We start from the raw sequence: 72,089 nt of genomic DNA on the forward strand, positions 1-72,089 counted from the left end.
TAATATAATATCAACATCCTTTTCTATCATACATTATATATTATAGTTAGAAAGAAATGCACAAATGTATTTACAAATCGGTACTGAATATATTTTTCTTTGCTTACCATAATAAAAAAAAAAAGCAATAATCACAGATTAACAAAAATCTTATAATCTAGTTTACATAATATATAATACTTTATGTACTATTTATCTTATTCATAATATAATTATAAGACTGCCAATTTCAAATAAATTAATCTATAATATTATTATAATAATAATAATTTATAATTTTTTCTTACATAATTACGATTTGTGAATTAATACCGATTTAGAAGTATAATACGCGATTAGAAAAAAAAAACCGTAATTTCTAAATTTCTCCAAAACCTATTAAAATAATAAAAAAATACAATGTATTCTATACATTAATATAAACTTATAAAATTAAAAAAAAATAATAAACAAAAATTTCCATCCTTAGGCATAATGTAAACCAATCATAAAAAAAAACGGCCCAGCGTTTCATACATATTTAAAAAAAAAAAACATCTAGCATACAGAAAACATTAAACACTATACTAACTTGAACGCAGCTTTTTTCCAATTGCATATTTAAAAAAAAAACTATTTGCGTTTGAAATAAGAACAACAGAAAATACACAAACAATTAATTATTAAATCATTATTTCACATACAAAAACTAAAATAAAAATAATATTGATTGAATTGTAAAAGCCTCTAGTGTAATCAAATTCCACGATACTGTTTTTCAAGTTAATATAGTGTTACTGCTTGTACAATTTAAGAGTTATTTCAAACAATTATTCTGTAGATTCTTAGTCGGGGGGAAGGTAGCTGAAGAGTTTGTATTTATCACGGATATACGGCCTCACGTCGTCTTTCTGTAATCATTTAAAAAAAACCTTATTGTAACGACTGATAACATCCTGACTCTTCTGCGAACAAGACTATTGACTGATACTATACTGATATGAAATTAGTATACATTGGCTAATATTGTAAATGTGAAAGACTGTTTGTCTGTCATGGCAAAACCACTAAAAATAGGCTAAACACTGAACGCTGACATAGTCTTTTTTACAATAGGCTATTTGACTGGTTTTTAAAATCCATTTTATATTATTTAGTAGAGGTTAAGGAACCTAGTAAAAGATGATTTTTTTAATTCTAGTACATATTTGCCGAAAAGTATCATATTAAAAATTCCATATTTAAATAACGCGCGAAAACGCTACTTGGACAATATGGCGCTGCAGTGGGGTCAGTGACGTCACTTTGCTGTATTTTAATCTGTGGTATATATTGTAGAAAAGCAATGTTTACAAGTGACTTCATCATAAGCCCGGCGAATCAGGAGTTTCGTGTCACGTGACAAAAGCTTGAAAAAATGCATTTTTATTTATTGATTTTTGAATAAATTAAGTATTATTTTCAACTTTCGTTAGTAAATAACCATTTTTAAACTCATAATATAAACGATTACAATAATTCACAATTTATTTTTCGCATTGTCAAATAGCCTATTACCCTGACAACCACTAAAATCATCTAAAACGCGAGCGAGGACCGCAGGCGGTAACTAGTAAGTATTTTAAACATTTTTGAACGAAATTCAAGAACTTGCATGATAATCTAACCCTTCGATTCTTTTATATATAAGTTTCTTTACTTGCTACATACCAATAATCCTGATAATCAATTCACTGCAGCTGTTACAGATTTATTTTCCCATTCATAATATTCATATTATAGATATAGAAGAATAACCCTGCAAAAGAAACATAATATATATCATACTTACAGTAGCCAGATTTTCTAGGAACGGTAGCAGCTTTAGCAGTTCATTGTCACTGCGGTCCACGAACCAGCTGTCGATTGGTATACCATTCTCCAGTTGATAACCAAAGGCCTGGGAATTAAACTTAGATTAACTACTTGTTTCAATACTTAACTACAAGAAAATAAAATTCATGTATATAGTTACACTGGCTCTCAGTAGAAATATGTTGAGTGGATGGGTATAGTAAGATACAAATTAGATGTAGCATCGGCAAATTCATTAAAACCGGGTACTGCCGATTTATATAACCAATAGAAATAGCTCCCTATCGCGCCATTCGACGCTATTCGTCGCTATAGATTCTCGCGTCCGTTCAACCCGAGAAAGCAAGTAAATGTAAATCGACGAATATATTAGGTGATATTATGATATTACAAGTTATTACGTTAGTGTAAAAATAAATTGGGATAGCGTACTTAAGTCAGATGAGATCGTTTTTATTGAATTTGCCAATGCTACATCTAAGTTGTGTCGTACTATCCTTACCAGACATCATTCCCTACCACCAAGTAATGTTACTTAGAATGCCTATGTCTATGGGCAGTGGTGAACACTTACCAGTACAGTCAGCTGTTGTTAAATCATCATCATCATCATCCTGCCCTTATCCCAATTTTATTTGGGGTCGGCGCAGCATGTCTTCTCCTTCCATACTTCTCTGTCAGACGTCATCTCACAAGTAACATTCTTTCTAACCATAATATTTCACACAATCCATCCATCGTATCCTTGGTCGTCCTCTACCTCTATATCCATCCACATCCACGCTCAAGGCCTTCCTCACAATGTGTTCCTCATTCCTCCGCATTACACGCCCATACCATGACAGCCGCCTTCCACATAACTTCTCAGCTATCGGTGTCACCTTCAAACTTCCTCTTATGTACTCATTCCTTAACACCACACATTCCTCTCAGCATTCTCATCTCCGCAACATGCAATTGTCTTTCAGTCACCCCATATAGAAGAGCAGGTTAAATGTTTATGAATATATAATATTTGCTTTACCTGTGGGCTGTTGTCAACTATCACGGTCTTTCGTAGGTCCCTGCCGAGTATTGAGAGATCTTTGACATAGTTCCCGTTCACGAGAAGACAGTGTTCGCGGAATAATCTGTAACAAAAGGATAGATTAACATTCTAAAGAAGTACAGATCTAAGCATTAACAAACATTTTTATGAAGTAACTATGTGTGCTCGTCACCTTGTACGCGTTTGAATTTAACAAAAAAATAAATAATTGTAGCCTAAGTTACTCCCTATTATATCAATTATCTGCCAGTGAGTCTCGTCAAAATCGGTCCAGCCATTTCAGAGATTAGCCGGAACAAACAGACATACAAATATTGTAAAAAATGATTTTTTGGTATATGTACCGTGTATACATACATGTGCATTGAGTAAAAAAGAGATATTTTAATATTACAAACAGACACACCATTTTTATTATATCTGTAGATGCAGCCTATTTCAATGGTAGGAGTAAGTTTGTTGACCCTGACTTGTCATTAAATCATTGGTCGAAACAAATCAAAATAAACTTTATTCAAGTAGGCTTTTACGAGCACTTTTGAATCGTCATTTTACAATTAAGTGGAGCTAAATCTGTCGTAAAATAATACCAAATAGGCCAAATAGCCTATTTAAATGACATAATTGGTTAACGTTTACTACGACACCATTCTCGTGCGCTATGATTGGTCAATTTTTACAGCCAATACTGTAAGGCGCGTTGTGATTGGCCAATCGTGTAGAATCCTGGAAGAGGATGCCTTAACCCAGCAGTGGGTAATTTACAGGCCGTTACTTTACTAATTGGTTAACGTTTATTATGACAACATTCTCGCGCTATGATTGGTCAATTTTCACAGCCAGTCTTGCAAGGCGCGTTGTGATTGGCCAATATTGCGAGATCCTCAAACTAATTGGTTAACGTTTATTATGACATCATTCTCGCGCTATGATTGGTCAATTTTCACAGCGAGTACTGTAAGGCGCGTTGTGATTGGCCAATATTGTAGAACCCCCACCGGTATTTGATCCAGCGTCGCGCGGGGTCGAGCAGGTTGAGCAAGCGGTCGGCGTACACTCGCTTGCTGGCCGTGAACAGGATCACCTCGTAGAGGCGCGACACACGCGACAGGAACTCGGCGAAGTGAGGCCGGGTGCGGACGAACACCTGGAAACATTAATTATTTATGATCATATATATGAACATGTTACATGAGACGGTTTTACAGGAACCGATGATGCTGCCAGCCAGTTTCACATGAGAAATCATCTCATCAGCAGAAAATAATTTTCGTAATGATATCGTCTTTGATTTTCGCGATTATTAAACATTGAAATAAAACTAGTTATAACGGATTTAAATCGCGTATTTACAGTAAAGTGCTCGAAACGTCAGGACGATAAAAAATAATTAATATACGCGTTTTAAATCCGTTAAAACTAGTTTTATTTCGTAATGATATCAAACAAAAACAATAGAATGATTTTTAAATTAGTATTAATCATACAATGTCTGGATTTAACATTGTTCAGTATTCTCTCAAATATATTTAATTTAATAAAATTTATTATAAATCCTTTGATAATTTTAAGTACTACGACTGTATTATTCATTGATGGCAGTTTGGAAATTTGGTCATAAAGAAAATGATATAATATAATTAAAATTTTTAACCTTTAGCAATGTAGACATGATGTAATGTTACCAGTAAAAAAAATCATTGGTAATCCCTATTATTACCCCTACATACAATCCTACCTGTTTTATATATTTATATTATTAGTTATTTATATATATTTGTAACACACCGTATAGCGACAGTCCTGGAACAGAACCGGGAAATGAAAGCTCGCGTCCGGCAGTTCTTGTAACGAGCAGTGCACCAGTGTTTCGTCCAAATCTAAAACCTGCAACGAGACTTTATATTAATATACTACATATATTACGTGGATTTGTGTATGGCGCCATTCATTTATTATGTAAGACTATTTTCATTATTTTTGAACGCCCTATTATAAGAGAAAATAAGAATAGGGCGAAACGCCCCCCCCCCCCTCCTTTATAATATTTATTACGTATGAATCAAAAGGAAAAAATGAATGAATATTTGGTTTATTTTATTTACAAAGTAACAATTTTTTAAAGTTTTTTATTAATTTCAAAGGTTCTTAAAGTGACCCTAGGCAATCGTCCGTTTTGTAATAATCTTAACATTGACCATTTCTTTATCTTACTTAAGAACTATCGAAACTCCTTCCCTTCCCCTTATAAGAAAACATAAAACATGGTCAAACCCCCCTTACTCCTAGATCGTCTTATATAATAAATGAATGGACCCTATGTGTGGGTTAAAAATAATGTATGCATGTAGGGTAAAGGTTATGTACGAAATCTTTTCATGTGTGAGTGCTAAGATTTCGAAGTGCGTACATGTGGGGGTGTATTAGCATGTATTGATGTGTGCGTATATAGTCTCTTCAATATAAAATATTCTTATACATGAACAGGTAACAAACGACAAACCATATCTCTGTTTTTATGTTCGGTAGCTATCGTCGACTTTGTGTTATCAATAACATAAAATCTTTAGAACAGAAAACAATAATGATCAAAACTTGCAAATGTACATATATTTTCCACAATCCAATGATGTAATGTATGTATGTGTGTGTGTGCGTGTGTGTGTGTGTGTGTGTGTGTGTGTGTGTGTGTGTGCGCGTGTGTGTGTGTGTGCGTGTGCGTGTGCGTGCGTGCACTCACGAGGCTGAAGTCGGGGCTGGTGCGCGTCTTGAGCGGCAGCGCGGGGCAGCGCGCGCGCAGCGGGCCCGCGCCGCAGCACACCGACTCCAGCGGCGGCAGCTGCGCACGCACACGTGTTATACATATATATATGTCGGATTGACAGCGACATCAGTACAATCGTCAGGCATCATAGGAGCGTATTACTAGGGTGATCGAGTAAAGAGGAAACCGCGAATACAGGAACACGTTTACTCTACGTTTAAAGTACTTAATACACTTAGTAGGAATTCAGTATCACACTGTATCTACACTTGGCAACGAAGCGAATGACAGTTCCTAGGATGGAGGTAGTGGTCTTCACGAGAGCGGAATCGTAAGTGAGTCGTCTCTGAGCGCCTCCATAGTAGGCTCCGTCGTAGCACGAAGTTAGTCGCGTCGTGACGTCACGATAGCGCTGCCACCTCGCGGGAATCGTGCCGCGCTTCGTTACGCTAAGGAATTCATGACCGTCTCCGACATATACATTATACAATAGTACGATATATCTATCAAATGTAGCAATAACTACCTCTTATGTATATAACTTCATGTTAAGGTTAGCAATCGTATTAAATTTTTTTAATTAATTTCTGCAACCAAACCAAAGGAGCTGAGATGGCCCAGTGAGCTGAGATGGCCTAGTGGTTAGAACGCGTGCATCTTAACTGATGATTTCAGGTTCAAACTCAGGCAAGCACCGCTATATATATATGTGCTTAATTTGTGTTTATAATTCATCTCGTGCTCGGCGGTGAAGGAAAACATCGTGAGGAAACCTACATGTGTCTAATTTCATCGATATTCTGCCACATGTGAATTCCACCAACCCGCATTGGAACAGCGTGGTGGAAAATGTTCCAAACCATCTCTTTAATGAGAGAGGAGGCCTTAACCCAGCAGTGGGAAATTTACAGGCTGTTACTTTACTTTTAAACCAAAGTGGCTATAAATTTCTTCATATATGTATTTAACATAATTATATGTATATACAAAATGAAAATACAAAGGTGCAAATTAAAGAATGTTACATTGATTCCTTGATTTGACTTATTAATACTGACTGAACAAGTCTACCTGAGGTGGTCTCACCTGTTTAATGAAGAGGTATGGATCGAAAGCATCCGCCCAGGAGGATATCTGCTCGCATTCAGTTCGGACGCTGCAGGATGATATCACTGCTGCTGCTTCTTCCTGTTAAAAGAAAAAAATATATTTATATATAAAAATCACAGAAACAATTGTTAATTACTTAATAATTTATTGATTTATCCAGATAATTAAAATAACTGAATCATTATTATTTTTATAATTTAGGCACATACTCATTCTGTCGTAGGTATGTACTAAACAAAGTTATTAAATAATGGACCGTTGGGCGTTCAGATTCAAATATAGTATACACAAGAGAGTAAAATATAATATACACATACATTACTCTGATCCCAATGTAAACAGCTAAAGCATGTGTGTTATGGAAAATCAAAAGTAACGACGGTACCACAAACACTCAGACCCAAGACAAGATAGAAAACTAATGATAATCTACATCGACTGCCGGGAATCGAACCCAGGACATCGGAGTGGCGTACCCATGAAAACCGGTGTACACACCACTCGACCACGGAGGTCGTCTAAACAATGTTATTCTATTTTATAGTACATTGGAAACATGTGACATAAATGTATTATTTATAATACTGTACCTCAATGTCTGGAGTAGGCTCATCATGACAATTCAAAGAATTTTCATCCACCACAACATCTGATGCACCCTGCGGAAAAGAAATACTGTTGTACTTTTGACGACCAACATATAGGTAGGCCTAATAACGGTAAGTGCTCCCTAGTACTTGTGAAGCCAGTGGCTGTGAGTATTGGATTGCATCAACTTAACACCTAATAAGTTCTCCTGCCTATATGAAATTGGTAAATTTACATAATGGTACAACTAAGGAGACCTCAACAATAAATTAAATATATTCAATTATACTCTAAAAGAACAGTTTATATCGCAATGTGTGTTTCAACTAATATATTGTGTATATAAACAACTAATATTATAATAATCAAATAATAGAGACCTCGATTAATCTATGGATATTCACTACGGATAAATGGCGTTTTGAACGTTGACAAAAGTGTAATCACAATTTTGGAAGTAAACTTAAAGTAAAAACATCAATAATAAACCCTTAGTAGTGCACAATATAGCCGAGTTAAACGGGAATCGCATTAAATATGTTTGTTTATCTTCTTTCCTACTTCCATAGGAATATTCTGTATATATTATTATTAATTTGATTGTACTCACCCATCCTGCAGCTTCAGCAGCGAGGCTCTGACTTATTTCAGCCAGAAATCCAGTACTAGGGTTCCTAGCCGACAGAGCTTCAAGGCTCTCTATCGCAGTGCCCTGGGTATCACCACAGGTCGATGATATTTCACATTCCGGATCTCGTACGTAGACATCTTTCTCCAGCATTGACACAAAGTCGGGCTGCAATGTAGAATACATATAGATTAAATTTTATTAGTGTTAACTAAGACGACTTTAAAAAATTAATATGTCAATTTTAAGTACTGACTAGAAACATATCAATGAAATCAAATATAGTACTTTGGAATTCTATTTTATTAAAATTATATTCTATACTAAGATTGATACCATAAGAATCTTAAAAATCAAATGATAAACAAAATCGTACAAGAAGCATTCCCTTTTATCAATATAATTATATTTACCTTAACATATTTTTCCCCGGTGTTAAGAAAATCCCCACAAACATCCAAATCATCCGTAGTTGAAGTCGGTTGATACATTTCCAGGTCATTGCTAGACTTACGACGCTTCATCTTCTTGTCAAGCGTAATCTTATTCACTTTCATATCATCCCTCTCAGTGGTCATCACCTTGGCTGCTTTGTCGGCAAGCAGGTCAATATCTTCATCCTCTGTCGGTACCTTGTTCATTAATCTCGCACATTCCGCAATAGCCATCAAATCATTGAGACAGTCATTTGGAAGACAAAGTTCCGATGATTCCACTTGTCCATCAGAGTCAGATTCTTCATTTTTCGGAACTGAGAAATCAACAAACGTAGTTGTATGTGGCTCATACATAGTTATGTCATTGTCGTCTGAAAAGGAATTGGATTGTTCCGGTACCATTGGAGCTTTGGATCTAATTTTCTTTTTGGGACTTTCATTAGTCGAGCTCACTGCTATCTTGCTCATTTTGATTGAAGGAACGCCCAATTGACGAACTTTACGTATGGGAGAGCTGTTCAATGAAGCTGATTTATCAGGCTTATCCATTCTCCTGGTCTTTCTTGGTGAGCTCAATGCTGACGACACAGACTCAGTCTTCCTCAACTCCCTGTTCAGAGAACTTTGACGTAGCTGAACGCTTTTCGTTGTACGTACATCTTTTAATTTGTTCTTTGATGTGGTTGTAACCTTGTCGTTCTGCATTTTAGGCTTAGTCGTTGACGTTACAATGTCTTTATTCGTGTTACGTACAACAGTTTGGAAGATTGGCTTTTTAGCACATGTTTCCTCCTTCGACTTGGACTTCTTTATCTCCACTGGTTTTTCCATCTTTTTGACGATTTTCGTTCTAACTGGCCTCGTTTTTAGTTCTAGATTCTTCTGAGATCGTGTAATACAATGCAGGGATGGTCCAGATGACAGACCATTTTCCCCACTCAAAACCTTTTCCCAAGTTGACTTGTTTTTTAATAGAGGCTTGTTAAGAGATTTCGCTTTTAGATTTTTCGATCTTTGAGACTTTGTCGCTGAGAGCGGTCGCTCCCTCTTCCTACTTCTTAACCGCATCGCAAGATTATGGGGCATTTAACCTGGAATCATATGATGTATCAATGATAATATTTTGATTTGTAAAACAATAACAAAAAAAAAAAAAACACTTTACATAATAAACATTACAAAAATTCCTTCAGAAGCAAAAACAGCTAGTACCATTTTATATACAAATATAAAATATATAGTAATACGTAAGTGTTACAAATACTTACATGAACTCTATACGATTAGAAAGTTAAGTTTTACTCCAGACATTTAAATGATGTAACAGTTTATATTTATGCATTACAATGTGTTTATTCTATACACAGATTTTATTGACAGACACTTAAGAAATATTCTTTGTTTAAATAGAAAATTTCAACCCAAAAAATTCGGCGCGGCAAACAACTTCGCGCCTTTTTTTACGACAATTTTATATACTTTTTCAATTATTTTCTTACGAAACAATCGTTCGAAATTTTCTGAATAGTATTATTTAGATAATCACTATTAATATAAGCACTGCACTAACGAAATAACTATAAAATAACTCTCGCGAAAAAGAAAAAAGCGGCGCTAACACATTATTGATTTATGCGCCAGTAACCGAAAACAACTCTCACTGATGCGTACAGTTTTAATTGTCAAATATTTTATTAAAGCAATTAAATGACGGAACTGAATATGCGCTTCACTCTAATCATGTAATTAAATGATAATGAATATATTGAAAAACACAAAGCCAAACAAATGTCAAAATGGCGGCGTTTCTTCTACTAGGTGAAGATTTTTTTCTTCAGATGGCGTTGCGGAACTGCGCATGCGTTTTAATATTGCATTAAAAGTCGATATGTTAAACCATGAAATACATAGACATACATGAATACTGCAGTAAAAATAGTGATTTATTCAACAAACGTTTTATTGACTATAATTTAAAATGGAGAAATATTTTAGAATAATTTTATTGTGTTAAAAATCTTTTGAATATCATACTCGAGGAAAAATAATAACAAATGACCTTATCTGGGTAGATTAATAAATAAGAGAGTTAAAATCAATTTAAATAGCTCAAATGTACTTTAAGTAAGTATTTCATATTTTAAAAAGAAAAAAATTATATATACATCATAATGTTGCCAATGTCCAATATTCTATTGAAATACACATATTTTTTTTACAATATAGCTAAACTATACTATTCTTGTATCCAATAAGATATCCTATCGGAATTTTCAACCGCGGCGTGTTTATTTGTATAATTTTCTTAGGAATACGAGTTTTTGATAACTTGTATGACCCAAACGCCCATTTTATCAAATTTTTAAGCTGGAATATAATTAAAAAAAATCTTTACGATAGCATATATAATGCATGGATAGTAACTATTTAGACATGCTTTCACAAATTCCTATCACCAAGTAGTATTTCCCTGTCTCTTGTGAGTTATTAGAAATTGATAAACGCTATCATAAATTTTAGGCACAGCGAATGCACTAAATGTTTTTATGTATCAACAGCTAGCTGCAGCAACTTTGTTTTCATAATGTAATCTACATCAATCTGATACCTTTTTGTCTTTGCCTCGGAGAGCATGTTTATCAAAAGTTCGGTCAAAATAAATAACTTGCATTTTTATTGATTTTCATCAACAAATTTTGTTATTATCAATGATGTTGTAGTAAACAGATATGTTATTAACGCGCAAAAAGTGAAGACTAGAAAACATCCTAATTGGGACGTTTGCCTTTAGTCGTAGTCGTGACGTAGTAATACGTTATAATACATCATAATTACGTAGTAATACGTTTTACGTAATTAAAACATCTAGTTATCCCTTTTACTTATTGTTTTTATCAAGCTATCCTTTTTACTTAACATATCTGTTTATTAGAATATCATTGGTTATTACATTATTTTCCATATTTTAGTTAATTGTGGCTTTTTTACGGCTTTTGCAGTAAAATTGTTATTTTACATATACACATTACTTTAATTTTTAGTTCTTTCGGTAATTGATTTTAATTTTGGCAACACTGTTTTAATATCCAAAGATAAAAGGACTTGTATTCAGAGCCGTGAAATAATTAATCAAAGTTTAAACTTTACAGTTTTAAACGTCTGAATTTCAAATGTAAACAAAAATCTATTTCATTAAAAGTACATAGTGTTTTGAGTGCAACCTTTCAATCAATTCTTCTAATCGAATAGTCATATTGAATTCGTTTTAATAATATTATTATAAGGATAAGTTAATATACTTATTTATTATAATAATCATGTCTAGTGCATCAGTGACATCTTCTAAATTGGAGGTAATAATAAAATACATTAAAAATCTTATGTATGGTAATTGAAATTTTTAAATATAATCCCATATTTTTTTAGAAAGTAACAACAGAACTAATGCAAGAAATAGAATCAGTACGAGCTCTAAACAGTAGCCTGCGAGTGTATTTAGAACATCTGCGATCTTTTAGAAAAAACATAACATCGGTTAACGAAAACTGCAAACAATTAAGTAAAGTTAATTCGCAATGGATCGAGACAATTAATTTAATGAAATGACAATTCACTATTTACACAGAGCACAATTTTAAAACCATATTGTGTAATGTTAAACTAATAATAATTTAAAAAAGGAATAGTAACTTTACTATGGTTACATTTAAGTGGGTGTTGAGAACACTGAATGCTCTCTTTCTTTTATCATTGAATTGTGATTTGAAAGAGAAAGACAACATTCTATATTTAATCACATTCTGAATTTTTTTTTAATGTTACTAATTATATTAAGTAATGTGTCTATCATATTTATTGGTCTGTCTGTGAACTAATAGTGTCTAAAGATAATAATGAAGGTTAAATATACAGTAAAACCTCTGTAAGTTGTACTTCCAGGGTGATGTTGAATAATTTGTGTTATAGAAGTTTCTACATGCATGGAATTGTTCATCATCAGCCCATTTCCATCCACTGCTGGACATCCTCTTGTTTGATTTGTAGAGTTTAAGATTTATTCTTATTCATTGAGGTAAACAATTATTTATTCCCTTAAAATGTTTTCTAAAAAACTATAACATATAACGGTAAATTCAAGTCGGTAACTTATTTTGCTTCTTTGAGCAATTGAAGTAAAAAGTTCCAATTTAACAAGATGTAAATGCTATAATCATCATTACAATAAGTCATGGAAGTTCTGTTTTAATTGGAGGGAATAAAACTTTATTAGTGTTGTTTTGGTTTTAAATTTATCAAACCTCGATTTAAATGGGATCAGTTATATTTTAGACAAATCTTTTTCATTTAATTGATAAATATTAATTGAATGTTTCTGAATGCAATTTTGTATGAGTCTAGTTAATAAAAATTACCTATCATTCAATAGTTTCATTATATTATGTAAGAATATGTTTAAAATATTGTGTTTATATGCTTAAGATGTTAGTTAACCATAGATAATAATTAAGTTTTTGTTAATTCTTTGTTAAATAAAACATAATTCCGTAAAAATTTTTTTATTTAAAATAATAAAAAAAAAACATTCTAGAAAATATAATTGATAAAAAAGGTTATATATCAATACAGCATTAAAATAATTTTTTATCTGTAAATTGTTTTAAAATATTAATGTTATTGAGGTTCCGAGCTATCACTTATACTTTCACTTGATTGATGTAGTTTTGATGAAGATTTCTCTGAAATGAAATATTTTAAGGTTATGAAATACAAAATACAATATTTTTAATATTATGTTAATATAAACTGGCTTAAAGCCAGTCTGTGCTGGCATGCTAGTATTGTATTATAAATTACCAGATTTCTTATTACAAAAACACATGACAGGTTTGATTCAATTGGATAAGTTATATTTGTATATATACCTATATAGAAAATTAGCTACGAAATATGCACAATACTGAAAACATTTATATATTTTTTATAATTTCAAAATGACAAATAGGCAAAGGTGTCTCACACATCAGCCAATTATTATAGGGATTGTATAATAAAAAAATAACTACAAAAATTATGCCTCTAGATTTGCGGTTGTAAGAAAATTCGAATAATGTCACACACCAATAAAAATTCGTAGGGGATTCGTGAATCGCGACCTGTATCAAACACACCATAAATAAATAAATATTGGACAACATCACATAGATTACTCTGATCTCAATGTAAGCTAAAGCACTTGTGTTATGGAAAATCAGAAGTAACGACGGTACCACAAACACACAGACCCAAGACAACAGAAAACTAATGAAATTTTTCTACATTGACTCGGCTGGGAATCGAACTAGGGCACTCGGAATGGCGTATCCATGAAAACTGGTGTACACACCACTCGACCACAGAGGTCGTCGTATAAAAATCTATTCATCATATATATTTGAAAGATATATATTAATTAAATTAATTTAGATTATTTGTAAACCCACCTATCATACATACTGAATACTGCGGTGTGTCACAAGGCAATCCGTATACCAAACCATTCAAGTGATCTTGTCTATCAAGATTCAAACAGGAACTATCCATGGTAAAATCTCCATCCAGCCAGGGCGGCATCTAATGACAAAAAATACAGACGAATTGATTACCTGCTTCTTTTTGAAGTCGGTTGAAAATGTTCTGTAGCTTAAAAATAGAACCTTAGTTGAATTAACAAATGGTGTAGATAGATTTGTGCTAAAATAATACGTTCAAATTTAAATCTAAAGGGTTATATCGTCTCACACGAAAAAATAAATTTTAATATAAATTCTCAAATTCGGTAATAAATAAAAAAGTAAATTTTCAAATATATAAAATGTGAAAAAAACGTAAGAAAAATTAAATATGTTCAAACAAAAAAACTGTAATTTCTTTTTTAATTTCAGTTCTTCCAGTTACCGTAATAACGTAATATTTTGCAAACCAATCTTAAAATATGACGATATAACTATAATCGCGTTTGTGTATAATTGCATGCTACGACAATTAATTTTCTGTTTTTATTTTTATTCTAACTTCTTATAAAATTGACAGAATTTTTAGTACAATATTTTAAGTTTTTTTTGTCCACACCTAGAGCACAGATGTGAATAATCAAACTCAAACTCAAACTCAAATATCTTTATTCAATATAGAAGCATTACACCTTCTTATTGATGGTCAATTGAAACACTACCACCGGTTCGGAAAGAAAATACCCTGACCTGAGAAGAACCGGCGAAAGAAACTCAGCGGGTTTTTTTTTTTTTTGTTTGTCTTATGTATTATATAAATAAACAATTTAATATGAGATGAAATAGCCAGGAGGCGATCGTATCATTCCCAAGGTGTGCTATCGATCATAAACTCATTAATTGTATAATAACCTTTTGCACACAAGCGTTCCTTAATAATTTTTTTTAATTTGGCAACAGAGGCATTTTGATCGCTTTCTGGGATCCTGTTGTAAAACCGTATACATTGCCCCACAAAGGAGTTACTGACTCTACGCAGTCGAGTAACAGGAGTAACAAGTTTGTGTTTGTTCCTTGTACCAATGTTATGAGTATCACATTTTCTCATGAAATCATTAATATTTTTTCGTACATACATTAGAGAATATATATTGAGAAGCAACAGTCAATATCTTGATTTCTTTAAATTTATTCCTTAACGATTCTTTAGCTCCTAGGTTGTAGATTGCGCGAATAGCCCTCTTCTGTAGCACAAATATGGTATGGATAGCGGCTGCATTGCCCCACAGCACAATACCGTATGACATTATACTATGAAAGTAGCTGAAATATACTAAGCGAGCCGTATCAACATCGGTACATAATCTAATTTTTTTGACCGCGAATGCCGCAGAACTCAGTCTACTCGCCAATCCGTCAATATGGGGCCCCATTGCAACTTGGCATCAACAGTAAGGCCAAGAAACTCAGCAGAATCAATTGGATCCATCGATTTACCATTGATGAGTACATCGGCTTTTACATTTTGTACATTTGGCGTACTAAATTTCACAATTTTAGTTTTATTATTATTTAGTTTAAGATTATTTACGCTAAACCAATGTACTATATCAGCTATAGCATTGTTTACGTCGTCGTACTGTACCTGTTTTCTATTAATTTTAAAAACTAATGAGGTGTCATCAGCAAACAATACTATATCATGTTTGTTCCCAACAAGAAAGGGCAAGTCATTTATATATGTGAGAAACAGAAAAGGTCCAAGAATTGATCCCTGAGGGACCCCCATACCAACTGAGACCCCAGGAGACCTTTTTCCTTTAACGTCAACCCTCTGAATTCTATTGTTAAGATAGGAAGTCAGAAGGTCGAGCGATAATGATGCACTCTTGCCTTCATCAATTATAAAAAAAAGATGTACATTTGATCCAACTCACATACAATCCTATCGAAGATTCACCAAAAGTTTTAGGGTCCAGTATCCTTTTGTTATTATTGGGATTATACCACGAATATGCGATCGCATCACTAGCGACATCTTTTGTCATATTCAGGCGACCGGATATCCAAATATGTTCCACAGCTAAAATAAAGAAAGATGAATAGATTTAATTTAGTTTGGGTGATAGTTAGGTTTTTTTTAAACAATATTGATCGCTTCCAACATCATATGTGTTTTTTTTTTATTTGTATGTAGACAAGGTGGTCACCACCACCCATAGACATTGCCACCGTAAGAAATTTTAGTCGTTTCTTATATCGCCAATGCCCTAACCTTGGGAGCTAAGGTGTTAAGTCTCTTGTGCCTGTAGTTACACTGGGTCACTCAACCTTCAAACTGAAACAAATATTCAAAGTGGTGCTTGACTTTACTACCCTTAGACCAAATTTAGTTTACCACAAAGTAAACAGTGACATGGTCTCAAGTTTTAGACTTAGATAAAACAAGGATTTATGCTACGTGCTCTTAACCTTAAAAAAGACTTTAATAAATAAAAAAAAAAAAAGTCTATACTAAAAGGAATGATGCGTGTATCATTTGAAAGTCACACATTCAAACATACGTTTTGAAAGTCCGTTAAAAAGCAAAAACCGTTTTAAGTTTATGATTTATAATTCACTACAAAAACTTCTGTCTCCGTTTCAATGAAATATTGCTACATGCATGTTTTTCTTGCGTAATAATATGTACGAGTAAGGAAAACTGTATAAACTCAACTAGGTTATACAGTTTTCCATAACCAATGCGAACGATTATTTGAAAAATTAAATATATTTTTCAATACTTATTATTCTTGTCACCCATTTCATCATCACCATAAAAGTAAAGTAACAGCCTGTAAATTTCCCACTGCTAGGCTAAGCCCTCCTTTTCCATTAAAGAGAGGGTTTGGAAAATATTCCACCACGCTGTTCCAATTCGGGTTGGTGGAATGCACATGAGGCGGAATTTCGATGAAATTAGACACATGCTGGTTTCCTCACGATGTTTTCCTTACCGTCGAGCACGAGATGAATAATCGTAAACACATATTATGTATAGTGGTGCTTGCCTGGGTTTGAACCAGGAATCATCGGTTAAGATGCACGCGGTCTAACCACTGGGCCATCTCAGCTCACATAAACATACATTAAATTATTAATTATCTGTATACGAACTCACAAGCTACCAAATGGATTACTGTAGGTTTTTAAGTATGGCATACAGTCTTTGTGTGGTGTAATTTGGCTGAGATACTACGGCGATTATTGACATTAGAAACAGTTTATATAAATCCTTGCCCTACGCGGATCCAAAAGCTAGTTATTAATATAAACAAGATTATTTAGTGAATAAGAAAATTTCAAATTGGTGTTTCTATTCAACGCTAGATGGCGTTAAACAGATTTTTGTACTTACGTTCATCCTTATTTTCTCCCATCGCTAGCAACAATTGGATCATAATATCGTTACTATCAATGCTTGCGAGAGATCCATTCATCTTCTGACAATTTTCAAAAGCATGTTGCCAATAAAATAGTTGTCTTACTAGAATGTAGTAATAATTGTCGTCACTAGGTGTCGCTAGGGTTGCTTTTAATGTTGCTAAACCTGGAAGGTACGAAAAAGGTTTTAATAATGTACTACTATATTATTAAAGAAAAAGAGGGAGATCGTTCGCGGCAGTATTCACAATATTTCTTTAACGATAAAATATGTTATAATTTTAACTACCAAAGATGTCACACCACTAAAGTTAATGATATAATAAAATTGAACCTATATTTTCTTAATTTCTTGATTTTAAATGTAAAAGTAACACATAATTATAACATTATTTTTAATTTTTTGTTATTAATTTAGTAAGCTTGTACAAGCACTTTTGAATCGTCATTTAACAACTATATTATGTAAAGCTACCGGTTCGGAATGTAGATTCTACCGAGAAGAACTGGCAAGAAACTCAGTAGTTGTATATATGGTTGTAATATATCAGCACGCTTTTTATCGTGTGTAATCTTGTATTGAATAAAATGCTTTCTTTACCAATATAGTTTTAACAAATGATTTGAATTTATGAAAATGTCTGGAGAATTTTAATATAGAATAAAGTAAAGTAACAGCCTGTAAATTTCCCACTGCTGGGCTAAGGCCTCCTCTCCAGTTAAGGGGAGAGTTTAGAACATATTCCACCACGCTGTTCCAATGCGGGTTGGTGGAATGCACATGTGGCAGAATTTCAAAGAAAATTAGATGCATGTAGGTTTCTTCAAGATGTTTTCCTTCACCGGCGAGCACGAGATGAATTATAAAGACAAATTAAGCACATATACAGGGTTATTGGTAACTCGACGTATATCCGTTAGAAGGTGATAAGGGTGACTATTTGCAATAATTAAAACCCCCATATGCATAGTCCAAAAGTGAACCATTTTTGAGTTATCACGTTCGTTTAGCTTTTTTCAAAATTTATCAAAAAAGAAACTTCAAAAATGTATTTAAAAAAAGTATCAATTAAAATCTATTTTTTTCTTTTGTTTTATAAAAACGATTAAGCACTGGATAGTTGTCAAAATTTAAACAATAATTATCGGTCCAAATTTAAAAATGCGAGACGGCATGGCACTGGGCCATCTCAGCTAAGAAAGAGTACCCGATTTAGTCCAGGAATTTTAGCACCAAAAATCGGTCCGCTCTGCATAAAATCCTTCTACGTGATTTTTCGATTGGATTATGTCGGAGGGTGCCCCCCAAGTATAAAAGCGAGTTTCTGTCGCCCGAAACCGCGAGCGTTAGCCGCCATCTTGGAAAACGTTTTTTTTGCTTATATCTCGGAAACGGTAAGTTTTACGTTAAAACCGAAGAAATCTTTTTTGTAGAGAACAAAATTTCCCACCTTTATACCATTATACCATTCCCCCTATTGATGGTATTTTCCGATATAACGCTCGCAGTTTCGGACGACAGAAACTCGGTTTTATACTTGGGGGGCACCCTCCGACATAATCCAATCGAAAAATCACGTAGAAGGATTTTATGCAGAGCAGATATCTAAAAATCTTGGACTAATTAGAAAAATAAAGTAATTAGGAATGACAAAGGAATAAAATCGTTACCTTCGTAACATATAAACTGCGTTTTTCTTTCGCAGCGCGCCTCTAAAAACACCGGAGTCCGCGTCTCATGTCTATCCACTTGAAGGCAACCGCTTTGTTTTATTGATGATCTGTCTCTATGAAATACAATAAAAAACTAACGAATGAGTGAAGGGAACGACTGAATCTACAGTGAACGAACGAATATTTTGGATATGACCATTTTGTAATAGTTATTATTTTTTGTATACAGATCGGCTAGGATTAATAAATCTATCGGAATATCTATTTATTTGGATTGACTAAATGAAAAAGGAACATTTTAAAACACATCTTGCAATTTATTTAATAAAAAAAATGTGCGCCACGTCTTACAAGAAAACGACTCGAAGACCAGCGAAGACTTAAAAACAAGAGAATATAGTAAAATAATAATATCAAAAACCTCAATGGCGGCCAAGGTTGGGCGTCGCTGAAAAGTCCAGGATTGAATATGCTCAAACCAGTATCCGTCCACGTCCAATGTCCCAACGAACCTTTGGCTCCAATCCAGGCACTTTCGATGCCTAGTAAAATAAATATACATTTAACAACATAGTATAGTATGACACAACTTAGATGTAGCATCGGCGAATTCAATAAAACCGATTACTGGCGATTTACACAACCAATAGAAACAGCTCCCTATCGCGCCATTCGACGCTATTCGTCGCTATAGATTCTCACGTCAGTTCAACCCGAGAAAGCGAGTGCATGTAAATCGACGCGTCAAATTGACGAATATATTACGTCATATATTACAAGTTATTACGTTTGTGCAAAGATCATATTCGCATGAGAAATAAATATTGATAATTTGGGATAGCGTATTCAATTCGGATGTGATCGGTTTTACAAATTTTGCCGATGCGACATCTAAGTTGTGTCGTACTAAGTATATGTAAATTGACGTGTCAAATTGACGAATATATATCATATGATATTACAAGTTACTACGTTCGTGTAAAGATCATATTCACATAAGAAATAAATGTTGATAATTTGGGAGAGCGTACTTAATTCGGATGTGATCGGTTTTACGAATTTTGCCGATTTTACATCTAAGTTGTGTCGTAATATACAAATAAAAAAGTACTAAGCAATAATACATATAACTTACTCTAGATGCAGAGCATTTCGAAGATTTTTCTAAACAACGATCTTTTACCGAAACGGATATTGATGTAACTTTCAATAATAAATAGAGTAATTCAAGAGGAATCTTTATATGTATAATACATGCATACTACAGTGGAAGAATGCCAAGAATTTCAACTTTTCTTTTATGTTCATCGTTCAATCTAAAAGTTTTATATACAACCTTGTTGTACCCGCATAAAGCCGAGAGAGTAGCTAGGGTATAGCTGGGTTCAAAGTGACAAAACTCTTTAAAGTTCTTGTTTACAATATTTCATTATAATTCTTCCAAAACATATTCCAGAATCAATATATTCTTTATTCCGACGACCTCCGTGGAAGAGTGGTGTGTACACCGGTTTTCGTGGGTACGCCACTCTGAGGACCCGGGTTCGATTCCTGGCCGAGTCGATGTAGAAAATTCATTAATTTTCTATGTTGTTTTTGGTCTGGGTGTTTGTGGTACCGTCGTTACTTCTGATTTCCATAACACAAGTGCGTTAGCTACTTACGTTGGGATCAGAGTAATGTATGTGATGTTGTCCCACATTTATTTATTATTATTATTATCATATTTATTCAATTAGTTTTTTTTATGTTTAGCAACCAGCGCATTTTGAGCCCCGTTATCAATAAACAGTTATTGACTGTATTCAGCCGATTTGTTCCTAATAAAAGAATTGATATTTTTCCCTATATATTTATGTAACATTACAGAATAACAACTACAGCCTGTAAATTCCCACTGCTGGGCTTAAGGTCTCCTCTCCCTTTGAGGAGAAAGTTTGGAAAATATTCCACCACGCTATTCCAATGCGGATTGGTGGAATACACATGTGGCACAATTTCTATGAAATTTGTCACATGCAGGTTTCCTCACGATGTTTTCCTTCACCGCTGAGCATGAGATGAATTATAAAGACAAATTAAGCACATGAATCAGCGGTGCTTGCCTGGGTTTGAACCCGCAATCATCGGTTAAGATGCACGCGTTCTAACCACTGGGCCATCTCGGCTCTATTAATATATATTAAGAAGCAACAATCAATATATTGATTTCTTGATATCATAGAGATTCTTCGTAATGTTAGTCAAATACACGTAGTATATATTTTTGACTTACTTGGCCTCGATTTCAGCATCGTTAGACCCAATTTCTTCAAGCACTTCATCGTTGAGATGTTGGCCAACCTGTATAATAAAAAATATAACATTGATTCGACATTGAGCATCATTTCTACCCACAGCTTTGTCCACACATGGGATGCAAAAACAACGAATGTAATATTTCAGATTCAGACTACCCAGGGCCGTATTTAGGGGAGGGCAACCGGGGCAACTGCCCTGGGGCCTCCACATTAGTGGGGGCCAACGTTTTCAGCAAGTTAACAAATACCGAGATATAGTCAAATTATAGTAATGTTATTATTTAATATTTTAAAAGTTACCGATACAAGTAAATCATTCATAGCTTACTGATTCAAATGAAAATGTAATTAAATCATGATAATATAATTATTACGTTGTTCACGCTTCTGTTTGTCTAGGGCCCCCACTGCTTTGTGGCCCGGGGGCCTCCAGACCTTTAAATCCGGCTCCGAGACTACCCTATGTCATTCAGATTCATTCAGCTGTTCAGAATAATTGATTGATTCCATTACAAAGTAGTATGTCTGCAAGTAAGTTGCATGTACCTAATTTATTCCACTGCCAAATATCAAAACTTAGTATTACTGTGTTAATAGGGGCAAAATTGTATTAAGTTTTTAAACATTACTGTATAACTTGCTGTACTTAGTCGGTCTTTACAATTACCTAAAACTTATCGAAGGTAACACTAAAATCGTGGAGCCAGAATAGGTGTCTACGAAATGGGTTAATGGATATCTGGTGATGTAAAAATTTGCAGCATCCATATCTTCATCACCCATAACTTTTTTTTATGTGATAGGTGGCAAACCAGTAGGAGGCTCATCTGATGGAAAGTGTTTATCACCGAACATGAACATCTGCAATATCTTTTGCACGTGTGTTGCCAGACTTTAAGGAAGCTCAAGCTTTAAGCTTAAATAGAAAGGTAAATCCTTATAGTTCCGTAATAGGATAGTACTTAAACCTTTAAAAAAATCTGCTTTTGGTATGGCTATTCCATTTAAATTAATGCAAATATAAGCGCGTTCTCTGATCTCCGACGACCTCCATGGTCGAGTGGTGTGTACACCGGTTTTCATGGGTACGCCACTCTGAGGTCCCGGGTTCGATTCCCGGCCGAGCCGATGTAGATTACCATTAGTTTTCTATGTTGTCTTGGTTCTGGGTGTTTGTGGTACCGTCGTTACTTCTGAATTCCATAACACAAGTGCTTCAGCTACTTACATTGGAATCAGAGTAATAGGTACATTACTCTGATTCCAATGTAAGTATGTGTAATGTGATGTTGTCTCATATTTATTATTTATATCCAGTATTTAATTTCATACATTTCGAGGGCCACTTTTTTACACTAAGATACATCTCCCTACCATATTTAAAATGGTCTACTCACGACATTTTCTTCATGACGCAGTACGCTGCCGCTTGGTGCCAATCCATCCGACCGTCAAACAGATGGTACAGGCCAGTACGACATCTTACAGTCTTCAGATTCACGACTTTCACTTCGATCCGAGCGTCTATATGCAACAAGAACATGATATTAAACTGCACAAAATATTTATATAATAAATCATAGAAAATATAACATCTTCGTACTTGAAACTTTTCTGGTTCCTTATAGGATGTAGATAGATATCGATTGATTTTACGCTATTCTTCCCTAAACGGGGATTCGAAGTTGTGTTTGTAGCTATTCATCAGCCTTATTGCTATTAATAAAAAAGAAAATGCATTTAGAAGATAACTGTTCGAAATTTGAAATTAGCGCCCTGTACATACTTTAGTAGCTTATTCGTCAGCCTTATTGTTTGTTAAAAAAAGACAATGCATTTAGAATAAGGTAACTGTTCGAAATTTGAAATTGGTGCCCTATACAATTATACATGTTTTGATAGCTATTCATCAACTTTATTGTTTTAATAAAAAAGAAAATCCATTTAGAATAAGATAATTGTTCGAAATTTGAAATTGGCGTCCTGTTCATATTTTGGTAGCTTATTCATCAGCCTTTTTGTTTTTAATAAAAATAAAAGCATTTAGAATAAGATAACTGTTCGAAATTTGAAATTGGGGTGCTATACATGTTTTGATAGCTATTCATCAGCCTTATTGTTATTAATAAAAAAGAAAATGCATTTAGAAGATAACTGTTCCAAATTTGAAATTGGCGCGCTGTACATACTTTAGTAGCTTATTCATCAGCCTTATTGTTATTAATAAAAAAGAAAATGCATTTAGAAGATAGCTGTTCCAAATTTGAAATTGGCGCGCTGTACATATTTTGATAGCTATTCGTCAGCTTTATTGTTGTCAATAAAAAAGAAAACGCATTTAGAAGATAACTGCTCGAAATTTGAAATCGGCGCGCTATACATATTTTGATAGCTATTCGTCAGCTTTATTGTTTTTAATAAAAAAGAAAATGCATTTAGAAGAAGATAGTTGTTCGAAATTTGAAAATTCTTGTATGTTTTCGTTTCTTCAATAATGAGTAAGGTCGAATTACATTCTGCATACAGCCAAGTTAATTAGTTTTAAAGTTTTCTCCCACATAAGACCTCTACGATATAGTTTTAATTAATAATATTTTAAAATTGTTTACCTTTAGAGCGTACAGTTTATATTTTAATTTTGAACTAAATTTATTCAGCTTCTTGCAAGCTATCTAGGTGGGTATCACCAGTTCATCAGATTTTTGGTTAGAGAGTTAGTGAGCCAGTGTAACTGTTATGTACAGGGAGGCATAACATCTTCCCAAGGTTGTTGGCGCAATGCCAGTGTAAAAATCCATACTCAGTGGCGGATTTACAAATCTGCCTCTAGTAGGCTAGTAGGCTATTCAATTTTTGCCGCCCTTACTTTTTTTTTGCAACATTTATGATGTGTGTTCTATCGTCCTCATTACGTCGGTTTTTTCCCGTTATTGGTATGATTATAAACTAGGTGATATTTCTGTCAGTTACTAGATTATTTTTCCAACCCGCTGTGTAGTGACAAGTATACTCAATGCATATGTATGTATACGCGGTACATATACCAAAATAACAATGTTTACAATTTTTGTCTGTCAGTTTGTTACGGCTAATCTCTGGAACGGCTGGACCGATTTTGACGGAACTTTCACTAGCAGATAACTGATATAATAGGGAGTAACTTAGGCTACAATAATATATTTTTTTGTTAAATTCAAACGCGTACAAGGTCGCGGGCACAGCTAGTATATAATATTTATGTCCTCAAAGTAATACACATAAACGGACGATTCGATTGACAGTCAGCCTGCCTGATGAAATAAGATTGCGATAATACTTTACCCCTTTCACAGGCGAATGGTCTCTCCAAATGGCAAGGCAGGTCTAGGAACACGGGCTTGTCATGATGTACCCTCTCCACTGCGACGCAATCCGCCCCTCCTTCCGGTACTGGGACGTGGGTTCGATTTAACCACTGAAATAACAAAAAAATAACCAAAATCAAAATAAACTTTATTCAAGTGGGCTTTTTTACAAGCACTTTTGAATAGTCAATTAACAATTAAGTGAAGCTACCACCGGTTCGGAAAGTAGATTCTACCAAGAAGTACTGGCAAGAAAGTCAGTAGTTAGAGTTACTCTTTTTCAACATTTAAAAAAATACAGTCATGTTAGTTAATACAATTATTTAAATTAATAACCATTTAGAAAAAAAGGACATGTCAGGCTTTATGCCTAATAGGTGACAAAAAATCCCTTAAAAGAGATCTATGTTACCGCCAATCTATATTATTTTTGGTGTCGAAACGCTTGGCCCTTGGAGTAGTGGTGCAAAAAGCTTCACCAAAAGTATAACACCTCGCCTCATTGCCTCCACTGGTGACAGGAGGGCTGGTTCGTTCGCCCAGAGGATCGGAATTGCGATTCAACGGGGAAATACCGCTAGCAATCTTGCCACCATACCACGCGGTCAAGATTTATACAGTAATTAGTTTTAGTTCATACTTGTATATATGCTTAACATTTAATGTTATTAATTCTTATGTTAATCTATATTATCTATATTAATATTATAAATGTGAAAGTAACTCTGTCTGTCTGTCTGCTCATTCACGACCAAACCGCTGAACCGGATTTGGTGAAATTTGGTATGAAGCAAACTTGAACTCTAAAAAAGGACAAAGGCTACTTTTTGCCTTACACATGACAACCAATACCCTAAACCCTAGTACTACGGTGTATATATGTGGAAATAGTTTATACATTTTTAACAATATTATGTATTTGATAATGACTGGCCACTTGTAATGTCAGAAACGTCTGTCAGTTATTGTATTCTGTCTGTCACTAAGATTGATATCATTACGTCGAGAGAAATAATAAAGTTAATATTAATCAATAAACCGTGTTGTGCAATAAATCAAGCTATATCCCACATATATATACCTACTAGCTGTTATAGCTACCTACTCAGCTATGAAAAGACGGATAAAAATTGTTCAAAAAGTTAATGAGTATCTACGGCCTAACGCGAAATGGCTTTGATTGGTCAGTTTCATAAAGACACGTCCAGATGATTTGTTCCAGTTGGTTAAAAATGCAAAGTCATTATCGTCATCAACAACCTTGTAATTTTTTACATATAATTACATATAATATAGTTGCATTAAAAACTATACTTGAAGACCTGGAATATATGTAGAATATTGTTCACCACAATGATATAACGTTCGAAACGATATTCGACGAAAATAATATTAGGAACTTTTGAGAAAATTGCTTTTCCATCGTTCATACGCTCGTGTTGCCTGCGATAATAGAATGCGCGCTTTTGAGACGAAATATTTAACGTATTTACTTTGAATTTTTAACCAACTACAACGAACAAAAGGACGATAATACTTCTATATTGTAAGGATAAATTAGCCCTTCTGGAAAGATTCTAAATGATAATAATTTATTCAGCTGTTAACACGTTCAATGGCCGAGCCGAGATGACCCAGTGGTTTAAAAGCTTCCATCTTAACCGATGGTTGCGGGTTCAAACCCAGGCAAGCACCGCTGATTCATGTGCTTAATTGACATTGCCTGCATGTGACAAATTTCATAGAAATTCTGCCACATGTGTATTCCACCAACCCGCATTGGAACAACATGGTGGAATATGTTCCGAAACTTCTCCTCAAAGGGAGAAGAGGCCTTAGCCCAGCAGTGGGAAATTAACAGGCTGTTGTTATTGTTGGAAACTTTTCAGCGAATTATACTTACCATTGGATAGTGTTTTGGGATTTCGTCATTTTCATTCGGGAGTACATCACTAGCCGTCCTCCTCAACTCAACTCCATGACTCCAGCGATAACCTTCAGGGTCTTCAGCTGAGTCACGTCTCGCCCCAACCCATATGGATTCTATTGCTGAAATTTCACAATATTCTTGGCAAACGTTTTTATAGTGTGTAGTTTATCAAGTATTTAAGAAAATGCCATATTATTTCTGGTATATTTTATGAATAGTATGGTATTAACCGGTATGCCATTCAATCATTTCATTATTGAAGAATTAAATTAGTTGAATTAATAAATGTTAATATAAAAAATCATCATGATTTATAAATTCAATGAGAAAATAAATTGGTAACATAATTCGCCCATAAAAAAACTCGAGTTATTTCATCAGCCATGTTATTTTTCCTGTAATTAATGTCACATAGCGCAAAGTATACGTCCGAAAAAATCCTATTCGATTAAAAATTATGAGGTTCTGGTGTAACAAACATTATAAAAAACACCATTTCGAGTAAGTAGTCAACCGTACCCATAGATATTTTGATGTCAGAAATATTATCCATTACTAATATGAATGGCAACCCTGGAAGTATGAAGAAGAATAAGTATGTTGCGTTCCTCGTGCCTGTGAATAAATTGGCTCATTCAAATTGGAACCCTCATCTAAAAATTGCTGTTTAACGGGAGCATATGTGGTACCAATAGGGTTTTCCGCACTTACCATAACTGTATGGTTAAAGGTAACCCTTTAATAATTGTTCTTAAATGTATTGAACAATATTTGAAATATTTTTATTTGATCTCGATTTTACTGCCAGCCAGTAGATAAAAATACCTGCAGATATATCATTTTTTTCCATAAGTCAAATATTAGTTTCTTTATCCACTAGTTTCCTTGGAATTTAGGCATAGTTCATAACTAATTTCATCTCATTTGGTTTAGTAGTTTGACACGTAAAGAGCAACAGACAAACAGAGTTACTTTCGCATTTATAATAAGTATAGATGTTATAAAAAATTTAACTTACAAAACTGTAGTTCAGATAACGCCTCAGCCATAAATTCAGCCTTTTCTCTCGTATCTAACACCGCTAGCGTCCCGTTATGGTGACCACTGAAAATGACAAACATTTAAATAAGGAATTAAAAGACTTTTTTTTAATTCCTTAACAAGTTGCGCCCGAAGAACATTGCTTTGTCAGCCAGAATGAGTGAATCTAGTTTCCAGTGCAGAGCCGGCATTCAAAACAATACATGCGTTAAATAATTACATAATCGTATAAAATGTAAAAATACGAACAAACAAAGAACGATTTGATTATTACGTACTAGGAACTTTTTATTCGAAGTAAAAATTCTAAATGTCCTCAATGTTTATTTATCAACCGACTTCACGAAGGAGGAGGTTATCAATTCGTCTGTATTTCATTTATGTATGTCACCGGCACCAAATATAACAATAACTATAACTACGTTGTGTAATCGTAAATCGACTTTTAAGTTAGTTTAATATTTTTCATTTCATTTTACTTAGGAGGAGTTTAAAAATATTTTGAATACGCAATCGTTTTTATTACCTTTTTTTGAAGTAGCTTTTTCTTTTTGTTAATTTTTTTTTGTTTTAATTTTAGAATCCACAAAGATTTTCCAAAACAAATCCCCATTCGTGTGAGAGTTACTACAGATACACATATGATGATGTCGCTGTTTTTTTTTAATCTGCATGTGCACAGGGCAAGAAGTTATCATTCACCGCACCAACGAACTCAATACAAAATGGCGGCTTATGCTGACGGTTAAATAAAAATTTTGGACGGCCGGATGATTGTCAGCTTGTACGTAATTAATTTGTAAAATGACGAATTTAAGGGATTGAATCGGGAATTTATATAATACAAAAAAAAAACACAAAATAATTTAACATTGTTTTTTTTTTTAAATCCGGTGTTGTTCATGCCTATTACATAAGATTTTCATATTTCTTGCGATTTGCTAAGAACTCAGCTATATTGTGCACTACTAACAGTTCTTAATTTAATATAATAAAATTTTATATAATATTACATTTAACTACTTATTGCCACGTTAATTTACTTTTAAAATTCTGACAACAGTTTCATCGACATTCAAAACGCTAATTTTACGCAAATCCACAATCACAGATTAATCGAGCTGTCGATCAATAGTATCGCCTCAATTTGCTGTTTATTTGTTGATGTAAAAACAAATATACAATAAAACTTAGGAAATTGAATAAAATAGAATAAGATATTAATATTTTATATGATATATGAGACAACATCACATACATAACTCTGATCCCAATGTAAGTAGCTAAAGCACTTGTGTTATGGAAAATCAGAAGTAACTACGTTACTACAAACACCCAGACCCAAGACAACGTAGAAAACTAATGATAATCTACATCGACTCAGCCGGGAATCGAACCCAGGACCACACCACTCTTCCACGGAGGTCGTCGAATGATGTTGATGTTGTTTATTTGGTTTTTCTCCTGCTATGTTTGGTATAGAGTATTATGTATATACATGTATAATGTATACATAAATAATGAAGCGTGAAGATTCCTGTATGCCGATTAAACATAAAGCTTGTTAGAAGTGCGGTCGAAAATACCCCATAAAGATAGGATTGATGCTGCGACTTTCAAAGCGGCCGGGGACCCGTATGCCGCTGAGCTATTTAGGGTTAAGATGCAAATATATTACATGGGTACATGGTACCCTATTCATTCACACTTGACTATAATAACAAAGTCAAAAATGTTTAATTCAAAATAGAAGTGATTACACATTCTTATTGATAGTCAAAAAATCTACCACCGGTTCGGAATTGAACACCTCTGACCTGAGAAAGAAACTCAGCGGGATCAATTTTTTTTTGTTTTTCCGTATCATGTTACATATACATATTTTTAATAATAATACAAATATATTATTTTATTCATTGAAATAAAACTAGTTATAACGGATTTGAATCGCGTATATTAATTATTTTTGGCATCCCGACGTTTCGAGCACTTTACAGCGTTCGTGGGTAGACCCGATTCAAATCCGTTATAACTAGTTTTATTTCAATGTGTAATAATCGCGAAAATTTAAGACAACATTATATTATTTTATTGTTATTTGAAACAGCCTGGAGGCGATCATCTCATTCCCAAGGCATGCAGTCAACTAGTAGTACAGTATAGTATCGTAATAGTCTATAAATTTCCTACTGCTGGGCTAAGGCTTCTATTGAGGATTCACATGTGGCAGAATTTGATGAAATTAGACACATGCAGGTTTCCTCGCGATGTTTTCCTCCACAAGTATAAACACAAATTAAGCACATGAGTATTTTTACGTGGTGCATGTCTGGGTTTTGAACCATCATCATGGGTTAAGGTGTACCCAATCCATCCGCTAGACCATTTCGACTCAAACCTTATATATATCGTTTTTTTTTTGTATTATGTCTAACTTCTTACATAATATATACTCACCGACATAGTATTTTCGCATTTTCCCAGGTAACCGGTAAATTTTGTATTAAATATTCCTTATCGTTGAAAACGTATGTTTCCCATCTATCTGATGCTGCGTTCGGAACTGAAAGAACACATGTATGATGTAAGAAATCACTGGCCGTTAAAATCCCACGGCTGGGCAAAAGGACGTGGTCAAAGGCGGTCTATAATACAAGATCAAAATGCATTATTCAAGTAAGCTCATAAAAGCACTTTTGGACAGTGTTAAACCAAAGTAAAACTGGTTCGGAAAGTAGATCCAGAACTGGTAAGAAACTCAGTAGTTACTATTTCAAATATTGTAATTACAGAGTATGTCGAAAAATAAAGTCCACACTATTTATAATTAAGATAATCTTGTATTGAGTAATATGTCTTATTTATCAGTAATCTTTTACTGTGTGGAATTTATTTATTTTTTTAACTTATATAGCCGCATATTTTATTCGTTCTATAAAATTAATTCTTTGTTAAATTGAAACAATTTAATAAATTATAATTAAGAACCCTCTTCATTTTTCTACACATTAAAATTGAGACCATATACATAAACACAAACACACAATAATCGGCTTATGTATCACTACATATTATAAAACAAAGACTCTGACCGCGTCTGTCTGTCTCTATGTTCGCGATTAAATCCAAAACTCCTGAACGGATTTTCATGCGGTTTTCGCTTACAGATAGAGAGATTCATAAGGTAGGTTTAGGTATATAATTTTTTATAGTTTTTAAGTAAACAAGTTTAAATAGAACGACAATTGTTAAACATTTCGAAAAAAACAAAAAAAATGTAAGATAAAAATATTAAAAAAAACAACAAAAAAAGTTTAAATATAAAAAAGTTTTGTCTAGCTGCTAGTTACTATATAAGATTAAATAAAAAAATATATAATACCTCTGTACTGCTCATTGTAACTGGCCTTACAAACAGCCGCATATATTAAGAATAATATCTTCTTAATCATATTCTCCCTGATAACTTCACTGCACTGAGAATCGATCGTAACTAATTATGGATTCTAACTGAAACCGGATGCTGTTAATTACGTAACCTATATGTATTACTGAAAGGTTAAATATTGACATAACAGTTCCACTTTATGTTATTATAAAATTATTATAACATATATTTCAATAAAATATTTCTCACGATCCGGATTGCATGAGTTATATAGAGTTGATTTTGTTTTAATTAAATTATACTTTACTAATAGTCGCCCTCGGCTTCTCTCGCGTTTTAAGATAACCTTGTCCAGGCAAGCACCGCTGATTCATGTGCTTAATTTGTCTTTATAATTCATCTCGTGCTCAGCGGTGAAGGAAAACATCGTGAGGAAACCTTCATGTGACAAATTTCATAGAAATTCTGTCACATGTGTCTTCCACCAACCCACATTGGAACAGCGTGGTGGAGTATGGTCCAAACCTTCTCCTCAAAGGGAGAGGAGGCCTTTAGCTCAGCAGTGGGAATTTACAGGCTGTTGTTGTTACTTGGAGTTCAAGTTTACTGAATACCAAAGTTCGTCGAATTCACTACCACTTCATCGAATAAAAAATATGTATATAGTAGTGAAAGAGCGACAAACAGACACAGTTACTTTCTTTCTCAATATAGATTAATTGCATATATAGTTCCACCAACCCGCATTGGAACAGCGGGGTGGAATATGTTCCACACCTTCTCCTCAAAGGGAGAGGAGGCCTTTAGCCCAGCAGTGGGAATTTACAGGCTGTTGTTGTTGTATATATAATAAATTATATTATTTTCAATTCATCAAAATTTGTTCGAACGTAACTGTGATGCACGCAGACTAAAAATGTTTTTAAATTTATCTAATTAAAAGGTTTGATTACTTTTTTCGTGTTTCTAGACGGTAGAAGCAAAATAATAATTACGTACTTACAATTACTAAATATATGTATGTAGTAATTAATAGTAATGAATTGGGATGGCTGTCGACTTTTGTTCCTTTTACATTTAATATATTTTGACAATCACTTTAGGGTACTTTGAATAATATAATAAAACTAAAATAAAACTCAATTATTTATCAACAATGCCGGAACTGGGAAGTCAGTCATTTGTATAATTAAAACATCGGCAAAATTCGTAAAACCGATCACATCCGAATTGAGCACGCTATCACAAATTATCAATATCTATTTCTCATGTGAATATGATCTTTACACAAACGTAATAACTTGTAATATCATATGACTTGACAGCATAAATAAATAAAAATGGTCACATTATTAAAAATTTTTGTTATTATTAATATTTATACGAGTAATGATAAATTTTTTTAGCGGCTAACGCGCAAATTTGCCTCTTTTTGGGGTTGAAGTGGACTAATTTCAGCCGGGGGGTCCGAAGCTACTAAGTGAGCCTAAGGGAGAGTAAATCCCTGCCATCAAATATTTTAATAGAAATCATGTATGGACTAAGTTCAGCTGGCCCCAGTTCGAGACTTTGTTTAATGAAGACTCGATTTCAGACACAAATTTGTTCCGGTATTCTCCAACGTTTTCCCGAGAAATATTAGCCCGGCCGGAATATGAGGTGACTACAGTACTGTCGTCTGCATGGCAGTGAATGTTACAGATTTCCAACACGTCACTGATATGCAGAAGAAACCGAGTGGGTGATAGAACGCAGCCTTGTGCAACACAGGCATTGACGAATTTAAAATTAGAGCATGCATCATATATAACGACTTTGATGTTCCGATCTGCCAAAAAGCTTCGGAATGGAGCTTCGAAAGAAGCGCTTTGTGCCATACCCTATAGAGGGCCTTCGCTATGTCCAGACTGGCCACCAATGCCACCCCCTTGCTCTCAACTGCTTCCGCCCATCTATGACTAAGGTAATCTACCATTGGCTGAACGACGACGACGAAGGAGGTGGTGGCTATTGCCCTACAACTGGACGGGTCTGGGCGGTTGCTCTTTTTATGGATAGGATGCACCAAAGTAGTTTTCCAGGAGTTAGGCTGCTTTCGTAGTCGGCGACTATTCGGTGATGAACGCCGACTATCCGTTTTTTAGGGTTCCGTAGTCTACTAGGAACCCTTATAGTTTCGTCATGTCTGTCCATCTGTCTGTCCTGGCTCGTTCTCCGCCTTTTCTGCACCGACTGCCACGAAAATTGGTGGAGAGATGTATAATTTAAATAAAACTAGTTATTACGGATTTTAATCGCGTATATTAATTATTTTTAACGAAAATTTAAGACAGCGAGATGTATACTGATAATCCAAAGATTCAACATCTCCACACAAAGCCAAGGGGTCAAGTTGATCGGAAAGGACTTGATCGTCGATAATTCGAGCTGCTCTGGTAACTGAATTTTCATGTGTTTTTTTTTTTGTGTTTATAATTGATGTCGTGCTGGGCGGTGAGAGGAGGCTTTGGCCCAGCAGTGGGAAGTTTACAGGCTGTTGTTATTTGTTGTTGTTTACTTACAAACAAGTAAGATGTACAAGTTGATCTTTTTACTAACAGATCATCATCATCCTGCAATTATTCCAATTTTATTTGGGGTCGGCGCAGCATGTCTTCTCCTTCCATACTTCTCTGTCAGACGTCATCTCACAAGTAACATTCTTTCTACCCATATCGTCTTTCACACAATCCATCCACCGTTTTCTTGGTCGTCCTCTACCTCTATATCCGTCCACATCCAAACTCAAGGCTTTCCTCACAATGTGTTCCTCATTCCTCCGCATTACATGCCCATACCATGATAGCCGCCTTCCACATAACTTCTCGTACTTATTACTAACAGTTATCTCTTCCAAATAATCATAGGGTAGACAAAAGAAAAAATAAAAATTAACCAGCCTGGCAAAAGTCTCTTGATAAGCCTCATTGGTACTGTAACAATCGCTTACATAATACGCCACTTATTTTGCCATGTGTGCCACTAGTTGGCACACACCCTATGAGTTTGTTAGCCTTGCCACGCGGTCATTATTTGCACAGTAAATATTTTTAATTTTTATATAATTAAGACTTTAAAAAGTTCGTATGTAAATCAAGTAGATTTTCATTATTGTCTTTTTACAATTTTCAAAAAGATGGTAGATGGTAGGTTCTTTATAGGATACAAATAGATCCGCTACAAATAGATTTTACGAAATTCCACCCCTAGGGGTAAAACAGGAAATTTAAGTTCGTCGTTCTTTTTGATCTCCTTGGTCGAGTAGTGTTTACACCGGCTTTCATGCCTGGGTTCCAGAAGGTCCCGGGTTCGATCCAGCCAAGTCGGTGTACAAAAAGTTCATTAGTTTTCTATGTTGTCTTGGGTCTGGGTGTTTATAGTATCGTCGTTACTTTTTTGATTTTCCATAACACAAGTGCTTTAGCTACTTACATTGGGATCAGAGTAATGTATGTGATGTTGTCCAATAATTATTTATTTATTGTTATAGATTTCGCGTGGGAAAAGCCGGATGCTTAGCTATTTTGATACATGCGTGATACAAATATCTTTCGTCATATAAAAGTGAAGCCGCGTACTAAAACAAGTATTTTTTTATGGTATAGGTTGGCGGACGAGCATATGGGCCACCTGATGGTAAGTGGTCATCACCCATAGACAATGAAGCTGTAAGAAATATTAAATAATCCTTACATCGTCAATGTGCCACCAACCTTGGGAACTAAGATATTATGTCCCTTTAGTAGTTACACTGGATCACTCACCCTTCAAACCGGAACACAACAATACTGAGTACTGTTATTAGGCGGTAGAATAACTGATGAGACGGTACCTATCCAGACGGGCTTGCACAAAGCCCTACCACCAAGTAAATTTAATATAATTCTAAACGCTATTTTTATAAAACAATTTCGAATAAGGCAATTGTAATAAATTCAACGTTAAACATCATTAGTTATTATTAGGAAGTATTTCAATAGACGAGAAGGATGGCGTTATGCGAGCTTATGCAAGATTACACATTCGATCAAGGGAATCTTTGTATTGGAAACTTGCATATTGAAAGTGGGGCAACTACATATCATCAGTTTCACCTGTATTATGTTAGTGTTTGTTATATGTTGTATACTTTACATGGTCTGTGGTTTTACGTGCACTTTAAAGGTTTCAAGAATTTATTATCAATGAGGTAACAAACATAAAAAAAAGAAAAAAAATACAGACGAATTGATAACCTCCTCCTTTTTGAAGTCGGTTGACAAAGGCATACATTGTCACTTATGTGATAACAATAAATTAATGTTCACTTACAGTCCATCGTCGTAGCTATTATATTTAGTATTATATATATAACATATATGTATTATTGTAGGTACGCATACATAACAAAATTTACTAGCGACAAACAAAACAATAATCATGTATAATTTATACATTTAACTTGGTTCCACCTCATACACACAAATTAAATTCAATTGGTCTATTACAAATTACATCTTATTATTCAATAAATAATCTGATAATTGTTTTTGAAAAGTTTTTTCAAGTATCAATTTTTATGTTTATTTTTATGTATTCATATCTATAAAAATTCTGTAAAGATATTGTCAATTCATTGCAATCAAATCGAAACGTTAGCTTTGTCTGTCTGTCTGTCCTTCCGTCAGTCACAAGGTTATATCTCATGAACCGTGAAAGTTGGACAGTTTCAATTCCGAAAATTTCTTTGATAGGAGAACTTAGCCCAGCAGTGGGAAATTTACAGGCTGTATTAATTATTATCTATAATTAATCAAAATCAAAATTAACCCTTATTCAAGTGGGATTTTACAAGCACTTTAGAATCGACATTTAACAATTAAGTGAAGCTATCACCGGTTCGGAAAGAAGATTCTACCGAGAAGAACCTGCAGGAAACTCAGTACTTATTCTTTTTCAACATTTAAAAAATACAATCATAGTAGTTAAATACAACTATGTATGTAATGTATCCTGCCTGGAAGGTATTAATTCCAAGCTTTTTTATCATCTACAAAATCTTGTTTCGAATAATATGTCTTTTTTAGCAATATGAATATAATATAAAATATTGTCTTATTAAAACCTTCGTACAAGAAAAGTAACATTTATAAATAAAATCTTTGAACCTAATCTCATCTTAACAAACATAACACAATAATAATTATAATCTTTACTTAGCTCACGAGGTTGTCGACATGTGGGATGTGGATACAGCAGTTATTGTGCCGATAGTTGTTTCAGCGAATGGCCTAATGGCCAAGAGCCTCGACCAACACCTTAAGAGGCTCTCGTTAGGTAGCTGGGTCAAGGGCCTGATGCAGAAGGCAGTACTCCTCGGCACGGCTCGTATTGTGAGAAAATTCCTCTCTCTGGAGCCCTGACCACCGGTGGCTTGGACCCTGTTCCCGCCACTGGTTTGGCCTCTGTATTTTATATTTTTAAATATATTTTATATGTTTGTATTTTATATTTAAAAATGTAATATTATATGAGTGAAAATAAATAAAAAATCAATAAAATTATAATTAAATTATGAAACAGCGAAATATATTCAGGATAATAAATATTAATCAAAAAATAAATCTTGGTTCACTGTGATGTAACATTATCCTATTTATGATACCTTGGTCACGGTGTTAATATTTAAGAAAATAAAAATTTATATAGTCTATATTGTTTTCGAATTACGAATTGTGACGTATGAAAATAAACAGCATTGTAATCAATTAATATTATCTGTGGACAACTATTTAATTTGACAGGATTTTTTAATTAAACTTGAAACATAATGACGAAAATTTTAACAAGATAATCTATTAAATTCAAAGTCAAAGTCAAAAACCTTTATTCAAAATAGAAGTGTTTACACTTTCTTATTGATTGTCGAAAATCTACCACCGGTTCGGAATATAAACACCTCAGACCTGAGAAGAACCGGCGAAAGGGACTCAGCGGGATTTTTTTTTTATTTTTTATAATGTCAATTTATAATTTACAGCAATAAACATATTCTTGTTATTTGAAATGTAATAGTATTATTGAAATTAAATAGTATGCAAGGGTTTTTTTGTCAATTGTATTTGTTGGCGCCTACGTGTGGACCTGCACTACATTTATTTTATATGACATTTTGTCTATGGTAACTACGATATTCTACATAAATTTGTAATCCTTTTTTATCTATGTACATATGTTACTTCCGTTACATTTCAAATTTGAATATCATTCCGCTACGATTTCTTGTCTTAGTAACACCTGTATCTTCAGATAAAAGTATTTAGCAAAACCAAAGAAGTTTTCTTTAACCTGCCTAAATACCGAATAGTATTAATTTTCAATTATAAAACTAAGTCCCCCGGCCGCGTTTATCTGTCTGTATGTTCACGATAAGCTCCAAAACTACTGAGAAGATTTTGATGAGGTTTTCGTTAATAGACAGAGGGATTCATAAGGAAGATTTAGGTATATAATTTATTAAGGTTTTTGTGTAAATAAGTTAAAATACAACGGTCGGAAAAAAACAACAAAAAAAGGGTAAAAATTAAAAAAAAGATCTTACCTCCATCCGCGAGAAACCGAGACGGGACGCTAATCTTATATATAATAATAATATTTGTTATCTTTGTCCTAAACTTCATCCCGTTTAAGACATTCTCCCTCCTAAAGACTTTTATCCTATAAATTTTGAATGTTTGTTGACGTTTTTGAGTAGGCCATTTTGTTTTTTTTTATATGAATATAATAAGTGTTATAAAGTTAAGTTGTGAATGTAAAATAGCGACCCGCCCCGGCTTCGCACAGGTACAATGATATGACATCACAGTAGAAACTTCTAAAATTGTCAATGTTTCTTTACAATATTGTCCATGTATTATTATATACAAAAACCTTTCTCTAAAAAAAAACCGCATCAAAATCCGTTGCGTAAATTATCTAAGCATATACTTAGGTACAGACGGCGGTAAGCGACTTTGTTTTATTCTATGGGATGACTTAATGTTTGTTTTGTTCTAAGTGAAGGATTAACAAGGAAATTACTACTATAATACTACTACTATAATACTAGTCTTCAAAATTTAATTGAGAGTTTTCAATCGTACCGCTCATTCTCATTCGTGTCTTCTCCATACTACGTTTTCTTCATACGACATTGACGAAATAATCGGTTTCCTTTCGACACAAGTAAAAACTACTAAACAAGTAAAAACAACTAAAGAATTTAAATGATATTTGATATTTTTACTTAGTGGTAGGGCTTTGTGCAAGCCCGTCTGGGTAGGTATCATCCACTCATCAGTTATTCTACTGGCAAATAACAGTACTCAGTATTGTTGTGTTCCGGTCGAAGGGTGAGTGAGCCAGTGTAACTACAGGCACAAGGGACATAACATCTTAGTTCCCAAGGTTGGTGGCGCATTGACGATGTAAGGAATAGTTAATATTTCTTACAGCTTCATTGTCTATGGGTGATGGTGACCACTTACCATCAGGTGGCCCATATGCTCGTCCGCCAACCTATACCAAAGAAAAAAAAATGGTATAATTTCTATGACGATAATGTCTTCCTTAACGAATATAGCGAATTTTACGATAGAGACACAAGACATATAGTGCGCTCCATTTAGCCTCCCTAGGATCAACGATTTTACGTGCTATCCGAGGTACGAGGATTATACACACTAATTTCCTTAAAAGTCGGCAACGCACCAGCAAGCCCCAGTGTTGCAGATATCCATCGGCGATGTAGTCAGTTTCCATAATGTGAGCCTCCTGCTCGTTTGCCACCACATAATAAAAAACAAATTCCCAACTAACAATTAATATTACCTTTTAATCGAACTGGGGTTTGAACTCAGAACCTCGATATGTGTGGTCTAATTATCCACAAGACCAGCGAGGCAGTTCTATATTATGTATTATTTTAAATGTCTAAAGTCCGGATAAAAAAATACTAAAATCAAAGCCAATATGGTCAAACAACAAATCAAGATATTGTCAGCAGTGGCGTAACTAGCTCGGTGCCACCGGTGCCCAGGCACAGGGCGTAGACTCTCGGGGGCGCAAGAATAGGCAGACTGGGCAGGACTATTGTTTTTTCGTTTTGCTCTTGTTAAGATTCCACTGAGCCCCTAGTACTCGATTCCAATACAAACGTACATGCTAGTATCAATTAAAACACACATCGCGCTCATTTTTTAGGCAGCGCACGAGCGTATCTGTGTTCAGTGTTTATTGTGTTTATATTAGTGGGTAACGCATTTGCAATAGTGAACCTGCGTTTAAATTTCAGTGAGTGAGACAGTAAAATAGGCAAAGGGTCTCGCATAGGGCGCAGAAAAGGCGATTTCCGGCACTGATTGTCAGACCCGTACAGAAGACAGGAATAAAATAATTACTCGTAGCTATTCATGTATCCTGTTGGATTCATTGGTGGTAGTTTTTGTACAGGTGGTAAGTCTGGGTAGGTACAGATGTTAGTTATTCTGACCGCCTAGTCCTGTGGTACCGTTTGGAAATACCAGAATTGAGGTCAAATTTTAACAATAATAACAGCCTGTAAATTTCCCACTGCTGGGCTTAGTCTTCCTTCTGTTCCAATACGGGTTGGTGTAATACACATGTGGCAGAATTTCTATGAAATAAGACAAATGCAGGCTTCCTCACAGGGCCGTATTTAGGGGAGGGCAATCGGGGCAACTGCCCTGGGGCCTCCACATGAGGCCACACTTTTCAGCGAGTTAACAAATACCGAGATATAGTCAAAATATAATAATCTTACTACTTAATGTGTTAAAAGTTTCTATACCAATAAATAAATCATAGCTTACTGATTGAAATAAAAACGTTTAATAATCCATAATACAATTATTGGGGTCTCCACGCTCCTGTTGGTCTAGGGCCTCCACTGCTTGTGGCTCCAGGGCCTCTAGAACTTTAAATCCGACTCTGCTTCCTCACGATGTTATCCTTCACCAGACGCACGAGACGAATTATAAACACAAAAAATGAACAATGAATGAAAAATGAACTGTGTTTTCTTGCTGGTTAAAATGCATAACCACTTTTTTTAATAACTCAAATCCTTTATCTACATCGTCGCTATCAAATATAGAATTAATTATTTAACTTAATTATTTAATTAATACGAATTTCATATTAATTGTATTACGAGATCCGCTGTGATTTTGAAATTAAAAGACATGTTAGCACGTGCTGTTTCATTCGATCCTGTCTCCAGCGATCTTCGGAGGGTTAATTACAAAAATCTTCACAAAGCTGCGCTCACGATACGACTGAGAGGGAACACGAGTGCGGTGGACCGGATGTTGTACATATTTTTATTTTACATATTATAGAAATCAAAATCAAAATTAAAATAAACTTTATTCAAGTGGGCTTTTACGAGCACTTTTGAATAGTCATTTTACAATTAAGTAAAGCTACCACCGGTTCAACAATTATATATGTATGTAATGTATCCTGCCTGGAAGTCAACAGGTATTAATTCCAAGCTTTAAATCATCCACAACTAGAGACTCATACTGATATAATATACTAGATAATCATTACATTTTAATTAATATTAAAATTAACAAGCGTTTCCACCTCGTAAAGGCTTGTCTCACCGGTGATCAAGACGTCAAGTGTTTCTAATCGAAATATTAAATAAAATAACTCTTTGCTGGCTACAGCTTTGGTTGGATTATAATTCAAATTTGAATTTTGTATGTTTTAGAATAAAACACTGCATTGATTTTTGAGATACACTATTGTGGAATAAGCTAATATACAATCCTCAAAAGGAGAGTTTTGTCCACCCATTTTATTGTTGTAACCACTTGGCCAATTTTAGTTATAATTGTTAAAGTATTGATTTTTTTCCATCATATTCAACAATCATCAACAATCTCAACTAATTATACATCTAACCTATGACCTTGTGAAATAAATCCATTTATGAAAACTACATAAAAATTCCGTTCCGGTAGTTTTTGATACAGAAAGCTGAAGGATTTTATTTTTTAATATGTGATTCATAAATTTAAATTTGGAACGATAACTAAATTCTTGCTAGAGAAAGAAACTTTGTTTTATAATATGTAATTCACAAATTTGAATTTGGAACGATAACTAATTGTTTGATATAGATAGAAGCTTTGTTTTATAACACGTAATTCACAAATTTGAATTTGGAACGATAACTAAATTTTTGAAAGAGAAAGAAGCTTTGTTTTACAATATGTGAGTCACAAATTCGAATTTGGAACGGTAACTAAAAACACAAATAAAAAAAAATAACGATGATATTAAAATAAAAAATAAACGTTTTTTTTTTCGTTAAAAATAACGTTATCAAATATTAACTCCACGCCTCTTCAGCGCAACTCCGCCCACCTGTAACACAACGCAATTTTGAAATCCACATGCAAGCAATAAAAGAGGCCGCGAGCGTAACTACGGCTCACTCTTACTTCAGTTATCGTAGACATAACTCCGCGAAAACCATTAAAAAGTTAATTAACGAGTTCCCTTTGAATACAGGTAAGATTTTGACGGCTTAATAAACGTTTAGAAATATTATATGTAGAATAACTTGACGAAAAGTTTTAATGTCGATTGTTATATGCATTCATTTATTTCGTGTTTGTAAGCTATAATTAACTGTGTTATTTTATTAATATGATTATTTTAATAATTTTTTTTGGTATAGGATTTAATAATTAATATTGTATAAAAATATTATAATTTAAAAAATACGAATAATATTTATAATCTACTCAAAAAAGATTCCGTCTAAAATTTTATGTATTTTAAAATTTACACCTTCAAACTACTGTTTAAAAAATATTAAAAAAAATCGTTTAAATATTTTAAATCAAAAATTAGACAACTTTCAAAGGTTTTTCGTTCCGGTGATATTTTTAATTTATAATACAACAAATAAAACAAATTTTGACTATTTATTTAAAATTTAATCAAATAATTATAAATTAATATAACCAACAAACTACAACATTTAACTGCAATTTATTCAAATTAAAAAAAAAAAAACATAAACGTCAACTTGATTTTATAAATTTAAAAAAAACATTATTTAATGTTATTTTTAATAAGTGATTATTAGCCAACTTCATAGAGGAAGAAGTTCTGAATTAAAATGTTATCTTTATTTTTATGTCATTTTGGGCATAAATGACATTTTTTTTTGAAATAATTTCATTTAGGCGCCATATATGTACATTTCTCATTGATCTGATTATGAGTATAGGAGACAGTAAAACTAATTAAATGCCAATGTCGAGCGTAAATATTTATTGCTATATTATTACTATACGTTTCATTTTTAATATTCTTGATTTTATAATCAAAATCGAAATAGGTATTCTTTATTCAAATAGGTTTTTGCAAGCACTTTTGTATATTTTATTCATTTTCAGTCATTTTACAGAATTATTAATAAATATAAATGTGTAATAATAACATTATTAATAATTACGTTGGATCCGAATTAAATTTATAATATTGCTTTTCTGTCTAGTCGAAGATCGTGAAACTAATAATATTTAAAAAAAAAAAAAAACATTACTACAATCGTAGTTCTGCAGAGCTGGGTGGTACCGTGGATACACATATATCAGTATTTTCTACTGCTAAAATTATTAATAATTCGAATATTAAGGACAGTCTTAAGAGTGACATTTAGTTCTAATTATAAATTACAAGAAAAATAAAATCTTAGATTTTCATAAACATTTAAAATTGCTAAGTTATTTTTTAAGTTTAGTTAAACACGCCACTTTTAAAGTTGCTTGTAGATGTGCAAGGGTTATTTTAAACTACATTTGATAGAAAAATGTCTATTATATACATATATATCTAAATAGTCAAATATTGTTTTTTGATTTAGCAATAGCAATATAGATGCTAGGTATGTATCATATAAGACATTAAAATAACTTTTATCTACCAAGTAAAGCACATAATTTAATGAAATCATATTTTATGAATATAAAACCTTTTTTTATTATTTCTTACACAAAACGGGATAATAATGCTTAATAATAATTAATGTTCGTATTTTCAACTAAGCATAAATCATTCGTGGTAATGCTGAAATAAAATCACGAAGATAAAAAAAAAAAACAAACAAAAAAGAAAACATTTTTATGTTGTCTGTGGACATTTGATAAGAATAAAAAAAGTTAATATATTAAATAATAATAATAATAATAATAATGTTGTCTTTCCAATGAGTATTATGTAATACAATAAAGTAATGTACTCACATAAATAATTTCGATATAGGTACATGACATTTTTTTTTCCAATAAGTATTAAGTAATACAGTTAAACCCACTACCCTTATAAATAATTACCATATAGGTATAACATTTTTGAAGAGCATTTAGCCAAATTTACAACGAGTTTTATATAATATTGTGAAAAAGTCAGCAGGGGCTAAATAACAATATACCATACAAAACTTAATTCTCTTATTAATAGAATCTATTGGAAAAGTTTTAAATCCACTCTACTTATATTTGACAAATTATTTATAACAGTTGGATCTAGGAGTAAAATAAAGTAACAGCCTGGAAATTACCCACTGCTGGGCTAAGGCCTCCTCTTCCATTAAGGAGAGGGTTTGGAACATATTCCACCACGCTGTTCCAATGCGGGTTGGTGAAATGCACATGTGGCAGAATTTCGATGAAATTAGACACATGCAGGTTACTTCACGATGTTTTTCCTTCACCGCTGAGCACGCTGATTCATGTGCTTAATTTGTGTTTATAATTCATCTCGTGCTCGCCGGTGAAGGAAAACATCGTGAGGTAACCTGCATGTGTCTAATTTCATCGAAATTCTGCCACATGTGCATTCCACCAACCTTCTCCTCAAAGGGAGAGGAGGCCTTTAGCCCAGCAGTGGGAATTTACAGGCTGCTGTTGTTGTTCTAACCATTGGGCCATCTCAGCTCAATCGAGATCTTGGAGTACCAGTGAAAAAACCTTTATTAAAGGTATAACACCTGTATATTGTCCTCACTGGTGCCAGAGGGCTGGTTCTTTTTAGTTCAAAGGATCAGAATTGCGATTCAAGGCGGTAAAACTGCATTCACACTACACGCGTTTAAGATTCATAGAGTAACTATTTTTAATTTACATTTCTATAAAATTAAGGCTTTAATGTTAATAATTAATAAGCTAAACTGTGAGATACTTGAAGTATCAATAAAATCTTTGTAATAAAACAATCTGCCCCGTAAGTCTCAATATATTTGATCGATAAACTCGAAAACTATACGAGCAATTCACGAAGAAGGTTTTATTGTGTAATTCATTATGGTTTTGTGTTGATTGAAATATCACGTCAGAGGAAATCATTCTAAATGATAGCTTACCGTACCAATCGATACTATCTATATCTATTCCTTAGACATTTTCTGCCTCGCATAACCACATTGTGGAACCAGCTTCCGCCGGCGGTTTTTCCGAACCGATACGACATGGGAACCTTCAAGAAAAGAGCGTACTCCTTTCTTAAAGGCCGGCAACGCACCTGCAAGCCCCCTGGTGTTGCAGGTGTCCATGGGCGGTGGTAGTCACTTTCCATCAGGTGAGCCTCCTGCTCGTTTGCCACCTATCACATAAAAAATGTATCTATACTAATATTATAAATGTGAAAGTAACTCTGTCTGTCTGTCGCTCTTTCAAGACCGAACCGATGAACCGAACTTGATAAAATTTGGTGTGAAGAAAACTTTAAATCCAAAGAAGGACATAGGCTACCTTTTTTGCCTAACACATGACAACTAATAGTTATATATATACATATAGTCATAATTTCCACACGAAGCGGTCATTATAAAAATGTCGGTTAAGTCAAGTGAGGGCCACAGCGATAAAACTCAGGCCCCTTTAATCCCAAGTTAGACACCCAAGCACTCAATATATGACTAAAAACGATACTGAATTCCTGTTGTTTAACATAAGTTATTTTAATGCAAAATTATTAATTGTATCGGTAGTAATTTCCGTGCCCCGGAAAGTATGTGAGGGGGTCGCGATGTATCGAAACTCGAATTTGGCGTGCCATCGAATTATAAAATAAATATTGTATATTTTATATCTTGTAGCAGGTAGGCAGACTGGCATGTGATCACCACTGCTCATGGATATTGGTATTAGGGAGCCCTAGTCGTCCGGATAAAGCCGGACATAGTTAGGCCTTTTCATTGCATTTCCGCTGCGGTCAAAACAGTCGATTCCCAGCTTGTCCGGCTTTTGTTAGAATTTTTAGATTTCATATATTTATTCGCAATTTAGATGCATTCGATTTTATATATATTTCACTAGAATTTAGCAATTTTTATGATAATAATAAGAAATGCTTTTTTCACGTACAAATTTTCTATCGTACTTAATACTTAGACACAAAATCCTCATTAATGTAGAATATCCGGCCTTTATACGAAAATATCCAGCCAAACTAGCTGGCCTGTCCAGCTGTTAGATTTGTCGATCTGGCAAACCTAGGTACAGTAAGATATATTAACCATTCTCTACAGCGCTAATGAGCCACCAAACTTAGAAACTAATGTGTCTTGTATTTGCTGTTAATTATCCTTCAAACCGGGGCACAATAATACTAATTATTGCTGTTTAGCGGTAGAGTATGTCAAGATACGAGGCATCACGACACATAATAGATGCCATAAATAAGTTTAAATATAATATTTAATTGGCTATCAAGGGGCAAATCGAAGCGGCGCAACAGCCCCCTAATCAAGGGGCACAAAGTTACCATCAAGTATTCTGAGCTTATTTTTGTATCTATTAGTGAACTATATGCCCTGAGTTTTCTGGTCTTCGTTTAGTATTACTTGTTTTCTTGAAAAAACTATAACAAGACGGAACAGAACAGATCTTTTACGTTTGGCAGCAGGTATACTAAGTAAATTAAACCAAAATATCTGGTGTAGGAAGTTGTCACAAGATTTGAGTAAAGCGAATGTTATGAAATTAAAGCTATAAAATAATGTTGAGTACGCAATTATTTTTATTACTTTTTAGTGAATATTTATTCGTTTTAAAATAGTGTTTTGTTTGAAGTCGGTTTTTCTTTTTGTTAATTTTTTTATTTATTTTACAAAATCCCTATTGTATAAAGATGGGGTATCTTTATACAATAGGGATTGAAGACTTCAATGATCTAACAATTAATGAATGAAAATAAACTATGTTACTTTTTTTGACTAGTAATTGCATTTGGAAAATTATCTCATATTTGTAATATTTATACCTCAGATAGCAGTAATTAAATATTACAACAGCCTTAATAGAAACCAAGATATACCAAGTGCCCTAAGTGAAGGAATTTACCTCTTAGACCGAACTAAATATTAGTGCTCAACTCAATACTAGCATTTAAAGAGTTTATAAAAAACTATATTAATAAATAAACCTTATTAATTATTAAAATAGTACTTTAAAAAAAGGCTGGATTTAGGCTCGGGTTCCATCATAGGATACTAATTATTGTAAAGTAAATCTGTTCTTTTGAAAAAAGAAACTATGCGAGTTTCTTACTGTTTCGTCTCGCCGGAGGCTGCTTTCCGAAACGGTGGTAGTATTTAATTATTATTGACGATTCATAAACGATTCATTGTGATGTTTACTTGAATAAAATCGATTTGATTTGCTTCACTGCTGGCTAAATAATAGCATAGACGCTTACACCCAAATTGGTGGTAGGGCTTTTTGCACCTGTCTCGGAAGATGACTTCATTATTTGATAACATTGATGATGACAGCAAAGAGTTATGTTCGCAATAATAAGTATTGCTGTTTGGAACAGTGAGTGAGCCAGTGTATCATCACAAGGGATATAACATCTTAGCTGACAAGGTGCATTGGTTTTTTGTGAGGAATGTTTATTATCACTACATAGTATAAAACAAAGTCGCTTTCTCTGTCCCTATATCCCTATGTATGCTAAAATCTTTAAAACTACGCAACGGATTTTGAAGCGGTTTTTTTTTTAATAGATAGAGCGATTCGAGAGGAAGATTTTTGTATATACATTGACAATATAGTAAAGAAACACTGATCATTTTATAAGTTTGTAATGTTATGTCGTAAATAAAAAAAATCTGTAGTATATTTAATATCAGTATTGAACCCGTGCGAAGGCGGGGCGGATCGCTAGTTTCATATAACCCCGTGCTTTTGAACGATGTTGACCACTTATCATCAGGTAGTTAGCCTGCCTATTACATAAAAATGTTAACGTGTTTAAGTGTGTTTAACAAGCTCGGGATAACAAATCTAAACACGCTATAGTGTAGTGTCGCTTGGTGACAGAATAGCTGATAAGATAGCTGTATCTAATTTAGCACAAAGCTCCCCAAACATTAATAGTAATTGTTAATTAATGAGTCACGTGTACAGTGACATATCTCTCGAAAAAGTTCCGAATTTAGAAATCGTCTAATCGTCTCTGTAATCTTTAATTCTATACTAATATTGGACCAGTGGTTAGAACGCGTGTATCTTAACCGATGATTGCGGGTTCACACCAAAGCACCACTGCATATTCATGTGCTTAATTCGTGTTTATACTTCATCTCGTGCTCCACCGTAAAGGAAAACATCGTGAGGAAACCTGCATGTGTCTATTTTCAACGAAATTATGCCAGGTATACCACCAACCAGCATTGGAACTGCGTGGTGCAATATGTTCCAAACCATCTCCTCAAAGGGAGAAGAGGTCTTAGCATAGCATTGGGAAATTTACAGGCTGTTGTTGTTTTTTTGTATACTAATATTATCAATTTGAAAGAAACACTGTCAGTCTGGTTGTAGCTTTTTCACTACCAAACCACTGAACCGATTTTGATGAAATTTGATATGAAACAAAATTGAATTCCAAAAAAGAACATAGGCTACTTTTTTGCCTAACTCATAACAACCAACTAGTCTTATCTAAATATTCTATGAAATTAGACACATTCAGTTTTCTTCAAGAATTTTTTTTTACGGGCAAGCGCGAGATAAATAGAGACACTAAATAATAAAACCATACTTCGTAACATATAACACTGATGTTGGTCACTTGGTGGTAGGGCTTTGTGCAAGCCCGGCTGGGTAGGTACCACCCACTCATCAGTTATTTTACCGCCAAACAACAGTGTAACTACAGGCACAAGAGATATAACAACTTAGTTCCCAAGGTTGAAGGCGCATTGACGATGTAAGGATTAGTTAATATTTCTTACAGTTTCATTGTCTATGGGTGTTGGTGCCCACATACCTTCAGGTAGCCCATATACTCATATCATACAGATATTAACATATTAAATAATAATTTTCAAATATTTGAATACAAATACAATATAATTAATTTTATCGCTTTTATGGTTATTTTAAGCAAATGATAATTTTATCTTAACAGTCATGGTTTTGAAATGAATTATTAAAATTTTAATAGTGGATGTTATTCCAGACCCTTCTTCGGTCGGATGACCAAAGCATTCGAATATTATTATAGAGAATGAATGATTTTATATACAATCCAAATATATTGGGAAACATATCGGTAACATACTAATTTATATATTTAATTATAATTATTTATAATGTAAATTGAAATAGCTTGAAAAATGAGGAGAATTTATAAAAATAAATGTTGGGTCATTCTTAATAATACATTTTTTTTCATATATTTGTTAAGTGAGAGATCGTAAATATCTCAATTACTTTTGTTATCCAAAGGATTCCTTAGAAAAGGCTTAGGGCTTATTCTAAGCTGTGTAACAAGAGTCAATTTCAATACAAACTAAAAATTTACCAATTCAAGCATCATTAGATTTGTAAGAACTAAAAAATCATTTTTGGGTCGTACTTTTACAACCATTGTCAATTAAAACATCAAAGCCAAGACAAACGTTATGAAAAAAAATATGTTAAAAAAAATTAATCATTATATGAATAAGCTGCAATTTGAAGAACTAAAGTTGTTTATAACTTTAGTTCTTAAAATTGCAGTCGATAATTATTGTAATTTTTAATCTGTCACAATAAAAATTAAATTATTAGTTTCAGTAAATTCAAATTAAGAAAAATATGCGAAAAAATGTTTGCATATCTAAAAATATAATTCCCCAATTAACATTACATTTTGTATCTGTTTAACAATTACTTTTTTTTTAACCTCTGTCTTAAAGTATGACATTTGTGAAGAGTTTTTGGCTTTCGCCAATGATCAAGAGGCACTCGTAGAATGCTAATTTGGATTCTGTTTTTAAACTCTTATTAAATAAATGCTTTTTGCTTTTTTTTAATTCACAATTTTTATCAACGTATTTTTACGATCATGACAGTTAAAATTTTACTTCATTGTATATACTAGCGACCCGCTCCTTCTTCGCTCGCTTGCAAAGCTGATACTAAATGTACTAAAGAATTTGTTTATTTACGACATCACATTAAAAACTTCTAAAATGATCAGTGTTTCGTTACAATATTGTCCATGTATTTTATACAAAACCTTCCTCTCGAATCACTCAATCTATTAAAGAAAACTACATCAAAATCAGCTGCGTAAAGGAACACGAATATTCCTTTAAAAGTTTATTCATCAATTTAAAAGCTGTATAAGGATCCTTATTGTACAGGTATGAAGTCAGGAAGGGTAGCTAGTGCATAAGGTTAGAGAATCGATCTGATTGGTTATTTTAATATCACACAATTAAAAAATACATCCGTTCTATTAGAATAGCACTTTTGAGATAGATTGTTCATTCAAATCAAATCAAAATAAACTTTATTCAAGTAGGCTTTTACAAGCACTTTTGAATCGTCATTTTACAATTAAGTGAAGCTACCACCGAGAAGAACCGGCAAGAAACTCAGTAGTTGCTCTTTTTTAACATTTAAAAAGTACACAGTCATGTTAGTTCAATACAATTATTTAAATTAATATATCCTGCTTGGAAGTCAACAGGTATTAACTCCACGCTTTTTTATCATGTATAAAATCTTGTATCGAATAATAAGTAATTCATTGACGAACTCCGTGGTCGAGCAGTGTCTATACCGGTTTTCATAGGTACTCCACTCAAAAGTTCTTTGGTTTTCTACGTTGTCTTGGGTCTGGGTGCTTGTGGTACCTTCGTTACTTCTAATTTTCCATAACACAAGTGCTTTAGCTATTTAAATTGACATTAGAGTAATGTATGTGATTTTGTCCAATATTTGATTATTTTATTATAACTTTTTTATATGCAAGATAGTTAAAATGATTCAAAAATTATTCAGCGAAATATTAGTGTATAATTTGATATATAAAAAATATTTAATACATTTATTAACACAAGAATTAATAATATTAAATGCTTAAATATATACAAGTATGAACTAAAACTAGTTACTGTATAAATCTTGACCGCGTGCAATGGTGGCAAGAATGCTAGCAGCATTTCCCCGTTGAATCGCAATTCCGATCCTCTGGGCAAAAAACGAACCAGCCCTCCTGTCACCAGTGGAGGCAATGAGGCGAGGTGTTATACTTTTGATGAAGCTTTTTGCACCACTACTCCAAGGGCCAAGCGTTTCGACAACAACTGGAACAGAACACAGCGGTGTTCCCAGCCGGAGACCAATCGATATGCAAAAACATTAATTACCTAAAAGTGTCCCAAGATTTTTAGAGGGTAATGAATTCAACCAGTGACTTGACTCTAGATGATAACGCTAGAAGCTTGGTACGCTCTTGATTATATACTACAATTATAAATATTTATTAGTAAAGGAAGAGGGTAGTATTTAGTTTATTTTGTAATCGATTCAACGATCAACGATCAACTCCGAAATTACAGAACCGATTTTGATGATACTTCAACATTAGAAATGAAGTTTTGCAGGAGTAACATAGGGTTTTATTTTATTTCAGTAATATTAAGGTGTTCCTACTTATTACAAAAAGAAGTTAAAATTGTTGTGATTGCGAGCTTTTACCCGTCGCTTTTGCCGAGTGATACCATTTTTTCTCACTTAGGTATTTCATGTCCTTATTGTTTGATGTTTTTTTACCTTACCTGTATAAATAATAATCATAGTGAAAGTGGAAGCGTACTAAGTTGGGAACATATCCTGTTATTTTTTAATTAAAACAAGTAAAATAACTTAGTCTTTATTTTCTTATAAAGTACATACGTCGGCTAATCATGGTCACAGAGTACACAGTTCACATGTTACAGTCCTAAGGAAAAGAAATTTGACATAACAGATAACGAATGCCAAATAGAACGAAAGGGTCGAAATTTAAATAATACAACGCTTTTACTTGGTGGAAGTTCTTTGTGCAAGCCCGTATGGGTAGGTATCACCCACTCATAAGTTATTCCATCTCCAAATAACAGTACTCAGTATTGTTGTGTTCCGGTTTGAAGGGTGAGTGAGCCAGTGTAACTACAGGCACAAGGGACATAACATCTTAGTTCCCAAAGTTTGTGGCACATTGACGACGTAAGGAATAGTTAATATTTCTTACAGCTTCATCGTCTATGGGTGATGGTTACTACTTGCCATCAGGTGGCCCATATGCTCGTCCGCCAACCTATACCGTGAAAAAAAAAACAACAAAAACTTTACACTTCTGAGTGAAGAAGTGAAGTGAAAAATATCACGCACTAGTCTGACTAAGAACATGAATACACGACTGGATGATGTACCCTGCGTTTGGTACCCTTTACAAGAACATAATACACTTTGTTAACCCAACACCGTTAGACAGAGAAACCATACGTTCAGAAATTAATTAATATGAACGCGGTTTTAGAAAAGGTTTTAGGTTATTTGTTACAAATCAAAATTAAAATATTAAAATTAATACAATGACGAGATGGCCCAAGGGTTAGAACGTTAAATCTTAACCGATGATTACGGGTTCAAACCCAGACAAAACAGAATTTTCATGTGCTCAAAATGTGTTTATAATTCATCTCGAGCTTGACGGTGAAAGAAAAGATCGTGAGGAAACCTGTATGTGTCTAATGTTAAGTAAATACTATGTGAATCCACCAAACTGCATTAGAGCAGCGAGGAATATGCTCCTAACCTTCTTCTCAAAGGGAGAGGTCTTAGCCCAACAGTGGGAAAATAACAGGCTGTTAGTATAGCTATACTATAAAATTAGAATATCATTCTTTATGGCACACGATAAACAAAAAACAAAAAAAAGAAGGTAAAATACAAAAAAAAGAATTAAAAAAAAAAACAAAAGAAGTACGTTAAAAGTGTTGTACAACGGGCGGACCTATGGCTTGTTAGCCATCTCTTCCAGACAACCCAATCAAAGGGAGATTTCAAAACCATCGGCGTAGGCGGTGCTGTCATAAACTTACATACAAATTACATATAATACTTATTCTTTATTAAGTAAGGTCATAAAAGCACTTTTGAATCGTCGTGTTACACTATCGATGCTAATGTGTTGCCTGCGACATTGTTCGCGTGGAAATTGAATATACTTACATATTACCTAAAATATTACATTAATTAAATACCCCTTTTTATACCACATTGGTGTGTATTAGCTTTAGGGTAAAATAGCCATAAATCCTTAAATACGTAACTACTGTTTATGTAATTTCATGTTTCTGACTTACAAAATGACAAAGTTACATACAAACTTATTTTATTCAGATTTACATCAAATTTCGTTGTGAAGATAATTTGAGTCCCCGCTAAGAACATAGATAACATATTTTTACTAACCTCTTGAGAGTTTAAACATATATTTAATAAAGGCTTGTATGCTATAGGTAATATACAAATAGATTTATATACTACAATTATTTACTTGGTGGTAGGGCTTTGTGCAAGCCCGTCTGGGTAGGTACCACCCACTCATCAGATATTCTACCGCCAAACAACAGTACGCAGTATTGTTGTGTTCCGGTTCCGGAGCCAGTGTAACTATAGGCACAAGGGACATAGCATCTTAGTTCCTAAGGTTGGTGGCGCATTGACGATGTAATGAATAGTTAAGATTTCTTACAGCGTCATTGTTTATGGGTGATGATGACCATCAGGTGGCCCATATGCTCGTCAACCTATTCCATAAAAATTTATATAGCCCACGTATAAAGCCACGGGTTCAGCTAATACGTAATAAATCAAAATTTACATTTAACTTTTTATTTTCTGTTGAAAAATGACTTGCATGAATTTCACAAAGATTGCTTTTAAAAATAAACAAAGACATTATATAGGGGTACAATTCAAGTTATTTTTTTCTTTCAAAACGAGCTAATGCCTTTTATTTATTTAATTTAAAAGATTGAAGTTCTTTTGTCGTTAAATATACGCATTGTTGGGATATAAAGAGTTGAAAGATTAAAATTTATCGTATTAAATTCTCAGAATAACATTAGATGTTGATAATTCACCTCTATTTAATGTAATTTTATTTATTATATAAGAGAGATAACAAATATAACACATCTTAAAATAAGGTCGAAGGGTTTTTTTATGTAAAAGGTAAATTTTCCATATGACGGTAAGTGGCCATCACCGCCCATAGATATTAACTCTTTAGGGAATATAACCTAACAGTTTGTAAATGTCCCATCGTTGGGCTAAGGCCAACTTCCTTTGAGGAAGAGTTTTGGAGCTTATTCCACCTTGATGCTCCAATGTGAGTTGGTTACACATGTGGCAGAATATCGTTGAAATTAGACACATGTAGGTTTCCTCACAATATTTTTCTTCACCACCGATTACGAGATGAATTATAAACATAAATTAAGCTCATATAACATTCAACAGTGCTTATGTGAGCTTAGCTAGTGAGGTAAGCTTTCATTCTTTAAGCAAAAATGCTTCAAAAATTGTTAGCAAAGATGTTATGTTCTTTAGGCCTGTAGTTACACTAGCTCAGTCACTTTTTAAACCGGATCATCACAATACTACTTTTTACTCTTTGGCGGTAGAATATCTGATGAGTAGGTACGTACTTAAAAAGGCACAAAGCCCTTCCATCGAGTAAACACATTAAATCTTAAGCTATCACCATCAATTTTGCTTCATTATTGTTTACTAGCTACCCGCCCCGTCTTCACACGGGTGCAATACACGAACTAAATATAGGTGCTACAAAATTTGTTTGTTTACGTCATCACATTAGAAACTTCTAAATTTAGGCGAGTTTCTTAACTATATGCTCCATGTATTATATACAAAAATCTTCCTCTCGAATCACACTTTAAAGATTTAAGCATACATAAAGATAGACGGCAGTCATGTCATGATAATGATTATTATAGTTATATGTTAACGAAATCAGAATGTGTCGAATGATTCCATCACGTGTGTGTGCAAACCCACAGTCGAGGATCATGGCGGAATTACTTCCTTTTAATTTTGGGAGGAGAATGATTATTCTATGTCGAATAGTAAGAAAATCGCTTTACTGTATGTATATTTATTGTACATATATTTTTATGTACATAACACAATCTTTACGTAGTATAAAACAAAGTCGCTTTTAAATAATAATAAATGGACTGATATATATTTAATAAATGAACTCAATAAAGAGTTACAATTATAATTACAATATAAGCATATTTACGGGAACTTCTACATTCTTAGCCTAAAAAAATAATCTTTTTATGTTTGTTTTTTAATCTTAAAGTTAATATATACACTTATAACCATGTAATGTCGGGATAGGTAGCTAGTATATATAAAATAATATCTAAATAAACAAACCAGTCTTGTCGCTTTCTAGAAAAAATCCTCAATCAATATTAAGGAGACTTAAATATAGAAATAAGCGTGGTATGATTAATCTTAAACGTTGATTATAAATAAACTGAAAGCTTTCAAAAGAAATTATAAACTTTCATTGCACGCAAAGGACATGTTACCGGCGCTATATTGCTCACGTACCTCGTTATAGTGTTGCCAGCCGTGAAAACAATATCCAACGCGGTTAGAATTCCTTTGACTGGCAACACTTGTGCTGTATTTAAAATTCAAACTACGAATTAGCTTTGACATTTTGATTTTGTTAATTAACGGCGAATAATTTTGAATAATTATTATATGTAATATGATATTTATATTTGGAAAAGCTGAAGTTACATGGTATCCGAATAAAGATGGATATATCATTTTTCCTTGTTTAATTTAGATTTATATTTAATGTAATGCCGAAAATAAAATTGTTGAAATAAATAAGACGTGTTTTTGGTAGTAACTAGTAGAAGCCCGCGGGTTCGCTTGCCTTAGTGTTGGTTGTCATGTGTAAGGCAAAAAAAAGGCTATGTCCATTCTTGGAGTTCAAGTTTGCTTCATACCTAATTTCATGAAAATCGGTTCAGCGGTTTGGTCGTGAAAGAGCGATAGACAAACAGAGCTACGTTCACATTTTGTAGCCATAATAAATAAGCAATTCGATTTGCTATGTAAAACTAGATACTACTTTCGTGATGTTTTAATCAAAGTATAAATATTTTCTGTTGCGTCACAGTATATTTACAACAATATATTATAATATAATTAATACAACTAACAGATATTGATACCGCTCGTTTAGTTTATTTTGGTTATTTTCACAGTATTGTGTCATATGGCATATTACTTTGGGGTAACGCTACAGATATTTAATCTGTCTTTATTTTACAAAAGAGCAATCCGGTCTATTTATAATCTAGGAGCTAGAGACTCTCTTCGGGATGTTTTTAACAGAGTAGGAATACTCACTGTTGCGTCGCAATATATTTTCAACAATGTTATGTATATTCACAGTAACATTGATCACTTTTTTAACAAAATCAGTGATAATCATTGTATCTGCAAGAGATGTAAGGATAAGCTTATAACGCCTGGTTTCCGACTCCTCAATAAATAAATCCTTCTTGGGGCAAGATATCCGTTTCTGTAACAAAATTCCGCAGACATTGGTAATTTTCCCAATTCATAAATTATTCTAAAATACATACTATTCAATACTGGACTATATAGATGATAGAAATGTGTGGAGTTAATAATAGGTTGGGGAAAAAGTTTCTTCGTATTTTAGATGAAAATTCAAAAAGTTTTTTTTATAGTTTATTTACATTTGACTAAAGTATGTAGGTGCCATTTTGTTCCATAACTTTTTGCCATCTTGTTGGTAGTGACATGATCCCATTGCTGTAAAAATTTTGGGGCTTCTGATCGAAAAACTGCGACAAGTGGTTTTGGCAGTCCTCTCGTGATGTTAACCTGACACTGCCTAAGGAATTCTGCAGAGACCGAAACAGATGAAAATCTGAAGGTGCAAGGTCAGGACTATACGGCGGATGCATTAATACCTCCCAGCCAAACTCTCGTAATTTTTGTTGAGTGGCTAAAGATGTGTGAGGTCTAGCGTTGTCATGGTGAAAAACCACACCCCTTCTGTTGATCAATTCTGGCCGCTTTCTCTCAATTTCTTGCTTCAATCTCATCAATTGTTCGGAATACAGTTCTGAATCGATGGTCCTGCTGGGCGGTAACAGCTAATAATGAATGATGCCCTACCAATCCCACCATACACACAGCATTACCTTGTTGCGAGTTAATCCGGGTTTTGCCACAGTCTGTGAAGCTTGACCGGCCTTTGATCACGATCTTTTTCGCACGTTCTTGTCGTATGTGATCCACTTTTCATCACCAGTTATCAGCTTCTTCAAAAATGGTTCGGTTTCATTACGTTGTAATAAATAATCACAAATGAGTACACGGTTCATTAGGTTTCTTTTAGTGAGTTCATGAGGCACCCATATATCGAGCTTTTTTGTGTACCGAGCTTTATTCAAATGAGTCAAAACCGTTTTGTGGTCAATTGCCAGTTCTTCAGCTACATCGTAACTACTAATATGCCGATCTTGCTCCACTTTTTCAAAAATGGCATCAATTTTGTCCGTAACAGGGCGAGCAGAGCGAGATGCATCTTTGATATCAAAATTTCCGGCTTGAAAATGCTTAAACCAAACTTGCGCTACTCTCACAGATACTGCATTAGGTCCATAAACATCACAAATTTTCTTCGCGGCTTGAGTTGCATTTTTACCTTTTTTATAGTAAAATTTTAAAATGTATCGAATTTCTTCTTTAGATTCACTCATTTTAACAACAACAAAAGCAAATGAAAATCACACAAATTCCTAATTTGAATTTGGAAGTGCCTTCTTTAAAATTAAAACTTTTTAATGATACCAAAACCAGCCAGATACAAATGGTATAGCCAAAGAGATTTTATTACAAGTTCATACATACTATATGCGAAAAGACTTTTTCCCCAACCTAATACTTGTGGAATTCTAGGCGGGATATATTATATAGATACATGCATAATTATATATTAATAATTATGGCTTACATGACTTTGCATTTTTAATGATGATAAAGAGTAAATACTGTTTCTTCACCATGAAATATACATTTCAAACCAGTGGTAAGTTTACATAGTTTCTGCAATGACGATTCAAAAATTTTTGTAAAAGCTTATTGGAATAAATTATATTTTGACTTTAACAAACATTTAATTTCTAGTTATAGTATAGTATTGTCTAGTTATAAAATTAACCTTTCAAATTAAAACAAACATCTTGATACTGGACAAAGTTCAAATCGCACATACAAGTTTTATGAACATTTGTAAAACACGAACTTTCTCTAAATACCACTTCCCACACGTGGGCAAAGTCTCCCATTCATGAAAAGGTTAAGCCCTAAAGCTTAAATCCTATTTAACTTAACAATCACGCGAGCCTTCAAAAACACTCCGTGATCTCTAATTAATTGTCTAAATCGTTAATTACAATTTACAAGTATCGTAAAAGATTAAACGGTTTAAGTAATGGATAACAAACAGTGCTTTTACGTCTTACGTTCGAAATACGTAAAATGTTACGATTGTATAAATAGTCTGTGGAATTTAAGTTTTTTTTATATGCCTGTAAATTTTAGTATAGTTTAACTGACATTACTGTACCCTTCACATGTACGTAAATATTATGATATGCCCAAAGGTTGATTGGAAGAGATCTCTGCTTAGCGATAAGGACAAATATTGCAGCTTATGCAACTTTTGTGTAGCAAAATTGTAATTTTTAGATTTAAGTTTTGGTGCAATAAAGAGTTAATAATAATAAATAAATAAAAGGAAGTATACAAAAAAATACTATTTTTTTAAAAGATTAAGTTGTATAAATTACATTTTTTTACCTTTGCCTGTTTGTAGGTTTTAAAAAAAACTAAATATCCTTCAGCTGAAAAATGATTGTGATTAAAATAAACTCAGATTTTCATCAATCCAGCACACATTACATTTACATACTCAATCACATTGTAATTTACAATTATAATTATAAAACATATAATAAACTATTTTTAACCATCAATGGTTCTATTTTTAACTTTTAATTAAAAGGAATACCTATTAACGAGTGTGCGTAATCATCCCTACGGATGCTGTATTGAAGATCATTGAAGGGATAAATGAACTAGGCATTTAAGATTAAACGCCAACCCATTGATCGTCACGGGCATTGTTTGATTTTAGTTACCATGATAAGGATATTTTTCTCCATGTTTTTTCTTTAATTAATAAAAACAGGACACCAAAATAATAAAGTTGGGTCATTTCTAAATTATATATATCTTAATATATTAATAGTAAACAATTCTTTTCATTCATACAGTACCCAAATCACTACATAGTATAAAACAAAGTCGCTTTCTCTGTCCCTATATCTTTAAATCTACGCAACGGATTTTGATGCGGTTTTTTTTAATAGATAGTGTGATTCAAGGGGAAGGTTTTCGTATATAATACGCGCACAATATAGTAAAGAAACCTTGATAAATTTAGACGTTTCTAATGTGATGTCGTAAATAAAAAAGTCTGTAGTAGATTTATCAGCTTTGCACCCGAGGGAAACCGGGGATGGTCGCTAGTTAATAGACTATTTGACAATACGACAAATAAAGTGTCAATTATTGTAATCATTATATATATTGACTTTAAAAATGGTTATTTACTAACGAAACTTGAAAATAATACTTGATTTATTCAAAAATCTATAAATAAAAATGCATTTTTTAAAACGATTGTCACGTGACACAGAACGCTCCCGATTGGCCGGGCTTATGATGAAGTCACTTGTACCAATACGTACCACAGATTAAAATACAGGCAAGTGACATCACCGACCTCATTGCAACGCCATATTGTCTAAGTAGCGTTCACGCGCTATTTAAATATGGAATTTTTAATATGATATTTTTAGGCATATTTGTACTAGAAATAAAAAAATCAACTTTTACTGGGTTCCTTAACCTCTACTAAATAATATAAAATGGATTTTAAAAACCAGTCAAATAGCCTATTATAAAATCGTATCGTTCGTTTAAACGAAGTTTACATTTACTATTACAGCAATGTAAGTCCTATCACGATGTGTTTAATAAAGATATAGATAAAATTATAAATACTTCAAATAGATGAATCAGAAAAGTCTACCCTTTTATGACATTTTAAAATCAGGATTTATTGAGCAAATTACATTGTTAACACAAAGTGACCGCCATGTTTGTTTTGCTCTCATTAACTCACAAGATATTTATGGCATGAAAGGTAAACTAATTTGCTTGATGCGTTTACATTTCGTAGTGAGTGCTTTGTGCATTGTAAACTTATTCAGAATATGAAAATATTTCGAAAAATTGTATAATCTAATGCGCTAAAGATTTTGACGTTTATTTTTTTAATAATTTTCCTATGACAATGAATACAATTTATGCTGCCAATTTAGGTTTCATAGGAAATTTATGAAACAATTTTTTTTTTCAAAATATTCTTTATTCATATAGGCTTTTACAAGAACTTTTGAATTATCATCTAAATATATTAAGTGAAGCTACCACTGGTTTGGAGATAAGAGTAGATTCTACTGAGAAGAACCAGCAAGTAACTCAGTAGTTACCCTTTAGTTTAGTTAGTTTGTTAATACAATTTAAAGTGCTTTATAATTATATATTATAACAAAAAATATAAGTATATTTTGCATTTTTTACATTTTATATTACATTTTTTTAAATCAGTTACAAAAATATTTGTCATAAATTACAGTACAATACTCAGTTTTATTAAATGTTTATACTTATTATTTCTCTATTGCGTGGCTTTTAGAAGTGTAAGACTTTTTAATCTGCATTTCATATATATAATTCAATTAATTATAATCACTATTGAGTTATTTATCTTTTTTAACTACTAAATACCTTACATGCGTAATTACTATCAGAGATTGCTCCTGCATTGCTGAAAAACCTGCAAGGAACTAAACTACCATTTAAAAAACCTAAATTTACTTAAGTAACTAATCGTATCTATGATTAAATTAAAATGAAGAACAATGAAAATTAATCTACAAAATATAAATAACTTGAAATTTTTCATATAAATAATTGCAACCTATAAATATTTTTTCCAATAAATCGCATTCAGCTAATATAGCTGGTGCGCCATTATTGCCTCGTAAATCAGTTCATAATATAAGATAGTTTACCTTTTAGAAAATATTGTTTGCCTTTTTTTTCTATTTTGTTCATCGATCGTCAAATATTTTTATTCTGTTACGAAATTAAATTTCAACATGATCGCTGCTTTTAACTTTTTTTTTAATTTAATAAAAGCCATATCAACCGATGTATGCAGGTTCAAACCCAGGCAAACAACACAATATATAAATGCTTAATTTGTGTTTATAATTCATCTCGTGCTCGGCGGAGAAGAAAAACCTCGTGAAGAAAACTGCATGTGTCTAATTTCATCGAAATTCTGCCACATGTGTATTCCACCAACGCGCATTGGAAGAGCGTGGTGGAATATGTTCCAAGCCTTCTCCTTAATGGGAGAGGAGGCCTTAGCCCAACAGTGGGAAATTTTCAGGTTGTAACTTTACTTTTTAATTTGATACTTGTACTGACACAAAGGTGCTTCGAAAAAGGTTTGATATTGTGACTAAATAAAAAATATTTATTTTTATTTAAACACACTTTCTAGGGCGGGAAATATCTCAGATAATTTTTTAATGAAATTAAATTTGGAAATCATAATTCAAAGTGTACTAATATAGAATTAGTTAATCGAATTGTCTTCGTGTTTTAATATTCATGATTTATGATTAAAACGGTCTCTTGTCTAACATTACCATAAAAGATTCCCGATATTAATGAGAGATTGTACGGAATGATTATTTATTTGAATTTGACTTTGTATTTTTAAATGTTGAAAAAGAGTAACTGCTTAATTTCTTGCGGGTACTTCTAGGTAGCATATGTATTCGTTATTTACTTGTAGTTATCTGCAGTTATTATTTAGCTTCGATTTTACTTTTTTCGCCATTTAACAATCTTTAAAAAAATTGTAAACGGCGATTCAAAAGTGCTTGTAAAAGTCTTCTCGAATTAAGTATATGGATTTGAATTGATTAATAAACTCATAGTAATAAATTAATAAATATGAGACAACATCACATACATTACTCTGATCCCAATGTAGTACCTAAAGCATTTGTGTTATGGAAAATTAGAAGTAACGAGTAAGTTACTCCTTATTATATCAGTTATCTGCCAGTGAAAGTCCTGTCAAAATCGGTCCAGCCGTTCCAGAGATTACCCGGAACAAGCAGACATACAGACAAAAATTGTAAAAAATTTATGCATGCAAATGCATATGCATTGAGTAAAAATATATTTAATATTACAAACAGACACTCCAATTTTGTTATATGTATAGATTATCTATAAAGTTGCGCTGAAATGTCCAATGAAAATGAATGGGAAAAGGATGGTTTTCACCAATGACTTAATATAACAAAAGCTGCTTACTATCGTCATAATATAAAAATAGCTGATATGGTCCATTGATTAGAGGATTTGAGATGGTCCGTTGGTTTGAACGAGTGCATCTTGACCGATGATTGCGGGTTTAAACCCAAGCAAGCACCACTATATATATGTGCTGAATTTCTGTTTATAATTCATCTCGTGCTCAGCGGCGAAGGAAAACCTCGTGAGGAAACCTGCATGTGTCTAATTTCATCGAAATTCTGCCACATGTGCATTCCACCAACCCGCATTGGAACAGCGTGGTGGAATATGTTCCAAACCCTCTCCTTAATGGAAGAGGAGGCCTTAGCCCATCAGTGGGAAATTTACAGGCTGTTACAATATAAAAATAATATATATTGACATAAAAAATGACGTCTTCTTAATAACCGATTCAGGTCTCGTATCGATTATCCAATTAAAAACTAATATAGGGATTTCAACTCTCTGATATCGATAAGGAACATCGATAAATACTCTAAGTCTCCACTTACTACGAATTTACTAACTTTTTTATCGTAAATAAGCAATCGTAAACGTAGTATTAAAAAAATATATTTTTAAGATTTTTAAGGCTGTCTGGCTGAATACTGAATGCTATACAACAACAAACAACAACAACAGCCTGTAAATTTCCCACTGCTGGACTAAGGCCTCCGCTCCCTTTGAGGAGAAGGTTAGAAACATATTCCACAAAGTTGTCCCAATACGGATTGGAACAGCGTATCATACTATATTTCTGCCACATGTAATAAACATGTGGCAGAATTTCAATGTATTTAGCGTAAAATTGAAAACTTAAAAAAACAAGTCAATATTATCTTGGTGTAGTTACGACAGACACTTGTGAAATGTCATACTTTAGAGTGCGTATACTCCTGCCAATAGTTGGCATGTTATTTTGACGTGGTCTCCGCTTTTATAGTCTCTCTAGACACACATATAAATAATCTAAGATATTGTTTACATACTCTTGTGTCGATTGTAATAGTAATAATAAACAAACAAAACAAACAACAACCTGTAAATTCCCACAGCTGGGCTAAAGGCCTCCTCTCCCTTTGAGGAGAAGGCTTGGAACATATTCCACCACGCTGTTCTAATGCGGGTTGGTGGAATGCACATGTGACAGAATTTACATGAAATTTGTCACATGCAGGTTTCCTCACGATGTTTTCCTTCACCGCTGAGCATTGTAATAATAATGAGTTTTTGACTAAAAAAAATTACAAAAATAATATTGTATGTGTTTAACAGATTACTGCAGATTATGAGAAATTAAATAAAATTTTAAGTGTTATTAAAATATTTTAAATGTTTTTTTACACAGCAACGATGCGCGCCCTCATGTCCGCCATTTTGCTGCTGTCCGCCATCTTGTTGTGCGCGTCGCAAGCTCAGTACCCGCGACCGCGTCGTCCCGAACGATTCGACACCGCAGAACAAATCTCCAACTATTTAAAGGAGTTACAGGAATATTACTCTGTTCATGGTAGAGGACGGTAAGATCACTTTAGTAGCAACAATAATAATCAATAAGTTTTGCTCAAGACAAAGTGTTGTCTACTGGTCTTTTAACACCATAGACAAATGGGTCACACTAAGTCGACCCAAGAGGTTTTATAATTGCCTTTCTAATCTGATTAGAGTATAACTAGGTATTTCCGATATGACATATAAAATAGCACGATGGTTTTAATATATTTTGTGATGAATCTTTGAGGAACTTTCGAGGATTTTTCTTATTAATCCCAGCTATTAAATCGTCAGACATTGTATCCGATTTGAAATGTCATTCACACCACCTCGATTTCTACCAATCCACAGCATAATTATCGGTTTTTAAGGTTATCTTTCTTGTGCAAATAATTTTTAGATTCCAGATTTCGCTGCGATTTCAAGCCGATATAACTTTAAAAAAAGAGCCTCTTCCTTTAAAATTCAACAACTTTTCAATATTGCATGTCCATAGTGGTTAATCAATGAAACTCAATTATTTTACCATAGAATATTAAATATTAGACTACTTTTAGAGTATATGTAAGCAAAGAAATTCGATGTTATTTACACCTTTGAAGAAAGATCACCTCTAATTTTACCCATATGAGTTTTTAAACTTGAATGATTTATACCACTTAATACCAAGCTGCCATGTATTATGAAGGCATCAACATTAAAACCAACAAAATACAGTTTACGTAAAGCACATATTTTCTAAGCTATTGTACAATAGATAAGCTATTCGTTACCTATTTCAAACAAGATTTAAAATCTTTATGTTAAACTGTTCGACATTGGTCATACAAATTTAAAGTCCCACACTGGGCGCCACTTTTTCATTCAACTAATTAATAAAGATGGCTATAAAAAATCATTATTCAATTTCATATTTTAGTTATAATGATTGTAATTAAGCCTTTATCCTAGACCATATATCTTTCACGTTTTACTTATATAAAACAGTTCAGCTTTTCGATACTAGATGGCATACTTACACTAAGAGTTTTTACTAAAAGATTTATACAATCCCTGATAGATGGTATAAATTTTTTTTTCTTTTGTTTCATTTAATTTTGGAATATCATCAATTACATTTAAAAATATATGTACATTTTTATGTGTGCAGATTACGTCCATTTGAAAGCCACACATACATACATTGATTTATATAAATTCTTTTTACAGGTACGGAAAAAGACAAATGCACATAGCCGATGCGTCTGTGATCTTCAGGGAAATGCCATTCTTCGAAAACAATATGAACGAAGACGCCATGTTTAAAAACCTCGGATACAAGTAAAATAACAACATTTCCCGCCAATGACTATCAGACAACGACCCAGACGGTCATAGTGTTATTTTATCTGTGACTTAAAAAAAAACAATTGAAATGTAAATATTTATTTGAATCCTATTAGAAAAATAATAAATTAGCCAAAAAATATGCCAAACTATATAATAAGCTCCTAACTTTTGATTTTCAATTGTCTTTCATTATTTTATCTGTTTAAATAATAACTCAACGATCTAGTCAAACGAATGTATATCCGTCTATATTCTAGTCAATTACCGTTCCTTTTTAATTGAATCCTAGTAATATTTTCAGGCTGGGTGAAAATTATTATTAGGATTTTGACACTTGACTGTTTAATCATTATTTTTATTATGTTTATTATTACGTTAATGGTGTAGTTAATAAAGCATTATAACCTAAAATGGAGTTTCTTAATTCATTTGTTTTATTACAATATTTCTGGCAAATCAATTCTTTAAACAAAGATGGCGGCTGATTAAAATTATATTTCAGACCATCGTTTAATTTTTTTAATAATACTATGCATAATACTATATGAATGAAATATGTATATTTTATACTTTAAAAAAATAGGTATCTGTTTAATTTTTTTTTAATCTTGACATTATATAACTTATTGGAGGCAACGATCAATCTTCTTAGAGTCTATGTACATTTTAATATTATCAAAAATAAATAAGTTATTAGTTAAGTGAGTATCGTTTCAAATACGGGTGTTCCGTACCTTGCTTTTTCCGATCTAATGATGAATAAATAAATACATGAAGAAAGAATGGCTTTACATCATTGCCTTTTTCTAGCTAAAAAAGGGGTTTTGGACAGGCTTAATGAATTAGCCAGAATCGTTTTGTACCAGCTAGTAAACAATAGCTAGTAAATAAGTTTTCTTAAGTATGATATACAGACGAAGCTACACTATTAAATTTACATATCATATTTATTAAAATAAGTATCTGCTACTAACAGTTTTTCGGAAATTTCAATTTCTGTAGTTAATAGAAAGAGTAGAATTGTTTAGATTTCACCCCGTAGTAAGGAATACAAGTCATGTATCCGTACTTCAGAGGACACAATATGTAAATTACATTTATCACTAAAATATTTACAGTCATCATCGAAAACGAGATGCTTTTTACATTATAGGTAGACTGACGAAAATCGAAATGACCCATTTCTGGAAAGTCACTGTCCATAGTAATTTGTACTTTAAGAAATATTAGACATTTTTAACTTTACCGTTTCGTAAATTAAAAATTACATTGGTAAAAAAGGCATATTATTCGATACAAGATTTTGTAGATGATAAAAAAGCTTGGAATTAATACCCGTTGACTTCCAGGCAGGATTCATTACATACATATATAATTGTATTGAACTAATATGATTGTATTTCATAAATATTGAAAAAGAGTAACTACTGAGTTTCTTGTCGGTTCTTTTTGGTAGAATCTACTTTCCGAACCGGTGGTAGATTCACTTAATTGTAAAATGACGATTCAAAAGTGCTTGTAAAAGCCAACTTAATTAAAGTTTATTTTTATTTTGATTAATTAGTAATGATTCCAATTACTTTAGAACTAAGATGTTATGTCCCTTGCGCTCTTTTCAATAATTCAATCTATCAATCAAAATCACACTCATATATTATAACATAACATTACAAAGTACTGCTGTTTGTCTGTTGAATGCTGAATAGGTAACATCTATTCAACAAGGTAACAGCCTCAACAGACATGCTTGAACAAAGTCCTACCACCATATAATAAAAATTGGAAACTAATGTTTCTGAATGTGCGTTATTCTTTATTCTATTTGGTTACATTGAGATTTAATTTAAATTTTGAATCAGTAATGTAAGAACGAAAAAAATGGCGTACGTAGCCAGTTTAGATTTCGTCACAAACCCTTTTCCATGGACAGTGGTAGTTGCTTTCCACCAGGTGAAACTACTGCTCGTTTGCCACCTACCACATTAAAAAAAATCGTATATTATTGTAGTTTTAGTGTTTGAGAGTGTAAACTCTTATTTTATTGTACTAACTCACTAAAATCATTAATAAAACAATAGCATTCGTTAAATTTATTATACTTTTGTCTATAAATATTATTTGAAATAATTCTTTATAAAACCTAACGATCCCTAAATTGTGAAAATCAAGAACTTATTTACTTGAATGAAAACAAAAAATACAATAGATATAATATTAATAAACTAATTTGAATTTTAAGTTAGTATAATTAAAGGTTATATTTCCTTGATGAAGAAAATATTTGTGTAATCGAAGCTAAATGGATTACAAACATACTGCGCGCGCATCTACGAAGTTCTTCCAGTAGGTTCTTTTTAGTCGACAGATTGGTATTCATATAATTTATAAACTGTTCTTCCAAAAGTCTATTCTTATTAATAACTTATATTAAAAACCATAAAATAATAAGTGAACATGTTTAAGAAATATACGTAAAAAAATATTTGAGGTTTTACTTTGTAGATTTTCTACAATTTTGATTCCTTTATAATCTGTGGCAGATAGCTGTCTGCGACGAATGCTCGCGACACTATAAAGGACCTTTTTCAGTCAGTGTTATTGAGAAATGGCCATGGTGGTTTATTAGTAAAATATAAATATAGAATTATAGTTATTATTGTTTATTATAATTAATATTCTATGAATATATCTAGAAGTGTTACGGGAACAAATTAAATGTAGACTAAGTGCTGTTTGTTTATCCTATATTCTTATGGAGCTACGATCAATTATTGTGAATAAAATGTCTATAGGATAAAATACCTCGTATTAACGAAATTGATTTGGAGTCAAACATACAGGCTTCTGGTAAGTCTAGCAATTAATTGTAAAGAAATAGTCAATAGAAATACTTTATTAGAATATTGGACTGTTTTACAAATATATTTATTTAATTATTGAATGTATTACTTATTAAACATAGCTTGCTTTAAGAGTTTATATATAATAATTATATAATAAACACAAATATTTTATAATGTTAATAATACATTAATATACTATTTAGGTTTTTATTAATTTGTTTTTTTATGGTATAAGTTGTCCGAAGAGTATATGGGCCACCTGATGGTAAGTGGTCACCAATACCCATAGACTATGACGCTGTAAGAAATATTAACTATTCCTTATATCGTCAATGCGCTACCGACCTTGGTAACTAAGTTGTTTTGCCCCTTGTGCCTGTAGTTACACTGGCTCACTCACCCTTCCAACTGGAACACAACAATACTGAGCACTGTTGTTTGTAGAATAACTGATGAGTGGGTGGTACCTACCCAGACTTGCACAAAGCCCTACCACCAAGTAAGGTAATGTTTTAAGTTTAGAGAGATTTATTTGTTTTTTATTGTTAAGAAAATGGCTCCAACGAAATTCGGTATATTCAAGACTCGAAGTCGAGACCACACCGAACAGCCCTCAACTGAAAATCTTCTCCAGACCAGCCCCAGCAACGATAACGGTAAACACATGATTATATTTCCTATATATTACAAAATATTTGTTAATGTTGCCATTGTAAAAAATGTATTGATTCGCAATTATTAATTTTATATTGGCAATTTAAAATAATAATAATATCACAAATAATAACGCTTGTTTGTTAGTTGTTTCTTTTGATTAAACTGTTAGATTAGAGTGTTTAACTATTTTGTGCATAGGCTGACTTAAGGTGATACGTTATTTTGATTCTTTAATGTATCTTTTGGTATAAGTAGTTAAAAATGTTAATCGTACAATATTCAAAAAAATAATTAAATTAAATCAGCTTCATACTAATTATTCTGATGGCTGTACAAAATTTTACCTTTGCGTATAACGTGTTATTAAAAACTTAATTGGAATATGTAACATTGAAATATTGTACTTATAAAACGTATAAAAAAATAAAATTCGACTTTACCTTTTGTTAAAACTTACTTACAGAGTAATTTCAATGATTCGTTCGAAATTTAAATTATTCTTTTTTAATAGTTAACACGCCGGACTCACCAGTGCCATCAACGAGCAAAGGAATCGTGTCAAACGATGACTTCTTTTCGGCGGACATATTTTCCGTTTTAAATCTCGACGACGACGATGATGATGTGAGTAATTATTTTAAAATATATAAACATTAATAAATAATTATATTATGGCAACCCTATCTTGCTCCACCGGTAACCCCTTGCTCACATCGGATAAGATGGCACGTATCTGGATACCAACAATTGACAAGGAAACTGTATGTAATTTGTATTTTTTTTTGTTTTTTCACAATATTATCGTTATACTCAGTCCCACGTTGGGCGCCAGTAGTCTATGAATACAAGTTATTTAAGCTTATAAGGCGCTTATGTTTTGCGTTGTTGCGTTTTATACACATATTATAATATATTATCGCCTTATTTCCTAACTGTCGGTAGTTTATATTTAAATTGATCCTATCAAATAAATCCAAATTCCTTTATCTAAATTAAAAGTTTCATATGAACTTCACATTTTCAACAGTTAGTAACATACCTATTATCCTCTCCAATGAAATGTATAGCTTGTGTTTGGAGGGAAAATGTCGTGGCTAATGGGATCAGGATTGAATATAGAACATACGAAAAACATAAATGCGATATATATTATAGTGAACGAGCGAGCCGGTGTTATTACGGATATATAACAGCCACGCGATCCTATTGTTGGTAAAGAATTGACAGCGTTAGAACGTTTTAACTATTTTTGCATGAACTAGAGCCAGGGTTTTTGTTATGCTATGATTTCCATCATGGTTTTTTATACAGTATTTACGGAGACTGACAAATTAGGCATCTAATTCAATGTGGTCTCCACACTCCAAAATCAACCAAACTTGGGAACTAAGATATTACGACCCTTGTACAGTGTAATGACACTGGAACTCTGATTCATCAACGAAGTATTGCTGCTTGGTGGTACAATGTCTGACGAGTGGGTTCCCTACATCATCAATTCTCGTAACCAACGTACAATTACTTGTAGTGACTTAATTAGTTTATCTCAATGGGCATCTTATGGAATGCTCCAGGAAGTCCACCAATATATTATGAACCCCACACATCACATCAAAACAGTTTATCTATAATGTATTGTTCTAGTTTATCTGTGATGAAGAATCGAGGCGGGCAAGTCTCTGCAGCAAAATTGAAGAGCAAAGGGTAATATATAACTTAATATTATCGCTGTTAATAATGTCACTCAATGTTATTTATGTAGTCGTATTTGACAGTCGAAAAAATAAGCCAGCAGCCAGCCAGCCAGTTATAACTCACTTAGAGTCAGTGAAGACTTAATGCGCTGCTTACAGTGAGATCTCAGATGTATTGACCCATCCCTGTAATTATCCAACTGCTGGGATAAGGCCTTCTCTTCCATTAAGGAGAGGGTTTGTAACATATTCCACAACGCCGTTCCAATGCAGGTTGTTGGAATGCACACGTGGCTGAATTTCGATGAAATTAGACACATGCAAGTTTCCTCACGATGTTTTCCTTCACCGCTGAGCACGAGATGAATTATAAACACAAATTAAGCAGATATATATAGCGGTGCTTGCCTGGGCTTGACCCCGCAATCATCGGTTAAGATGCACGCGTTCTAACCACTAGGCCATCTCAGCTCTTCCATTGCAGTGTATTCTGTGAATTTATATGGGAAAACAGATTATTGTTGACAAAGTAATTACAGTGACACTAACCAGACCATAGTTTGTCTGGGCAGTATTTTAAGCTATACGGTATCGAGTCTATTAAATACCGAAAGCTAATTTGTCCCCTTTAGCTTCATTAGCTAGCATCGGTCAATTATTTCGGATTTCGACGTAAACCAGCCTTTTAAAAAAATATCTCCATTTTCCTATTTATTATAGAGATTATGGAGAATACTTAGAACTGCTTTCACTCTATTGCAGCGCATATATATATATATATATATATATATATATATATATATATATATATATATATATATATATATATATATATATATATATATATATATAGTAGAAGCCATCTAGAGATTATGCAGATATCATTACGACAAATTCTTACACCCAAGCAATCAATGAACTATAAGCCAAAACATGACCGTTTTAACCGCCACTTATTTAATCGTTTACTTTAGATAATTTACGAAAATCTCCAAAACCAATCGACGGGAACATCGACGGTGACACTCGAAGAGGATGACCAGTCATATGACAAAGCGGAAACGACTCTGCCATTGGATGACGACGCGTCGACGTCATATGACGCGAACTCGTTGCAATTTGACGAATCATCTATAACCGCCAGCAACGATGTTTCAATGTACTGCTCGATGTTGAAGAAACCCAAGAAGAGTAAATCGAAGGATCAACAACTGACGGACCTGGATATGTGGCAAGCTAGCAATGTCGAAGTTATGGAGGTAAGTTGCCCAACCGAAATAGGTATAAGTTCTCGGAGTGGCGTATCCATAAAAACCGGTGTACACGCCACTCGACAATGGAGGTCGTCAAACAGAAATGGCAGAAATTCTATGAAATTAGACAAATTCAGATTTCCTCACGATGTTTTCTTTCACCGCCGAGCACAAGATGAATTATAAATACAAATTAAGCACATGAATATTCAACGGTGCTTGCCTGGGTTTGAACCCGCAATCATAGGTTAAAATGCACGCGTTCTAAATGAGTGTGTGTGTAAATGTGAGTCGACATGGTACAGTGGTACCATGTCGACTCACAATCGACCCAGTAATACGCCAGTAGTTTTCCAGTAACTACACAAAAATATATGTAGCTGTATACGCAAAGTTGTTAAAACGTTTGAGAGTTAGACTTCACAGAGATTTGCATCTGAAGTAAGTTTAATTACAGTTTAAAGTGATGAGACGGATTAATTTTCTACATCGCCGGTTAAAATGAAATTAGGTTAATTTTTAACAGATTTAAAGTGCGGGAAATAACTTTTTCTTGGAGTGAGCCAGTGCAACTACAGGCACAAGGGATATAACATCTTAGTTCCCAAGGTTGGTGGCACATTGACGATGTTGGGAATAGTTAATATTACTTACAGCGTCATTGTCTATGGGTGATAGTGACCACTTACCATCAGGTGGCCCATATGCTCGTCCACCAATCTACACTATAAAAAAAAATTCTTCAAACTGTCATAATGGCAATAAAACTTTTAGACGAAAATTTAAGAAAGATTTTGGTCTTTTATAACCCCATTTCTTTAATGTTTTAATTATATACCCTG

General features: G+C 33.2%; 4 protein-coding genes across 4 annotated transcripts in view; 2 read left to right on the forward strand and 2 right to left on the reverse strand.

Moving 5' to 3' along the window:
• Nucleotides 1–417: 417 nt before the first annotated feature.
• LOC124541166 lies at nucleotides 418–10,241 on the reverse strand. The gene is made up of 11 exons (XM_047119027.1): nucleotides 9,677–10,241; nucleotides 8,385–9,499; nucleotides 7,954–8,139; nucleotides 7,346–7,414; nucleotides 6,732–6,833; nucleotides 5,622–5,720; nucleotides 4,670–4,768; nucleotides 3,880–4,028; nucleotides 2,858–2,963; nucleotides 1,811–1,918; nucleotides 418–890 (listed from the first exon to the last, which is right to left on the reverse strand). The coding sequence occupies exons 2-11, from the start codon at nucleotides 9,492–9,494 to the stop codon at nucleotides 825–827; spliced, it is 2,094 nt and encodes a 697-aa protein (XP_046974983.1). The 5' UTR covers nucleotides 9,495–9,499; nucleotides 9,677–10,241; the 3' UTR covers nucleotides 418–824.
• Nucleotides 10,242–13,079: 2,838 nt separating this feature from the next.
• On the reverse strand, nucleotides 13,080–31,122 carry LOC124540944. The gene is made up of 13 exons (XM_047118717.1): nucleotides 30,995–31,122; nucleotides 30,070–30,175; nucleotides 27,590–27,675; nucleotides 26,545–26,690; nucleotides 24,619–24,751; nucleotides 22,695–22,821; nucleotides 21,273–21,340; nucleotides 19,419–19,539; nucleotides 18,995–19,110; nucleotides 17,298–17,489; nucleotides 15,835–15,980; nucleotides 13,889–14,018; nucleotides 13,080–13,144 (listed from the first exon to the last, which is right to left on the reverse strand). Exons 1-13 carry the CDS (start codon nucleotides 31,062–31,064, stop codon nucleotides 13,080–13,082), a joined length of 1,506 nt encoding a protein of 501 aa, XP_046974673.1. The 5' UTR covers nucleotides 31,065–31,122.
• Nucleotides 31,123–41,502: 10,380 nt separating this feature from the next.
• LOC124541164 (pro-neuropeptide Y-like) lies at nucleotides 41,503–65,311 on the forward strand. The gene is made up of 3 exons (XM_047119026.1): nucleotides 41,503–41,602; nucleotides 63,326–63,497; nucleotides 64,681–65,311. The coding sequence occupies exons 2-3, from the start codon at nucleotides 63,331–63,333 to the stop codon at nucleotides 64,793–64,795; spliced, it is 282 nt and encodes a 93-aa protein (XP_046974982.1). The 5' UTR covers nucleotides 41,503–41,602; nucleotides 63,326–63,330; the 3' UTR covers nucleotides 64,796–65,311.
• Nucleotides 65,312–67,386: 2,075 nt separating this feature from the next.
• Nucleotides 67,387–72,089, forward strand: part of LOC124541132 — a 6,698-nt gene continuing 1,995 nt past the window's right edge. Inside the window, exons 1-5 of the mRNA XM_047118976.1 lie at nucleotides 67,387–67,647; nucleotides 68,194–68,299; nucleotides 68,812–68,924; nucleotides 69,945–70,004; nucleotides 70,969–71,253. Of these exons, the coding sequence (XP_046974932.1) occupies nucleotides 68,197–68,299; nucleotides 68,812–68,924; nucleotides 69,945–70,004; nucleotides 70,969–71,253 (561 nt within the window). The 5' untranslated portion in view covers nucleotides 67,387–67,647; nucleotides 68,194–68,196. The remainder of the gene's footprint in view (nucleotides 67,648–68,193; nucleotides 68,300–68,811; nucleotides 68,925–69,944; nucleotides 70,005–70,968; nucleotides 71,254–72,089) is intronic.

Source organism: Vanessa cardui, chromosome 27, assembly GCF_905220365.1.
Source record: "Vanessa cardui chromosome 27, ilVanCard2.1, whole genome shotgun sequence".
Taxonomy (NCBI): Eukaryota; Metazoa; Arthropoda; class Insecta; order Lepidoptera; family Nymphalidae; genus Vanessa; species Vanessa cardui.

Excerpts from the sequence above, each read along its gene's own strand:
- LOC124541164 (XM_047119026.1), top strand. The coding sequence starts at position 63,331 with ATGCGCGCCCTCATGTCCGCCATTTTGCTGCTGTCCGCCATCTTGTTG. Across the intron at positions 63,498-64,680 it reads TCTGTTCATGGTAGAGGACG|GTACGGAAAAAGACAAATGC; the intron begins GTAAGATCACTT and ends TTCTTTTTACAG.
- LOC124540944 (XM_047118717.1), bottom strand. The coding sequence starts at position 31,064 with ATGATTAAGAAGATATTATTCTTAATATATGCGGCTGTTTGTAAGGCC. Across the intron at positions 19,111-19,418 it reads CAACCTTGGCCGCCATTGAG|AGACAGATCATCAATAAAAC; the intron begins GTTTTTGATATT and ends TGTATTTCATAG. Across the intron at positions 15,981-17,297 it reads GGGAGAAAATAAGGATGAAC|CTGTGGAACATATTTGGATA; the intron begins GTAAGTACAAAA and ends TCTTTATTTTAG.
- LOC124541166 (XM_047119027.1), bottom strand. The coding sequence starts at position 9,494 with ATGCCCCATAATCTTGCGATGCGGTTAAGAAGTAGGAAGAGGGAGCGA. Across the intron at positions 6,834-7,345 it reads AGCCTACTCCAGACATTGAG|GAAGAAGCAGCAGCAGTGAT; the intron begins GTACAGTATTAT and ends TTCTTTTAACAG. Across the intron at positions 4,769-5,621 it reads CCAGCCCCGACTTCAGCCTC|GTTTTAGATTTGGACGAAAC; the intron begins GTGAGTGCACGC and ends GTCTCGTTGCAG.